Source organism: Micropterus salmoides, unplaced genomic scaffold, assembly GCF_014851395.1.
Source record: "Micropterus salmoides isolate LMB-PRFRI ecotype aquatic unplaced genomic scaffold, ASM1485139v1 Ms_hic_scaffold_679, whole genome shotgun sequence".
Lineage (NCBI taxonomy): Eukaryota > Metazoa > Chordata > Actinopteri > Centrarchiformes > Centrarchidae > Micropterus > Micropterus salmoides.
In genome coordinates, this window is record NW_024044436.1 from 1 (window position 1) to 53,535 (window position 53,535).

The 53,535-nt window shown below is 46.4% G+C and overlaps 3 protein-coding genes across 3 annotated transcripts; 2 read left to right on the forward strand and 1 right to left on the reverse strand.

The window, feature by feature from the left end:
• Nucleotides 1–3,616: 3,616 nt before the first annotated feature.
• LOC119891052 (tetraspanin-12-like) lies at nucleotides 3,617–22,241 on the reverse strand. The gene is made up of 7 exons (XM_038702384.1): nucleotides 21,374–22,241; nucleotides 19,993–20,075; nucleotides 19,127–19,262; nucleotides 7,336–7,401; nucleotides 5,796–5,903; nucleotides 5,567–5,710; nucleotides 3,617–3,886 (listed from the first exon to the last, which is right to left on the reverse strand). Exons 1-7 carry the CDS (start codon nucleotides 21,437–21,439, stop codon nucleotides 3,617–3,619), a joined length of 873 nt encoding a protein of 290 aa, XP_038558312.1. The 5' UTR covers nucleotides 21,440–22,241.
• Nucleotides 22,242–24,599: 2,358 nt separating this feature from the next.
• Nucleotides 24,600–31,598, forward strand: LOC119891054 (inhibitor of growth protein 3-like). Its single transcript, XM_038702386.1, is given in 13 exon segments — nucleotides 24,600–24,748; nucleotides 24,882–24,953; nucleotides 26,603–26,703; nucleotides 26,781–26,846; nucleotides 27,096–27,192; nucleotides 27,286–27,357; nucleotides 28,124–28,240; nucleotides 29,816–29,979; nucleotides 30,094–30,199; nucleotides 30,202–30,283; nucleotides 30,633–30,825; nucleotides 30,928–30,966; nucleotides 31,068–31,598. Coding segments are annotated over 13 exon segments (1,254 nt in total). The 5' UTR covers nucleotides 24,600–24,720; the 3' UTR covers nucleotides 31,185–31,598.
• LOC119891053 lies at nucleotides 31,397–46,978 on the forward strand (the record flags this gene model as incomplete). The annotated part of the gene is made up of 5 exons (XM_038702385.1): nucleotides 31,397–31,547; nucleotides 31,648–31,660; nucleotides 32,722–32,802; nucleotides 38,555–38,786; nucleotides 46,816–46,978. Coding segments are annotated over exons 1-5 (640 nt in total), but the record flags the coding sequence as incomplete, so codon positions are not given.
• Nucleotides 46,979–53,535: the final 6,557 nt, after the last annotated feature.

Genomic DNA, 53,535 nt, shown 5'->3' on the forward strand with positions numbered 1-53,535 from the left:
AACACAGCTCACGTTTGGTATGAAAATGAATCTCCTCTCTCTCTCTCAGCGTCACCGTTTCACCAGCGGTGACCAGACGAACTGTAATCCCTTTCTTAGAGAACACGCCGTGACTCTCCTCACCTGGACCTTTTCCAGCTTCACCTGTGGACGCTTCGCCCCCTCAGCTGGATTTAAAGTTTGCAGGAGGAAACGGCGGATACGTTGGTTTCTTGGACGGCTGAAATGGATTTCTTTGGTTGTTTTTTATTTGTAAAGACACCAGAAGTTGCCCTACGTTTCAGAGGGAAACTACAAACCCTGCTCGCAGCCCCTGATTAATCCCCCATCATCCTTCACTGCTTGACTAAACTGTGACATATGCAATCAGCGTATCTTGGTTTATTCCCTTGTTTTGTAAACTTTGAATTTAGGCTCAGAAACATATTTTTGGTTGTAAGAAGAAAAGCATTATTATTATTATTGTTGTGTTGCTGTTGCTAGTGCACCTGGCTTGTAATGTTCTTTATGGGTTGGTAATCATCTTTTTCTCAGTCATTCCCATAAGACGTGTCTTACGTTCACTTTGCATTGTTTTTCTGAAGCGTTCCCGACACGACTGCATGCGTTTGGATCAGTCGTCATGTCGGAGGCACGACGTGATGAAAGGGTTTACTTGTAAATTGAAGAATTTCTGATAATTGTTACTTCTGCTTTGTTACGACTTGTGTTATATTGATAAATATGAATTATTGAGGATAATATAAAAAGAGAAGCTTCCATGGTTTTAGTCCGGTGCGGTGTCTGAGTAATCCAATAAAACATTGTCCTATTAAAACTCTCCAACAGGTCTGGCTGGTAATGTTTTCTTTTGTCTTTGGACAGAATGTATGGAATCATGAACAGCTGCTCCACCGTGTTTAAACTGCTTCAACTAAACTTTGTCTTTAGCTTCGCAGAGGAATGAAAGGATTGTTGGATTTACTATTACGATTTGTTCTTTATTTTTTGTTTATGACCCCTGAGATGCATCTCAGGACCTCCTGGAGGTTTGTCCACATGTGGAACTACTGGATGAGAGTCTTTTCAGTCACCCTTCCATAAAAATAATCCCGGTATAATGAACGGAAAACCTGAAAACACTGCGTTCTACCTTTTATCCAGACTAACTGTTAATGAATCATTTGTTCTGCTAACACACCCGTGTGACCCAATGATGCCTGTGCTCCACCTCCAAAAACCCACTTGTCCCGCCTGTCCCACCTGTCTCCCCTGTCCCCCTTGTCTCACATGTCCGCCTGTCTCCCTGTCCCACCTGTCTCACATGTCCTGCCTGTCCCCATGTCCCACCTGTCTCACATGTCCCATCTGTCTCCCCTGTCCGCCTGTCCCGTCTGTCCCACCTGTCCCACATATCCCCCCTGTCCCGCCTGTCCCCCGATCCCACCTGTCTCCTGTTCCGCCTATCCCGCCTGTCCCACATGTCCCCCCTGTCCCGCCTATCCCCCCTGTCCCCCCATCCCACCTGTCCCGCCTATCCCGCCTGTCCCACCTATCCCACCTTTCCTGCCTGTCTCACCTGTCCCGCCTTGTTTCACATGTCCCGCCTGTCTCACCTATCCCACCTGTCTCACCTATCCCACCTGTCTCCCCTGTCCCACATGTCCCACCTGTCTCACATGTCCATCTGTCTCCCCTGTCCCGTCTGTCCCACCTGTCTCCCCTGTCCCGCCTTGTCTCACATGTCCCGCCTGTCTCCCTGTCCCACCTGTCTCACATGTCCTGCCTGTCCCACATGTCCCACCTGTCTCACATGTCCCATCTGTCTCCCCTGTCCCGCCTGTCCCGTCTGTCCACCTGTCCCACATATCCCCCCTGTCCCGCCTGTCCCCCGATCCCACCTGTCTAGCCTGTTCCGCCTATCCCGCCTGTCCCACATGTCCCCCCTGTCCCGCCTATCCCCCCTGTCCCCCCATCCCCACCTGTCCCGCCTATCCCGCCTGTCCCACCTATCCCACCTTTCCTGCCTGTCTCACCTGTCCCGCCTTGTTCACATGTCCCGCCTGTCTCACCTATCCCACCTGTCTCACCTATCCCCTGTCTCCCTGTCCCACATGTCCCACCTGTCTCACATGTCCCATCTGTCTCCCCTGTCCCGTCTGTCCCACCTGTCCCACATATCCCCCTGTCCCGCCTGTCCCCGATCCCACCTGTCTAGCCTGTCCCGCCTATCCCGCCTGTCCCACATATCCCCCCTGTCCCGCCTGTCCCCCCCTCCCCCAGTCCCGCCTATCCCACCTATCCCCCTTCCTGCCTGTCTCACCTGTCCCACCGTCTCCCCTGTCCCGCCTTGTCTCACATGTCCCGCCTGTCTCACACCTATCCCACCTGTCTCCCCTGTCCCACCTGTCTCACATGTCCTGCCTGTCCCATGTCCCACCTGTCTCACATGTCCCATCTGTCTCCCCTGTCCCGCCTGTCCCACGTCCCACATATCCCCCCTGTCCCGCCTGTCCCCGATCCCACCTGTCTAGCCTGTTCCGCCTATCCCGCCTGTCCCACATGTCCCCCCTGTCCCCTGTCTCCCCTATCCCGCCTGTCCCCCATCCCACCGTCCCACCGATCCCCCTGTCCCCCCTCCCACCTGTCCGCCTATCCCGCCTGTCCCACCTATCCCACCTTTCCTGCCTGTCTCACCTGTCCCACCTGTCTCCCCTGTCCCGCCTTGTCTCACATGTCCCGCCTGTCTGACCTACCCACCTGTCCACCTATCCCACCTGTCTCCCCTGTCCCACCTGTCTCACATGTCCTGCCTGTCCCACCTGTCTCACATGTCCCATCTGTCTCCCCTGTCCCGCCTGTCCCACATGTCCCCCCTGTTCCGCCTGTCTCCCCTACCCGCCTGTCCCGACTGTCTCACCTGTCCCCCTGTCCCCCCAGTCAAACAGTTGTTCTGAGGACAGATCAGCGTGATCCTGCTTTAAGCTCGGTTTTATTCCAGTGGGAAAACGATCAAACGCTTCGATACAAATATTATTCATCATTCAACCCATGCACATTTTCACAAGTACAGCTCTGAGCACGTGTGCTGAGGTTCCAGTGGGTCCTGACACGCCGCCACCAGCAACAACGCCGTCTTGTTCTGACACTCTGGCTGAAAAGCTTTTTTAACAGTCTGTCGTCTCTTTAGTGGTGACCAAGCCAAAGTTCTGTGGTCGTTTCCTTTAGTGCTTCGGGTTCATAACGGCGTCCAGTGAAAAGCAAACAAGTCCCAGAATCCACCGGGTTTCTGCAGAGTCAGCTCCTCAACTCTGCAGCGACTCATACTCATAACAAAGTTTGTTCCATCGTTTCTGTCAGAAATAAAAAGCTTGTATCTCCAGGTGACGCCACTGACAGAAGATCAGACAGGAAACGAAGCTCGGGAAGCAAACGCTCAGTCCCGGTGAAATAAACCGAAGGTGAAGATTTGGAGGACGGGTCTGAGCTTATTATTTCTGACAGAATCGATGGATTAACCACTGGAAGAAGCCCGAATATCTTGGATTCCTCGGCTGAGTTCAGGCTACGACAGACGCTCCATCTCAACTGGAGTCCGCTCGGCCTGACGGCGGCGGCGGTGGCGGCGGCGGCCATGCTAGTGCAGCTTCGATCTGTGCGGTTGCAGCCTGTCTGGACGCTTCACTGAGGGGCCATGTGTCACCGTGAGGGGGGTGGAGTCATCTGGCGGCGGCGGTGTTGCAGAGTCCAGTTCCGGAGACTTTCGCCCGTAATAAAGCGCCCAGAGCAGCGTGAGGGTGAGCGCCATGGCCAGGATCTGAGCCACGCCGATGGACACGCCCAGGAAACGCAACACCTGCAGCTGCTTCGTCCCTCGAATGAAGCTGTAGATCTTTGGACCGCAGCCCTGAAACACAGAAGATCAAACCGCCGTCAGTCACGTGACTTTCATTAGAAACCAAAGAAACGCTTTGAGGCTGAGAAACGACTTCTTTTATTGGTCAGCAGCCGAATGTGAGCAGGTCACCTTCAATACGTTTAAATTCAGCTGCAGGAAAGACAGCTGGTTTAAATATGCAGGCCAGGGACCCGAGGCCAGGGGCCCGAGGCCAGAGGCCCGCCGAGTTCTGCAGGGACTGTTTAATGATTCAACTACAGTTCTAAATAATATACACTGTACACACACTGTATACACACAGTACACACTGTATACACACTGTATACACACTGTACACACACTGAATACACACTGTACACACACTGTATACACACAGTACACACTGTATACACACTGTATACACACTGTACACACACTGAATACACACTGTACACACACTGTATACACACAGTACACACTGTATACACACTGTACACACACTGTATACACACAGTACACACAGTACACACTGTATACACACTGTATACACTGTACACACACTGTACACACTGTATACACACTGTATACACACTGTATACACACAGTACACACAGTACACACTGTATACACACTGTATACACTGTACACACACTGTACACACTGTATACACACTGTACACACACTGTACACACTGTATACACACTGTATACACACTGTATACACACTGTATACACAGTATACACACTGTATACACTGTACACACACTGTACACACTGTATACACACTGTATACACACTGTATACACAGTACACACTGTACACACACTGTATACACACTGTACACACACTGTATACACACTGTATACACACAGTACACACTGTACACACACTGTACACACACTGTATACACACTGTACACACACTGTATACACACAGTACACACTATATACACACTGTATACACACTGTATACACACTGTACACACACTGTATACACACAGTACACACTGTATACACACTGTATACACACTGTATACACACAGTACACACACTGTATACACACTGTACACACTGTATACACACTGTACACACTGTACACACACTGTACACACTGCACACACTGTAACACACACTGTAACACACTGCAACACATTGCAACACACTGTAACACACTGCAACACACTGTACACACTGTACACACACTGTAACACACTTCAACACATTGCAACACACTGTAACACACACTGCAACACACTGTACACACTGTACACACACTGTAACACACACTGCAACACACTGTACACACTGTACACACACTGTAACACACACTGTAACACACTGTAACACATTGCAACACACTGTAACACACACTGCAACACACTGTAACACACACTGTAACACACTGTACACACTGTACACACACTGTAACACACACTGCAACACACTGTACACACTGTACACACACTGTAACACACACTGTAACACACTGTAACACATTGCAACACACTGTAACACACACTGCAACACACTGTAACACACACTGCAACACACTGTACACACTGTACACACACTGTACACACACTGTACACACTGTACACACTCCCTGCAGACTCACTTCACATTTCAGGTTTCAGCTCTGACTCTTTATGAGACGATCAGAGAAGATAACGTGTGATGGTTCAATCGTCCAATGAGAGGTGGCGGTGGCTCACCTCTTGGTGGAGGTCACTGAGGTCGTGGTAGTGGGCGTGGCGAGCACATCCTGGATACTGATTGGAGCAGCAGGAGTCAGGTGGCCACTCCATCTCTGTCATCTCCAGCCAATCGGTGAAGTAGATCACCCCGCAGCATTTAAACTGTGCACAGGTAAACACACAGCTGTCAGGTCACATGACAACAGCGTGTGTGTGTGTGTGTGTGTGTGTGTGCGTGACCTCTGACCTCTGTCTGGAAGCTGTTCCAGGTGTGTGTGAGCCACTGGTAACGCTGCAGGCCGAAGTTGGGCATCCGAGACTTCAGGCTGATCATGTCAGAGCGCTGCACCGCGGGCTGGACAGACGGACAGACGGGCGGATGAGGACTTAACGTTTCTAACACGTTACAGATTACAGTGATGAACACGTCATTAATGATCATCCATAACAGAATATTTGTTATTCTGTTCTTTTGCTTTTGCCACACGAAGTTCATTTTGATGGGAAAACATTTGAATGCAGGACTCCTCTTACCTTTCTGTTTTCTCTAATCACACAGAGAAAATCCTCAGTCTTATTATTAGTTTATTTTTAATTTAGCTTCGTAGGGAAAAGACTTTCCCCAAAGGTTCTGGAAAACCGGATTTCAGGACTGGAAGCTAATGTGAGGTTTGTAAACCAGCTGCTTCTGGGCTGCAGGGCCACTCGTTCTTCCTGCGTACACGAGCACAGGTTGTCCTGAAGGTGGCGCCGGAGGAAGGATCATCAGATTCACAGAAAGGTCCACTGAGTCCTGACGTTCTCTGGCTTTCGCCAAATCTGGATTCATTCAGGTCTTTTCTGCAGTTTCTGGACACCTGAAGTCTTCACCTGTCAACATGTGACCTCTGAGTCACCCCCCCCCGTGATAATCATCAGCCAGGTGCCTCAGCTATCTGCAATCCTGATAAAACAACACTCACACTGACTACAATACCCACAACCCCCTGTAGGCAGATGAGCCCTGCAGAGATGGGGCACAGGTGAGATAGTGAAGTTGGCCTGCAGGTACAAACACACAGCTGCTGTTTGTCCTTCTAATGAAGACTCCACCTGTTCAACCCCAGGAGCGTCTTCTTCTTCTACTGCTGTTTCTTTGAAGATCCTGTCCATGTTCACCTGATTTAATTAGCTTCATGTTCTGTAGTAGTTGTGTGTGTGTGTGTGTGTGTGTGTGTGTGTGTGTGTGTAGTAACTGCTGATGGTGAAACAGGATCTGACCTGAGAGCAGCAGCGAGCCGCTCGTGTCTGACATTTCTGGTTATTCTTAGCAGCGTAACTTCAGTTTCTACCAGCAGCTGAATATATCTGCAGCTGCTCACTAGCTCCTCTCTGATTGGTCGGTTTGAGACGTCCAGCGGAGGATCAAATATTCACATGCTTCATGAAAGTGAGAAACTTCAGCGTGTCGGGACAAAAACATCTGAATGACGGCGTAATTCTGAATTCATGAGGAAAGGTTAGGGTTAACACAACAAGTTGCTGTTGTTCTCAGATTCATTTATGATTTACCAAGAAAAAGTTATAATTTTAAGAGATATTTGAATATTACAAGATCATTTCAGGAGGAAATTAGACATTTGAAAATAAAGTCATTTGCAGGATGTTGTGGTTTTGTGAGAGAAAGCTGCTGTGGCACTTCAGTGATTTGATGTTCAGATTGTAAAAGTTTGGCTCTGAACAATAAGTAATATTCAGACTGTTCTCTGCAGCTTTGGGTTGTGACGAGGAGGAAAGAGTTTTCTCACCTCGTCGTAGGTCCACACAGCGCTCGCCAACTCCACGCAGAAGATCACCAGCAGGCTGCAGAAATACTGAAGCAGAAGGAAAGACAGAGTTCAGCCTGAGAGGCGTTTGGGTGAAAACGTTAAACTAAGTTTATCTTACTTCACCTGGCGCTTCCTCGCGTGATTCTAAGAACACGCCGCTGATAAAACACTTAACTGTGACTTTAACGAGTTTGACAGTTTGGTGTTTCTGCTAACACATCTGGATCGGTTCTATGTTCTCTGTACGTTCTCCTGTCAGATGTAAAGCTATTAAAGTGTACAAACTGCTTCACACACACAGTGCAGTGAAGATGGCTGTGAGTGTCCTCGACATATCAGCAAACTGACGCTGTAGAGCCCGTTTATAGCGCGCGCACACACACACACAAATGCATTGCAACACACTGTAACACACTGCAACACACTGCAACACACTGTAACACACTGTAACACACTGTAACACATTGTAACGCACACTGTAACACACTGTAACGCACACTAACACACACTGTAACACACTGCAACACACTGTACACACACTGTAACACACTGCAACACACTGCAACACACTGTAACACACTGTAACACACTGTAACACATTGTAACGCACACTGTAACACACTGTAACGCACACTAACACACACTGTAACACACTGCAACACACTGTACACACACTGTAACACACTGTAACACACACTGTAACACACTGTAACACACTGTAACACATTGTAACGCACACTGTAACACACTGTAACACACTGTAACGCACACTAACACACACTGTAACACACTGCAACACACTGTACACACACTGTAACACACTGCAACACACTGTAACACACTGTAACACACTGTAACACATTGTAACGCACACTGTAACACACTGTAACGCACACTAACACACACTGTAACACACTGCAACACACTGTACACACACTGTAACACACTGTAACACACACTGTAACACACTGTAACACACTGTAACACATTGTAACGCACACTGTAACACACTGTAACGCACACTAACACACACTGTAACACACTGCAACACACTGTACACACACTGTAACACACTGTAACACACACTGTAACACACTGTAACACACACTGCTACACACTGTAACACACACTGTAACACACTGTAACACACTGCAACACACTGTAACACACTGTAACACACACTGCAACACACTGTAACACACTGTAACACATTGTAACGCACACTAACACACACTGTAACACACTGTAACACACTGCAACACACTGCAACACACTGTAACACACACTGCAACACACTGTAACACACACTGTAACACACTGTAACACACTGTAACACATTGTAACGCACACTAACACACACTGTAACACTGTAACACACTGCAACACACTGTAACACACTGTAACACACACTGCAACACACTGTAACACACACTGCAACACACTGTAACACACTGTAACACACTGTAACACACACTGCAACACACTGTAACACACTGTAACACACACTGCTACACACTGTAACACACTGTAACACACACTGCAACACACTGTAACACACTGTAACACACTGTAACACATTGTAACACACTGTAACACACTGTAACACATTGTAACGCACACTGTAACACACTGTAACGCACACTAACACACACTGTAACACACTGCAACACACAGTACACACACTGTAACACACTGTAACACACACTGTAACACACTGTAACACACACTGTAACACACACTGTAACACACTGTAACACACTGTAACACACACTGCTACACACTGTAACACACTGTAACACACTGTAACACACACTGTAACACACACTGCTACACACTGTAACACACACTGTAACACACACTGTAACACACTGTAACACACACTGTAACACACTGTAACACACTGTAACACACTGCAACACACTGTAACACACTGTAACACACACTGCAACACACTGTAACACACACTGTAACACACACTGTAACACACTGTAACACACTGTAACACACACTGCTACACACTGTAACACACTGTAACACACACTGCTACACACTGAAACACACACTGTAACACACACTGTAACACACTGTAACACACACTGTAACACACTGTAACACACTGCAACACACTGTAACACACTGTAACACACACTGCTACACACTGTAACACACACTGTAACACACACTGTAACACACTGTAACACACACTGTAACACACTGTAACACACTGCAACACACTGTAACACACTGTAACACACACTGCAACACACTGCAACACACTGTAACACACTGTAACACACTGTAACACATTGTCACGCACACTGTAACACACTGTAACACACTGCAACACACTGTAACACACTGTAACACACTGTAACACACTGTAACACACACTGCAACACACTGTAACACACACTGTAACACACTGTAACACACACTGCAACACACTGTAACACACACTGTAACACACTGTAACACACACTGCTACACACTGTAACACACTGTAACACACACTGCAACACACTGTAACACACTGTAACACACTGTAACACATTGTAACGCACACTAACACACACTGTAACACACTGCAACACACTGCAACACACTGTAACACACTGCAACACACTGCAACACACTGTAACACACTGTAACACACTGTAACACACTGTAACACACACTGCAATACACTGTAACACACACTGTAACACACACTGCAACACACTGTAACACACACTGCAACACACTGTAACACACACTGTAACACACTGTAACACACACTGCTACACACTGTAACACACTGTAACACACACTGCAACACACTGTAACACACTGTAACACATTGTAACGCACAGTAACACACACTGTAACACACTGTAACACACTGTAACACATTGTAACGCACACTAACACACACTGTAACACACTGTAACACACACTGTAACACACTGTAACACACATTATAATACACACTGTAACACACTGTAACACACTGTAACACACTGTAACACACTGTAACACATTGTAACGCACACTAACACACACTGTAACACACTGTAACACACACTGCAACACACTGTAACACACTGTAACACACTGTAACACACACTGCAACACACTGTAACACACACTGTAACACACTGTAACACACTGCAACACACTGTAACACACACTGTAACACACTGTAACACACACTGCTACACACTGTAACACACACTGTAACACACTGTAACACACATTATAATACACACTGTAACACACTGTAACACACACTGCAACACACTGTAACACACACTGTAACACACACTGTAACACACTGTAACACACTGTAACACACACTGTAACACACTGTAACACACTGTAACACACATTATAATACACACTGTAACACACTGTAACACACACTGCAACACACTGTAACACACACTGTAACACACTGTAACACACACTGTAACACACTAACACACTGTAACACACATTATAATACACACTGTAACACACTGTAACACACCGTAACACACTGTAACACACTGTAACACACTGTAACACACACTGCAACACACTGTAACACACACTCTAACACACTGTGACACACTATAACACATTGCAACACACTGTAACACACACACACTGTAACAAACTGTAACACACCGTAACACACTGTAACATACTGTAACACGCATTGAAACACATTGCAACACACTGTAACACACACACACTGTAACACACTGTAACACACCGTAACACACTGTAACACTGTGTAATACACATTGAAACACACTGTTACACACTGTAACACACATTGTAATACACACTGTAACACACTGTAACACACATTATAATACACACTGTAACATACACTGTAACACACCGTAACACACTGTAACATACTGTAGCACACACTGTAACACACTGTAACACACATTGAAACACACTATTACACACTGTAACACACTGTAACACACATTATAATACACACTGTAACATACACTGTAACACCGTAACACACTGTAACATACTGTAGCACACACTGTAACACACTGTAACACATTGTAATACACACTGTAACACACACTGTAACACACTGTAACACACACTCTAACACACTGTAACACACTGTAACACACCGTAACACACTGTAACACACTGTAACACACACTGTAACACACTGTAACACACACTCTAACACACTGTAACACACTGTAACACACCGTAACACACTGTAACACACTGTAACACTGTGTAACACACATTATAATACACACTGTAACACACTGTAACACACACTGTAACACACTGTAACACACTGTAACACATTGTAACGCACACTAACACACACTGTAACACACTGTAACACACACTGCAACACACTGTAACACACTGTAACACACTGTAACACACACTGCAACACACTGTAACACACACTGTAACACACTGTAACACACTGCAACACACTGTAACACACACTGTAACACACTGTAACACACACTGCTACACACTGTAACACACACTGTAACACACTGTAACACACATTATAATACACACTGTAACACACTGTAACACACACTGCAACACACTGTAACACACACTGTAACACACACTGTAACACACTGTAACACACTGTAACACACACTGTAACACACTGTAACACACATTATAATACACACTGTAACACACTGTAACACACACTGCAACACACTGTAACACACACTGTAACACACTGTAACACACACTGTAACACACTAACACACTGTAACACACATTATAATACACACTGTAACACACACTGTAACACACCGTAACACACTGTAACACACTGTAACACACTGTAACACACATTGCAACACACTGTAACACACACACACTGTAACAAACTGTAACACACCGTAACACACTGTAACATACTGTAACACGCATTGAAACACATTGCAACACACTGTAACACACACACACTGTAACACACTGTAACACACCGTAACACACTGTAACACTGTGTAATACACATTGAAACACACTGTTACACACTGTAACACACATTGTAATACACACTGTAACACACTGTAACACACATTATAATACACACTGTAACATACACTGTAACACACCGTAACACACTGTAACATACTGTAGCACACACTGTAACACACTGTAACACACATTGAAACACACTATTACACACTGTAACACACTGTAACACACATATAATACACACTGTAACATACACTGTAACACACCGTAACACACTGTAACATACTGTAGCACACACTGTAACACACTGTAACACACATTGTAATACACACTGTAACACACACTGTAACACACTGTAACACACACTGCAACACACTGTAACACACACTGCAACACACTGTAACACACTGTAACACACTGTAACACACACTGCAACACACTGTAACACACTGTAACACACACTGCTACACACTGTAACACACTGTAACACACACTGCAACACACTGTAACACACTGTAACACACTGTAACACATTGTAACACACTGTAACACACTGTAACACATTGTAACGCACACTGTAACACACTGTAACGCACACTAACACACACTGTAACACACTGCAACACACAGTACACACACTGTAACACACTGTAACACACACTGTAACACACTGTAACACACACTGTAACACACACTGTAACACACTGTAACACACACTGCAACACACTGTAACACACTGTAACACACTGTAACACACACTGTAACACACACTGCTACACACTGTAACACACACTGTAACACACACTGTAACACACTGTAACACACACTGTAACACACTGTAACACACTGTAACACACTGCAACACACTGTAACACACTGTAACACACACTGCAACACACTGTAACACACACTGTAACACACACTGTAACACACTGTAACACACTGTAACACACACTGCTACACACTGTAACACACTGTAACACACTGTAACACACACTGCTACACACTGAAACACACACTGTAACACACACTGTAACACACTGTAACACACACTGTAACACACTGTAACACACTGCAACACACTGTAACACACTGTAACACACACTGCTACACACTGTAACACACACTGTAACACACACTGTAACACACTGTAACACACACTGTAACACACTGTAACACACTGCAACACACTGTAACACACTGTAACACACACTGCAACACACTGTAACACACTGTAACACACTGTAACACACTGTAACACATTGTCACGCACACTGTAACACACTGTAACACACTGCAACACACTGTAACACACTGTAACACACAGTAACACACACAGTAACACACACTGTAACACACTGTAACACACACTGTAACACACTGTAACACACACTGCAACACACTGTAACACACACTGTAACACACTGTAACACACACTGCTACACACTGTAACACACTGTAACACACACTGCAACACACTGTAACACACTGTAACACACTGTAACACATTGTAACGCACACTAACACACACTGTAACACACTGTAACACACTGTAACACACTGCAACACACTGTAACACACTGTAACACACTGCAACACACTGTAACACACTGTAACACACTGTAACACACACTGCAATACACTGTAACACACACTGTAACACACACTGCAACACACTGTAACACACACTGCAACACACTGTAACACACACTGTAACACACTGTAACACACACTGCTACACACTGTAACACACTGTAACACACACTGCAACACACTGTAACACACTGTAACACATTGTAACGCACAGTAACACACACTGTAACACACTGTAACACACTGTAACACATTGTAACGCACACTAACACACACTGTAACACACTGTAAACACACTGTAACACACTGTAACACACATTATAATACACACTGTAACACACTGTAACACACACTGTAACACACTGTAACACACTGTAACACATTGTAACGCACACTAACACACACTGTAACACACTGTAACACACACTGCAACACACTGTAACACACTGTAACACACTGTAACACACACTGCAACACACTGTAACACACACTGTAACACACTGTAACACACTGCAACACACTGTAACACACACTGTAACACACTGTAACACACACTGCTACACACTGTAACACACACTGTAACACACTGTAACACACATTATAATACACACTGTAACACACTGTAACACACACTGCAACACACTGTAACACACACTGTAACACACACTGTAACACACTGTAACACACTGTAACACACACTGTAACACACTGTAACACACTGTAACACACATTATAATACACACTGTAACACACTGTAACACACACTGCAACACACTGTAACACACACTGTAACACACTGTAACACACACTGTAACACACTAACACACTGTAACACACATTATAATACACACTGTAACACCGTAACACACTGTAACACACTGTAACACACTGTAACACACACTGCAACACACTGTAACACACACTCTAACACACTGTGACACACTATAACACATTGCAACACACTGTAACACACACACACTGTAACAAACTGTAACACACCGTAACACACTGTAACATACTGTAACACGCATTGAAACACATTGCAACACACTGTAACACACACACACTGTAACACACTGTAACACACGTAACACACTGTAACACTGTGTAATACACATTGAAACACACTGTTACACACTGTAACACACATTGTAATACACACTGTAACACACTGTAACACACATTATAATACACACTGTAACATACACTGTAACACACCGTAACACACTGTAACATACTGTAGCACACACTGTAACACACTGTAACACACATTGAAACACACTATTACACACTGTAACACACTGTAACACACATTATAATACACACTGTAACATACACTGTAACACACCGTAACACACTGTAACATACTGTAGCACACACTGTAACACACTGTAACACACATTGTAATACACACTGTAACACACACTGTAACACACTGTAACACACACTCTAACACACTGTAACACACTGTAACACACCGTAACACACTGTAACACACTGTAACACACACTGTAACACACTGTAACACACACTCTAACACACAGTAACACAGTAACACACAGTAACACAGTAACACACTGTAACACTGTGTAACACACATTATAATACACACTGTAACACACTGTAACACACACTGTAACACACTGTAACACACTGTAACACATTGTAACGCACACTAACACACACTGTAACACACTGTAACACACACTGCAACACACTGTAACACACTGTAACACACTGTAACACACACTGCAACACACTGTAACACACACTGTAACACACTGTAACACACTGCAACACACTGTAACACACACTGTAACACACTGTAACACACACTGCTACACACTGTAACACACACTGTAACACACTGTAACACACATTATAATACACACTGTAACACACTGTAACACACACTGCAACACACTGTAACACACACTGTAACACACACTGTAACACACTGTAACACACTGTAACACACACTGTAACACACTGTAACACACATTATAATACACACTGTAACACACTGTAACACACACTGCAACACACTGTAACACACACTGTAACACACTGTAACACACACTGTAACACACTAACACACTGTAACACACATTATAATACACACTGTAACACACACTGTAACACACCGTAACACACTGTAACACACTGTAACACACTGTAACACACACTGCAACACACTGTAACACACTCTAACACACTGTGACACACTATAACACATTGCAACACACTGTAACACACACACACTGTAACAAACTGTAACACACCGTAACACACTGTAACATACTGTAACACGCATTGAAACACATTGCAACACACTGTAACACACACACACTGTAACACACTGTAACACACCGTAACACACTGTAACACTGTGTAATACACATTGAAACACACTGTTACACACTGTAACACACATTGTTATACACACTGTAACACACTGTAACACACATTATAATACACACTGTAACATACACTGTAACACACCGTAACACACTGTAACATACTGTAGCACACACTGTAACACACTGTAACACACATTGAAACACACTATTACACACTGTAACACACTGTAACACACATTATAATACACACTGTAACATACACTGTAACACACCGTAACACACTGTAACATACTGTAGCACACACTGTAACACACTGTAACACACATTGTAATACACACTGTAACACACACTGTAACACACTGTAACACACACTCTAACACACTGTAACACACACTCTAACACACTGTAACACACTGTAACACACCGTAACACACTGTAACACACTGTAACACACACTGTAACACACTGTAACACACACTCTAACACACTGTAACACACCGTAACACACTGTAACACACTGTAACACTGTGTAACACACATTGAACACACTGTGTAACACTGTAACACACTGTAACACACACTGTAACACACACTGTAACACACTGTAACACTGTGTAACACACATTGAAACACACTATTACACACTGTAACACACTGTAACATACACTGTAACACACCGTAACACACTGTAACATACTGTAGCACACACTGTAACACACTGTAACACACATTGTAATACACACTGTAACACACCGTAACACACTGTAACACACACTCTAACACACTGTAACACACACTCTAACACACTGTAACACACCGTAACACATTGCAACACACTGTAACACACACACTGTAACACACTGTAACACACTGTAACACACCGTAACACACTGTAACACACATTGTAATACACACTGTAACACCCGCTGATCCTGAACAGAAACATCTTCATCAGTAAATGTACTGAGTGGAAACAGGAAGTGTGGACGAAGCAGCCGAGCTTAAGTTTAGTCGGAGGAGTTTGGTGTCTTTATGACTATTTATAATCGACCTTTTCCTGGTTTCCCAACAGACAGAAATATCTGACCTCAGATCTGCTGCATGGAAACAGAAGATGATCACAGGTTTGATCAGATCAGATTAATGACGTGCTTTGTGTGAATCATGTGTCTCTAAATGACCCATCAGAAACATCCGGAAGCTGCATTACACCTCTACAAGTGTTAGAGCCACGTCTGGCTGTGAGTCTGAGGTGACTTCAGCTTCCGTTGGAGTTTTACCTTCAGCTGATAAATCATCCATCTGCAGTGTTTCAGAAGGGATGGTGAAGTACTCTGATCTTTTACTTCAGTAAAAGTACTGATACCACAGTGTTACTACTACTACTACTACTTAAAGTATGAAGTAAAATCCCTCATTATGCAGAAGTTATCCAATTAATTAATATGTATTATTGGAATTTTATTCCTGATTCATTTAAGATGAATCTGAACATTGTCAAAGTGCAGCTACAATGTGCAGTTTATAAACTGATCACATGTTAATCTGCATTCTTATCTGAACAGACGTTCAGTACTTGAGCTGGTTTCAGAACAGTCTTACAAGCAGCTGGTCTGTGGACGGGGTGAGTTGGAGCAGTTGTTTCCTTTGTGATGTGGTTTCCCAGGTGTCTCGGGGGTGACTCAGGTAGGGTGGGTGCACTTCCTGAAGTCTGTGTTGATTTCCCATCACCCCCTCTGGGAGTCCATTCAGCAGACTGCAGCTGCACTCTGTGTCCCAGCGTCTCGTCTTTCAGAGACAGGCTGAAGGGACCGTCTTATCTCCTCTGTGGGACAATACAGACACCTGACACCTGGCCCCGCCCACTCAGGTAGCAGCAGAGAGGTGATCTGGATCACAGACTGACCTCCGTTCAGACTTTTGACTTGATTTAATGAGGAGGATTCAGCAGCTCGTCCTGCAGCTGATGCTCAGAGTTCATGTTGTATTAAGGTTAGACACAAGCGACGGGTAATGTTGTGTACCTGCTGCAGGAACCTGCTGACTGTAAAATCTGTTCATGTTCATCACATGAGTAATCAGATTACTCCCCAACCTCATTTACGATAGACCGCAATCACACTGTGACTTTGAGACACTAGTGGCAACTTTGGGCTGGAAAATGTGGCGAAAACTTTTGTCAGGAATGATTAAATTTCTGTGTTTTTAAACCTTCACATATGTTGGTGTTGGAATAACTAACCGGCTGCAGCAGTTGCAACATTTTGCTGGAGAGAAGAGACAAACCCCTTTCCCTCGTTTCCACAGGCGTCTTCCTGTCACCAGGAGTCCCTCGTAGGGATCCTTTCCATGATGTTGTCAGACACCTGGTAAAACAGTCTTAGCCTGTCGGCGGCAGAAAGAAGCTCTTTCTGTGGATGCTGTTTTGACAAAGGAATATGTTGGAGCCGCTGCAGCTGCCGACCGAAGCATCTACTGCACGATTCAGGACCTTCTGTACCTACAAGTCATTGCAACACCAACATGTGGGAACACAGAGCCCAGGTTTAAAAATACTGAAACTATCCTTTAAATCATTTTTCCACCTGTTTGATTCAGATTGACATCGAAACATCCAACACGTGTAACTGCTTCTACATGAGAGCAAATATTGCAGATTTATGTACATTTTAACTTTTTAACGTTCATTGTGTTTATTACAAATTTGTTTTCATCATCAACCGCAACTCAATGAGAGTGTAAAGCGTACATTTGCGTTCATGCAGAGTCCAGGAGGATCTGGTAAAGTCAACATGTTGCATGTGACAACATTTGCATGCAAACACTAATAAAAAGCGGTCTGGGTGAAAACGTACCCAGGACAGCAGCAGCAGGTTACATCTGAGCGTGCCGCAGTATCCCACCATGGCCACGATGATGAGGAAGCAGCACACAGTGATGATGACAGGATGAACAGCTGGAGAATAAGTGAGGATGGCTGCTTCCTCCAACCTGCAGACACAGAGATACAAATACAGTCCAGACGTCTCTATATTTATCTCTCTGCTGCAGCGCTGTTAATCCAGCAGCTCGGCTCTGTCAGAGTCCTCACTGGGTTTACACAAAGACCAGTTCACTCAGGATCCAGGTCCTGGACACTGTTCTTCACTAACACATGTCCTGTGTAATTACGTCATCTGTGCCAAAATGTCAGTCTCATTGTAAAATGCACTTTAGAAAAGTACTTAGAAGGACAATATTCTGCATGCATTTTGACTCTTTCATTAAACTTTCCTCTTTAAAATGTTCTTTATTTTCTTCATGAGATAAATAAGATTTGCTTTATCATGCTGGAGTCAGGTATGAAGGTGACTTATAAGGATTACTATAAATACCAAGCAGCTGAGACAGACTCGTTGATGCTGGGAAATACATATGATCATTCTTCTAACTTTCTGAAACAGACAATCCGACATCACACCCAGGTCATGCTGTGATTGGTCAGCTGCGTAGAGGTAAGGAAGTAGGTTCGAAGGTTTCATGAGGTCACCACTGAACATCTCCAGGAGAGACTGAACATGTGAGATGTCGAGACAACAACACAGAGACTCAGACACTGGAGAGAGAGGCAGGGTGATGTCAGACGACCTGGTTATGTGAAGCAGACTGAGACCTTGAGGCTCCTCATCAGGATCAGGTCTGATTGTGTTACCTGAGCTCTGTCTGTCTGTGTGAGCCTCACCTGGTGTGGGCTGTCAGGGTCAGGACGGTGTTCAGGGGGTCTCTGATCCAGGCTGCCACTCCCAGCACACATGCTGACATCAGCTGGACACAAACATATAAACACACATGGATCAGTTTCTGCTGCCTACAAATAACATCTCAGTATGTGAAACATGTTCTCACAGACAGACGTGGCCTACTTTCACTGAAACTTTAACTTTCTCTACAAACTCTAACTTTCACTGAAACTTTAGTATTCACTGAAAACTCTAACTTTCAAGCCAAACTTTTACAAGTGGAAAGGGTTACTGAGTACATTTACTCAACTACTGCATTTAAGTTATGGTGCTACAACATAATTCCATAAGGTGGCTCATGTATTTAAAATACATATTAGAATTATGTAATCTGTATTTCATAGGGTCGATGAAAATAGTTTCAAATTTTGCGTCAAAATACTAATGTTTTATATTTTTTAGTTTAAAAAACTGTAAAATACTTTGTGAGGGGCCTACATAATGGCATCATGAAAAGTGCTGCCTCTGATTGTGGCTTCCTCAGTAATTTGCCCAGACGTGTAGAGAAAGACAGTACAGAAAACTGATTCGGACCTGAAGAAGAAGGTCGAGGTGAGAAATGTGCAGGTTTCTAGCTTTCCAGACAGTTTGGAGTCCGTTTAGCAGCTGAGGTTAAATCCTTCACCAGTTTATGTTCCAGCTAACTATCTGACCCGAGCAGTAGCCCTCACAGTTAGCTGCTACTTTCAGCCTGTGTTGAGTTTTCATCAGCTGCGCAGAGCTGAGCAAACTGTTAAACATGAAGCTGTTATTTTAAAAGAAACCTTCACCTGGGTGATCCCATGTGAGGATCCGAGCTGTCTGAAGTATCGGCAGGTGATGGACTTAAAATGGGGGTCTTTGGTTTCTTATTTGAAAATACATGTTAATATATTTTTGTTAATATTTCTAAACATTAATGTGAAATTATAACATGAAATGTGTGAGGTTGTGATCTTAACTACCATGTCAATTATCACATGTTAAGTTATTTGGCATGTGAGACGTTGCATGTTAAAGCACATGTGGATAAAAGTGAAATGTGTAAATTCACATTTGATAAATATCTGATCTTCACATGCAATAAAATCACAGGTGTTTATTGGTGAAATTCACACATGTGAAATGCGTGAAAGCCACATTTTTACATATGAAAAGGTTTCCACATGTCAAACAGGCATGTGGAAAGATGTGAAGTTCTAACCTGATTGTTTTAGTTTTGCACGTTATTAAGTCACATGCTGTTTTCGTATTATGCTCTCTTTTGCTGTCATGATCGATTAGTGATTAATAAAGCTATCAGAATCAGCTCCAGCCCCTGACAGAGTGAGACAAAGTTCTCACCCAGAACAGCAGGTTGAGCGCGAACAGCAGACAGCGCAGACACCTCACCGCGTCCTCCCGAGCCATCCCGACCGGAACTCCGGGGTCCAGCTCATCTGAGCCCGGGGCACCATGGCAACATTTTCACTGCCAACACACAACACAGAGCCCGGAGAGATGTGTGCGGAGATAATCACTCATTAGAGAGGAGCCCCTTCTCGGAATCTGCGGCTGCTCCGTGCGTAAAAACCGCATTCCGCTCTCTGCGCGTCTCCCACTCGGCTCCGTCCGGTGTCTTGTTTTAGCAGCTCGTGTTTATCCGTGAGAGGCTCCAGGAAACTTTCACAACAGGTGGTTTCTTACTTTCCCTCAGCCCCGCCGGGGTGATGGAGGGTTCGGTGCTGACACTAGCGCACCGCGCGGATCAGTTAAAAAACACTTCACGCGGATCCACGCGATTGCATTGCTTTTCTTCTGTGACCCAAAAACTTCAAACCGAAACTCCAAAGCTTAAAAACACTAGCCTACTCAAAATAGACTTTAGACTACACTTAACAAAGATCCACCAGTCTGCGTTAAATCCTCTCTACAATCAGACTGTGACGCGTAAACTTTCCTTCAGCAGCCTCAAAACTCCAAACTGTCGAGCTGGAGTCCGGAGGGTTGGCTGCGGTTGTAGCCGGAGCCTGCAGCAGTTTGGAGGGGCGGTGCGCTGTCCCGTCCCGTCCTGCCGCTTCTTCTTCTTCCTCACTAATTAACTGCGTGCAGCAGCCTCCCTCCCTCCCCCGGCAGTCAGTGAGTCCTGGGGGAGGACAGAGGAATGTGTCCGCCTCCAGCCGCAGAGCCGCGGGGTCAGCGGGCCAACAGGCTGAGAGTGTTGTTGTGTTGAAGAGGATGAAGCTGCAGGGACACATGGAGGCCTCTGCCGGCAGGACAGCAGCATGCAGAGGGAAACATGGCGCTTAATAACGTGCATATATCAATTTATGGCCAAAAGTATGTGGACACAATCTGCCAGATAGATAAAGGATGTGTAAACAGCAGAACAGCGGCAGGGTTTTCACATCAGAGCTTTCAGAGTCACAACAAAAGTCTCAGATAGAGCCTAGTTAATATAAAAATAAGAAACTTTATTTAACAAAGTGCTCTTAAAAGCTGTTCAGCAGAAATACAAGAACAACAGAAAACTCTCTGTAAATGTGCACACAAAAATAAAACAGCCTGAGGATGCTGATTCCTCAGTTTGGAATTTAATAATTCTAGTTGTGAAATGTTCCCATGTTGGCTGAAGAGCAGGAGGCCCCTGTGCCAGTTATCATTCAGGGAGAGGGAGTGAGGAGGGTGGACATACAGGTTCAAGAAAAACTGGACTGGTATCACAACTCTGACACCCTGTTCAGGAAGAGCAGGAGGCTCAGATCCTTCAGTGTGTACAACAGGCTCCTGCAGACCTGTCTAGGCCTATGTGAGCCCTGGGGTGCCGGCACCGGGGCCGCTGAGGCCTGCGGACTCAACCAGCTGGTAAAGAAGACCGGCTCTGTAGTCAGGCTGGAACTGGACAGACAGGAGGGTGAAGTTCAGGATCAAACCCATCCTGGATGACTCTCACCCCACCAGGTGCCATCAGACTGTCCAGCAATGAGACCACAGCCTCTACAGGCCCGAGCTTTATTTACATCTCCTATTTCTTTTCACTTTCTCTATTTTCTGCCCTTGTGTTGCTGCAACAACCCATTTTCCCTGCTGGAGATCAATAAAGGTTTATCTGAAATACTTGATCCCTGAGGGGAAGTTCATTATTACAATTTCTGACTTGCAGATCAGTGCGATTAAGAAATAGAATAATAATAGAAAAATAAAATAAAGGAGTGTGGATGTGCTCAGTATTTTACACTATTAATAGAACTGATGAACAGTACTGAAGAAGTAGTAGTGATAATGAGAGGAGCAATATTGCACAGGATGTGAAGTACTGCACTACAAGGTCCAGTTTAACAACTGAGGGTCTAAGTGTTTGACCCTCTGAGGGAGGAGTTATAAAGTTTGATGGCCACAGGCAGGAAGGACTTCCTGTGGCGCTCTGTGGTGCATTATGGGGGATGAGTCTGTCACTGAAAGTGCTCCTGTGTTTGAGCAGCACGTCATGGAGCGGGTGGGAGACATTGTTCAGGATGACAAGTAGCTTGGACAGCATCCTCCTCTCTGAGAGCCCAGCTCCACTCCACAGCGTCACTGGCCTTGGATCAGTTTGTTGAGCCTGTTGGCGTCCGCTACCCTCAGCCTGCTGCCCCAGCATGCAACAGCAAACAGGACAGCACAGACTCATAAAACATCCTCAGCATCGTCCTGCAGATGTTGAAGGACCTCAGCCTCCTCTGGCCCTTCCTGTAGAGGGCTTCAGTGTTCTTGGTCACTCCCAGGTCCTTGTAGTCCTCCACACTGTCCACACTGATCCCCTGGATGGAAACAGGGGTCACTGGTGCCTTGGCTCTCCTGAGATCCACAACCAGCTCCTTAGTCTTTGTCACAATCAAAGTCCCCCACCACAGCTCTGTACTCAGCCTCCTCACCTGCTGATACATGCTGTTATATGTTATGTAGACTTTAAGACTCAAATGACAGAATACAATATCTAAGTATTATATCATTTTACATTTTTCTCCTTTGGGTTAGGTATTTCACTGCATGAGGCTACTTGTGGACGAATAGACCGCGGAATCTTAAATTAGCTTTTTTTTTTTTTTAATGTAATCAGAATCAGGTTTATTGCCAGGTACATTTTCACATATGAGGACTTTGCCTTGGTATATTTATAAAAATGTGTGCTTAACAACACATAAACATAAATATCAGTTTATCTAGCACACTTAAACCAAACAAGGTGCTTTACAACGGCAATAAAACATTAATTAGAGTATGCAGTATATCACAGACTTTAGAATAACTATAGAAATATAAATACAGAAAAAGTGAAGAGATCAAAAATGTGTAATTAATGGTGTGAATTTACCAAATATGATCAATATAGGCTGGTGACTAATGTTTAATCCTGACATAAAGGTGGAAATGCTCAATAAAATAAGTTAATAAATCGAATAAAATCATTCGGGGACTCAGTTGAGGATATTTTTACAAGAGAAAAGCGCGGATCACGTGTTGAACTACAACTCCCATAAGGCGTCTGTTCCTACAACGCCAAACAACGCACGCGTGAGTTTCCGCCAATCAGAACCCAGGCAGCCGCCCGCGTCACCGTCTCTGACCTCAGCATTTCGGGTATTTTTTTCTGAGCGACTCAGCGGCTGGCGGCGCCATATTGAAAGATCAGATCCGTTTCATAAAACGCTGAAAACGTCGAATTTTCCGCCATGTTGTACCTGGAGGATTATCTCGAGAGTGAGTGTCTGACTCTAACAAAGCGTTGCAGGTGTTTTTGGCGCGTTTTGTGTATTGAATGTGTGTTATTATCCGGGCCGAGCCGTCCGGGCCGTTAGCCTAGCCGTGCTAACGTCTTCTTCTTCTCCTGCAGTGATCGAGCAGCTTCCCATGGACCTCCGCGACAGGTTTACGGAAATGAGGGAGATGGACCTGCAGGTTCAGAGTACGTAACGGAACCGCCGGGTACCGAGCACCCGGTTCCACATGGACACACAGCGAACAGCTTTCTGACGGCTCTCTGAAACATACGGCGACATTATTTAGATTAGCTCCCAGTTAGCACAGCAGGCTAACCGCGTCACCTAGCAACAGACTGAAGTTTTAGATTATTTACATATTTATTATTTACTGCCGTACATGCGGAGCTCCTCCTGCTCTGTCCTGTTGTACTTCAGATTAGCAGATCACTGTCTCCCATCACAATAATCACAAGTTATTTATTCCCGGGGCGGTTTCTTGTGTCACAGTTGCTCACTTTCTTAATCAGGAATAGACATAATAATGAAACGTTGTTCAGAATAAAATAAACAAATCTAAACGGAGCAATATTAAGATGTGTGTAACTATGAGCTACTGGTGCACTTTTATAAGTTTGTTAACTTTAATGTTATTTATTTCATCTCGTGCTGCACATAGAGATAAACATACAGTGGACAGAATAATTATAAATCTGGGTGTGTAAAACAAAACAATGTTGCCGTTATTTACATGTGGATTTGCACTTACATACATACATAAATTATAAAATTGACAAAGTGTATAAGAATAATTAGGAATATGTGGCAGTTAGAGAGCAGAGTTTTAATGTCCTGGACAGACAGTGGTCAGTAATATGCAACAAATCTAAATAAAGCAACAGGATGAATGTTAACAATAACAGCTGACTTTCATTAAAGCTGAAATTATTAATAACTGAACATCGGTGGTTTTTAGACGGTCGGTCGGACGTAACAAGACTTGGACTCTTTGGAGAAACCGAGATCTCTCTGCTTTTACAACATCTCATAAATTAATCGAGAAATAATTTCCTGCTTGATCAACTATGGAACTAATCAGCACGTGCAGTCCTGATGCAGACGGCGTCACAGACTTCATCATAGCCTTTTCATAGATTGGACATGTGACGATAGAAAAACGTCTGTCGTCTACGATTATGCTCCATTGTTTATATGGTCGTGTCGCCAATTCCACACTTTACTGTAATATTTTGGTGAGGGGACAGCGCTTTGCACCGCGGTGAGGTCAGGTTGAAGTCGACATCTATCGCCTGTCTGGAGCTGTTGTGGTCCCTCATGTTAGCTTTGCGGCAGCTAGTAGCGTCAGTTTGCTAATCCACACCCACTCTACCATGGTATTCGTCATGGCGGTGGATATTGATTGAATTTACAAAATAATTTCTATATTGAAATGAATTTTTTGTCACATCACGGAGCAGGTAAAGGAACAAGGAGCTGCCGATCATTTGGTTCCACGTTCAAAAGCTCATTAACAACCAACCTCCACAGCACGAAGCTCCCCTGCTGCTGTGGAGACGCAGTTACAGGCGGACGTCTCTGCAGATTTAGACCCTGACCTCAGACTCGAGATGGCGGCGGGCGTCTCCAGGATATTTAGGTACAGAGGGAGGAAGTGGAGATGCAGCAGCCATCTTTATATCCAGCCTCGGTGAAAACACTGTGACAGTTTGGTCCCAGGACAAGGATGTCCATCACCGTTTAAGTCGACTTAGTTTCTGACCTAAACAGAAGTTTTGGACCTGAAGTGAGCTGAATATAAAATGCTAATAATAATATAATGATTGTGTTTGTGCAGACGCCACCGATCAGCTGGAGCAGAAGGTGATCGAGTTCTTCGTCAACGCCAAGAAGAACAAACCGGAGTGGAGAGAAGAACAGATGGAGGTCATCAAAAAGGTGCGTCTGACTCGCCGATCAGTTCTGAGGAGGAAGCGCTGAAGCTGCAGAGAGTTCATTATAGATCTGTGTTTCAGGATTATTACAAAGCTCTGGAAGATGCAGACGAGAAGGTGCAGCTGGCCAATCAGATTTATGACTTGGTGAGCATCAGTTTGTCAGAGATCACTATTATATATCTATTAATGTGTCATGTTGGTGATTATATCTAAGTTTATTCACAGTGAAGGAAGGTTTGCCCTGTTATTCACGTCAGCGTCCACCAGAGGGCGGTCAGACACCTCCTCCATGTCAGAGCCGGTGTCCTCGGCTCAGTCTGTCTTACATGTAGTCAGACGGAGGTGAAACGTCTCTCCTGTATCGTCCTCAGTTCGTTTGGTTTCTGTTCTCAGGTGGACCGTCACCTGCGTAAACTGGACCAGGAACTGGCCAAGTTCAAGATGGAGCTGGAGGCCGACAACGCCGGCATCACGGAGATCCTGGAGAGACGTGAGACACGTTCCAGTCCTGAACGCTGATGAGTCCTTTAGAGCTGAGGAAGCAGAGTGTCTTTAACTGTCTTCTTCTTCTTCTGCTCCTCAGGATCTTTAGAGATGGACAGTCCGTCTCAGCCGGTCAACAACCACCACGTCCACTCTCACACGGCAGCCGAGAGTAAGTACTGCCTCCTCTTCAGGCGCTGGGTCGGTCCTGGATAGGGTTGGGTACACAAACCTGGTACCAACATGGAACCGGTTCCTATATGACCTCATCTGGTCATTTCGGTGCCACTTAAGCTGCTTTTCCAGCACCAGCTCAGCTCGCCTCGCTTTGGCTGTGCTCTTCTCAGAAGTGGATTTAGTGATGAAATTCCATACGAAAACTGTAAAATATAAAACTTTCTGTTGCTGGCCTCTGTCTGGTGCAGTAATGATGATGCAGTGAATAGAGACGATTCTCTCTGACCAGTCAGCAGTCTGCTGTGTTTTCACATCACATTTTAGTATCCCTCAGCTCGCTTGGAACTTTGACGGAGGTGATACGAACACAAACAGGCCTAAATACAGCAGCGAAGCTTAAGAAGACCAGGTTAAAATAGATTTTCTACTTCTCTGCTGCAGACTGTTGACGTGCACCTTAAACAGTTAATATGTTCAAGTTAAAGAATTTAAAACCTTTATTTTAAACATCTCTTTAATGTTTAAAGTATCGTTTTAAAAGGATTTATTTGGCACCGGAGTCGTAAAAAACCCAAACGATACCAAACTCTGGTCCTGGATCCCCCCCCCCCCCCGTCACCAGCAGCGTGTCGGACCAGTAGAGCCGGGTCAAAGGTCATTCAGAGACCGACAGCTTGATTCAACAGTAAACATTCTGCAGAGCTTCATCTCTCAGTTTAATGTTTTCACTCAGAGCGTCTGTGGTCTTTGTGTCACGACAGAGAGGAAGTACAGCGCCCCAACTCACCACACCACAGAACACGTTCCTGAGAAGAAGTTCAAGTCTGAAGCTCTGCTGTCCACGCTCACATCGGACGCCTCCAAGGAGAACACACCAGGTAGCACACACGCTCACCAGGTAGCCCACCAGGTAGCACACACGCTCACCAGGTAGCACACACGCTCACCAGGTAGCACACACGCTCACCAGGTAGCCCACCAGGTAGCACACACGCTCACCAGGTAGCCCACCAGGTAGCACACACGCTCACCAGGTAGCCCACCAGGTAGCACACACGCTCACCAGGTAGCCCACCAGGTAGCACACACGCTCACCAGGTAGCACACCAGGTAGCACACCAGGTAGCACACACGCTCACCAGGTAGCACACCAGGTAGCACACACGCCCACCAGGCTCACCAGGTAGCCCACCAGGTAGCACACACGCTCACCAGGTAGCCCACCAGGTAGCACACACGCTCACCAGGTAGCCCACCAGGTAGCACACACGCTCACCAGGTAGCCCACCAGGTAGCACACACGCTCACCAGGTAGCCCACCAGGTAGCACACACGCCCACCAGGCTCACCAGGTAGCACACACGCTCACCAGGTAGCCCACCAGGTAGCACACACGCTCACCAGGTAGCCCACCAGGTAGCACACACGCTCACCAGGTAGCACACACGCTCACCAGGTAGCACACACGCTCACCAGGTAGCACACACGCTCACCAGGTAGCACACACGCTCACCAGGTAGCACACACGCTCACCAGGTAGCACACACGCTCACCAGGTAGCCCACCAGGTAGCACACACGCTCACCAGGTAGCCCACCAGGTAGCACACACGCTCACCAGGTAGCCCACCAGGTAGCACACACGCTCACCAGGTAGCCCACCAGGTAGCACACACGCTCACCAGGTAGCCCACCAGGTAGCACACACGCTCACCAGGTAGCCCACCAGGTAGCACACACGCTCACCAGGTAGCCCACCAGGTAGCACACACGCTCACCAGGTAGCCCACCAGGTAGCACACACGCCCACCAGGCTCACCAGGTAGCCCACACGCCCACCAGGCTCACCAGGTAGCCCACCAGGTAGCACACACGCCCACCAGGCTCACCAGGTAGCACACCAGGTAGCACACACGCCCACCAGGCTCACCAGGTAGCACACCAGGTAGCACACACGCTCACCAGGTAGCACACCAGGTAGCACACACGCTCACCAGGTAGCACACCAGGTAGCACACACGCTCACCAGGTAGCACACCAGGTAGCACACACGCTCACCAGGTAGCACACCAGGTAGCACACACGCTCACCAGGTAGCACACCAGGTAGCACACACGCACACCACGCTCACCAGGTAGCCCACCAGGTAGCACACACGCTCACCAGGTAGCACACCAGGTAGCACACCAGGTAGCACACACGCTCACCAGGTAGCACACCAGGTAGCACACACGCCCACCAGGCTCACCAGGTAGCACACCAGGTAGCACACACGCACACCAGGTAGCACACCAGGTAGCACACACGCACACCAGGTAGCACACCAGGTAGCACACACGCACACCAGGTAGCACACACGCACACCAGGTAGCACACCAGGTAGCACACACGCTCACACATGCTTGCCCCCCTTCACCTGAGTGTACAGCTGACATTGAGTTGTGTCCTGTGCAGGCTGCCGTACCAACAGCACGACCTCGGCCACCAACAACGTGTACAGCGTGAACTCCTCTCAGCCTCTGGCCTCCTACAACCTGAGCTCCCTGCCCGCGGGCCCCGGGGCTGGGGCCGGGGCCATCACCATGGCCGCCGCTCAGGCCGTGCAGGCCACCGCTCAGGTCAGTGTTTCCGGGACTCAAATGCCAGGACCATTACTGTGGTCATCGTTCTCAGCGCAGCATGTTGTAGGTGATGAACCTGGCGTTGCTGATGGTGTCTGTCCCCGTGCTCAGATGAAGGAGGGCCGTAGGACGTCCAGTCTGAAGGCGAGCTACGAGGCCATCAAGAACAACGACTTCCAGCTGGGCCGAGAGTTCGCCCTGGCCCGGGACAGCGCCGGTACTCCTCCTCCGCTCTGGCCTCCACCCTCACCCAGACCCTCACCCCCACCGCCGCCTCTGACTCCAGGGGCCGCAAGTCCAAGTAAGACCTGTTAATTTGTTTTGGTGACGTTGCGGCGGAAGCTGCGCGACATGTAGTTAGATGTTTGGGGAGTGTCAGGCTACGCCGTCGACTCGCTCGATCTGCGAGACAGATCGCAGCTGTTAGCACGCACAGCGTCACCGGGCTACGACACAACGTTAACCGCTAGTTTTATTTTGAAAGTCTAACCGGACGTCGCGTGTTTATTGTTGCTAACTTGACCGCGGCGCCGTGGAAACACGACCCTGAAGGTACCTGGGGCGATAAAGACCAGGAGTCGGTGTGTGATGAGAAGATCCAGGTGTGTTACACATGTTCACAACACACGTCTGCTCTTCCTGTCTCTCAGAAGCAGCATCAAGTCCTCCAACCACCAGTCCTCCTCCTCCTCCTCCTCTTCCTCCCTGTCCTCCTGCTCTTCGTCGTCTGCGCTGGCTCAGGAACTTTCCCAGCAGGCCTCAGCGCTGCCGGAGGCCGAGGCCAACAGTCAGGTGGACTGGACCTACGACCCCAACGAGCCCCGGTACTGCATCTGTAACCAGGTACGGGGACGGACAGCTGGCCAATCACTGAGCGACGTGGCTGTGATGTCGTGTGTCCTGTATTGGCCAGTAATGATCAGGTGTTGTCTCGATGTTTTGCAGGTGTCCTACGGAGAGATGGTCGGCTGCGACAACACAGACGTGAGTATGATTGATTTGCGAGTGATTGGTGGCGAGCGATCGGACCGCTCGAGTCTCTGATCCGGGACCGGGAGTTCTGACCATGTGTCCTGTGTCTGCAGTGTCCCATCGAGTGGTTCCACTACGGCTGCGTGGGCCTGACCGAGGCTCCCAAGGGGAAGTGGTTCTGTCCTCAGTGCACGGCCGCCATGAAGCGCAGAGGCAGCCGCCACAAATAGAGGGTCCGGCCGCCCCGCCCTCATCAAGCACAGCTACCGTCGGCCGCCCGGGGTCAGAGGTTGGCAGGCTGGGAACACGTTGTGCCAACAGGAAGCGTTCTGGGACTAAACCATTTCACCGCCGCCCCCCTAACGTTCTGGACTTTCCAAGAATCCTGCAGGTTTCTGTTTGTTTTCTTTATTAACACAAGTCAGACTTGATTGGTCTGATGATGCGGATCCATCAGGACCTGGTCCCTCTGGACGGACCTGCTGAAGCCCTGAACGTTTGGTCTCCAGTCGAGGGACCAGAGAAGCTCTCTGAACCTGTTCCGGTGTGTCCAGGTGTGATTCTGTTCTGTACCTCACCTGGCCAGGTCAGAGGTCAGGCTGTGTGTACCTGGAGGACTTTAAATAAACTGGACCTGAACTCGTTCTGTTCTCAGACCTCTTTTCTGTTTGATTCTGGCCTCTTCTGGTCCAGGTCTGATCTTCAGGTCTGGACTCTGTAACGGATCCAGGCTTTAGTTCTTGGTGTTTCTCCTGTGACGAGGTTCAGACCTGATGATGTAATCGTTTGTGGCCCTCCAACTCATTAATTACACGTTTTAATAATTCAGAGTCCAGGTTCCCCTGAAAGACTACAAACAGGGTGTTTGGACTACAACTACAGAAGCCTGGAGGGGCCTGCTGCGAACGACCACATGTTTCAGAACAAACTCACAAACCTGTCGCTGTGTGTTACTGTGTGTGTGTGTGTTACTGTGTGTGTGTGTGTGTGTGTGTGTGTTACTGTGTGTGTGTTACTGTGTGTGTGTGTGTGTGTGTGTTACTGTGTGTGTGTGTGTGTGTGTGTTACTGTGTGTGTGTGTGTGTTACTGTGTGTGTGTTACTGTGTGTGTGTGTGTTACTGTGTGTGTTACTGTGTGTGTGTGTGTGTGTGTGTGTTACTGTGTGTGTGTGTGTGTGTGTGTGTACTGTGTGTGTGTGTGTGTTACTGTGTGTGTGTGTGTGTGTTACTGTGTGTGTGTGTGTGTGTGTGTGTGTTACTGTGTGTGTGTGTGTGTGTGTGTGTTACTGTGTGTGTGTGTTACTGTGTGTGTGTGTGTGTGTGTGTTACTGTGTGTGTGTGTTACTGTGTGTGTGTGTGTGTGTGTGTGTTACTGTGTGTGTGTGTTACTGTGTGTGTGTGTTACTGTGTGTGTGTGTGTTACTGTGTGTGTGTGTGTGTGTGTTACTGTGTGTGTGTGTGTGTGTGTGTGTGTTACTGTGTGTGTGTGTGTGTGTGTTACTGTGTGTGTGTGTGTGTGTGTGTGTGTTACTGTGTGTGTGTTACTGTGTGTGTGTTTCCAGCGATGTCTAAACAATAAAAGTCGGATAAAAGACGAGATGTTTTGGTGTCTGTTGACTTGTTGGGTTTCATGTGTTGGTACTTGGGCTCTGAGCTGCAGGGAGAACCTGAAGCTGGCGTCACTGCTGCAGATCAGCTGACGTCTCTGACTGATCCCGGGTCAGTTTCAGGTGAGCTGTTCTGAATTCTCGGGTGGATTCCCTTCAGAAACAAGTTTGAGGGTGAGGAGTTGTGCGGTGACCGCCGGGGGCGCCACGCTGCACTCTACAGTTTCTCAGTGAGCTCATGGTAGGCGGAGGTCGGTTTGACGCAGAGATTTACCGGATGAATTCAGTAAGTTTGATCAACTCTAATATGCGAGGTTTAATTTATAAAAACACTTGAGACCGTTGAGGTTAATGTGAAAGAAACGGGAGCAGCCTGACGAGCTCCTTCACAGCTCTGAGTGAAGGTAGCAGGAGAAGCTGCTGGAGCTCAAGGACCTCCTGACTCCCTGTTCAGCCTTTCAAAGGACACAGCTGAGGATCTGTGGAGCAGACGCCACATCCTGACGAGTACACAGTGAGTACTAACAGTACACAGTGAGTACTAACACTACACAGCGAGTACTAACAGTACACAGCGAGTACTAACAGTACACAGTCATACTACACACTACACAGCGAGTACTAACAGTACACAGTGAGTACTAACAGTACACAGTGAGTACTAACAGTACACAGCGAGTACTAACAGTACACAGCGAGTACTAACAGTACACAGCGAGTACTAACAATACACAGCGAGTACTAACAGTACACAGCGAGTACTAACAGTACACAGCGAGTACTAACAGTACACAGCGAGTACTAACAATACACAGCGAGTACTAACAGTACACAGCGAGTACTAACAGTACACAGTCATACTACACACTACACAGCGAGTACTAACAGTACACAGTCATACTACACACTACACAGCGAGTACTAACAGTACACAGTCATACTACACACTACACAGCGAGTACTAACACTACACAGCGAGTACTAACACTACACAGCGAGTACTAACACTACACAGCGAGTACTAACAGTACACAGTCATACTACACACTACACAGCGAGTACTCACACTACACAGCGAGTACTAACAGTACACAGCGAGTACTAACAGTACACAGCGAGTACTAACAGTACACAGTCATACTACACACTACACAGTGACGACTAACGGTACACAGCAGGTACTAACAGTACACAGTGAGTACTAACACTACACAGCGAGTACTAACAGTACACAGTCATACTACACACTACACAGCGAGTACTAACAGTACACAGTCATACTACACACTACACAGCGAGTACTAACACTACACAGCGAGTACTAACACTACACAGCGAGTACTAACACTACACAGCGAGTACTAACAGTACACAGTCATACTACACACTACACAGCGAGTACTCACACTACACAGCGAGTACTAACAGTACACAGCGAGTACTAACAGTACACAGCGAGTACTAACAGTACACAGTCATACTACACACTACACAGTGACGACTAACGGTACACAGCAGGTACTAACAGTACACAGTGAGTACTAACAGTACACAGTCATACTACACACTACACAGTGACGACTAACGGTACACAGCAGGTACTAACAGTACACAGTGAGTACTAACAGTACACAGTCATACTACACAGCGAGTACTAACAGTACACAGTAATATGACAAACTACACAGTGAGCAGTACTAACAGAAACTACACAGTGAGCAGTACTAACAGAAACTACACAGTGAGCAGTACTAACAGAAACTACACAGTGAGCAGTACTAACAGTACACAGTAATATTACAAACTACACAGTGAGCAGTACTAACAGAAACTACACAGTGAGCAGTACTAAGAGTACACAGTAATATTACACACTACACAGTGAGCAGTACTAACAGAAACTACACAGTGAGCAGTACTAACAGTACACAGTAATATTACACACTACACAGTGAGCAGTACTAACAGAAACTACACAGTAAGCAGTACTAACAGTACACAGTAATATTACAAACTACACAGTGAGCAGTACTAACAGTACACAGTAATATTACAAACTACACAGTGAGCAGTACTAACAGTACACAGTAATATTACAAACTACACAGTGAGCAGTACTAACAGTACACAGTAATATTACAAACTACACAGTGAGCAGTACTAACAGTACACAGTAATATTACAAACTACACAGTGAGCAGTACTAAGAGTACACAGTAATATTACAAACTACACAGTGAGCAGTACTAACAGAAACTACACAGTGAGCAGTACTAACAGAAACTACACAGTGAGCAGTACTAACAGTACACAGTAATATTACAAACTACACAGTGAGCAGTACTAACAGAAACTACACAGTGAGCAGTACTAACAGTACACAGTAATATTACACACTACACAGTGAGCAGTACTAACAGAAACTACACAGTGAGCAGTACTAACAGTACACAGTAATATTACAAACTACACAGTGAGCAGTACTAACAGAAACTACACAGTGAGCAGTACTAACAGAAACTACACAGTGAGCAGTACTAACAGTACACAGTAATATTACAAACTACACAGTGAGCAGTACTAACAGAAACTACACAGTGAGCAGTACTAACAGTACACAGTAATATTACAAACTACACAGTGAGCAGTACTAACAGAAACTACACAGTGAGCAGTACTAACAGTACACAGTAATATTACACACTACACAGTGAGCAGTACTAACAGAAACTACACAGTGAGCAGTACTAACAGTACACAGTAATATTACACACTACACAGTGAGCAGTACTAACAGAAACTACACAGTGAGCAGTACTAACAGTACACAGTAATATTACAAACTACACAGTGAGCAGTACTAACAGAAACTACACAGTGAGCAGTACTAACAGAAACTACACAGTGAGCAGTACTAACAGTACACAGTAATATTACAAACTACACAGTGAGCAGTACTAACAGAAACTACACAGTGAGCAGTACTAACAGTACACAGTAATATTACAAACTACACAGTGAGCAGTACTAACAGAAACTACACAGTGAGCAGTACTAACAGTACACAGTAATATTACACACTACACAGTGAGCAGTACTAACAGAAACTACACAGTGAGCAGTACTAACAGTACACAGTAATATTACACACTACACAGTGAGCAGTACTAACAGAAACTACACAGTGAGCAGTACTAACAGTACACAGTAATATTACAAACTACACAGTGAGCAGTACTAACAGAAACTACACAGTGAGCAGTACTAACAGAAACTACACAGTGAGCAGTACTAACAGAAACTACACAGTGAGCAGTACTAACAGTACACAGTAATATTACAAACTACACAGTGAGCAGTACTAACAGTACACAGTAATATTACACACTACACAGTGAGCAGTACTAACAGAAACTACACAGTGAGCAGTACTAACAGTACACAGTAATATTACACACTACACAGTGAGCAGTACTAACAGAAACTACACAGTGAGCAGTACTAACAGTACACAGTAATATTACAAACTACACAGTGAGCAGTACTAACAGAAACTACACAGTGAGCAGTACTAACAGTACACAGTAATATTACACACTACACAGTGAGCAGTACTAACAGAAACTACACAGTGAGCAGTACTAACAGAAACTACACAGTGAGCAGTACTAACAGTACACAGTAATATTACAAACTACACAGTGAGCAGTACTAACAGTACACAGTAATATTACACACTACACAGTGAGCAGTACTAACAGAAACTACACAGTGAGCAGTACTAACAGTACACAGTAATATTACACACTACACAGTGAGCAGTACTAACAGAAACTACACAGTGAGCAGTACTAACAGTACACAGTAATATTACAAACTACACAGTGAGCAGTACTAACAGAAACTACACAGTGAGCAGTACTAACAGTACACAGTAATATTACACACTACACAGTGAGCAGTACTAACAGAAACTACACAGTGAGCAGTACTAACAGAAACTACACAGTGAGCAGTACTAACAGTACACAGTAATATTACAAACTACACAGTGAGCAGTACTAACAGAAACTACACAGTGAGCAGTACTAACAGTACACAGTAATATTACAAACTACACAGTGAGCAGTACTAACAGAAACTACACAGTGAGCAGTACTAACAGTACACAGTAATATTACACACTACACAGTGAGCAGTACTAACAGAAACTACACAGTGAGCAGTACTAACAGAAACTACACAGTGAGCAGTACTAACAGTACACAGTAATATTACAAACTACACAGTGAGCAGTACTAACAGTACACAGTAATATTACACACTACACAGTGAGCAGTACTAACAGTACACAGTAATATTACAAACTACACAGTGAGCAGTACTAACAGAAACTACACAGTGAGCAGTACTAACAGAAACTACACAGTGAGCAGTACTAACAGTACACAGTAATATTACACACTACACAGTGAGCAGTACTAACAGTACACAGTAATATTACAAACTACACAGTGAGCAGTACTAACAGAAACTACACAGTGAGCAGTACTAACAGAAACTACACAGTGAGCAGTACTAACAGAAACTACACAGTGAGCAGTACTAACAGTACACAGTACTTGTACTTCACTGTGATGTTTTGTTATTTATAATCATTAAACCTGTTGATGCATCAGTGTATTACTGCTGGTACTCCAAGTACATTTAGCTGGTAATACTTTTACTGAAGTAACATTTCCAGTTTTAATACTTGAGCATAAATAAAATCCGACAGTCGCTGCAGTAACTTTCACAATAGAACAGTGAAGTATTTGTACTTTTCCGTGAGTAGGCCGGAGCCTCTGAATACTTCAGCACCACTGAAGAAGACGTTTCAAAAATGTGAGCGACGTTTCATTGACTTGAACCTCCGCACGCGCGCACGCGCGCACACACACACGCACTGTATATGTAGGGTGTGTGTGTTTTCCAGAAATAACTCCGCTCAGGGGGAGGAGGAGGAGGAGGAGAGAGGAGGAGGAGGAGGAGGAGGAGGAGGAGGAGGAGGAGGAGGAGGAGGGGAGAGGAGGAGGAGGAGGAGGAGGAGGAGAGGAGGAGGAGGAGAGGAGGTCCTGACCTCCTACAGAGCAGCAGCAGATTTTACTCTCCAGACTCCAGAAACTGCTTCATCCTGACTGTGTGGGACAAGAACAGAGAAGAAGAAGGGTTCGTGGGTCCAGGTCTGTGGTCCCGGGTCGTCCCGTGCAGGAGGGGCTGGTTTCTGTGGCTCCTGTTTACTCCTGCTGGATTTAACTCAAACCAGATGCTTCCTCTGCCAGACTCCGCCGCCGGACGGGCTGGTTTGAACTCCTCTGCGACGCCACCAAACTCCACGCGTTTCTCCTCAAGTTTTAAGCCTCGCGTTAAATAGAAAATGCGCGGTTGTTGCTCAGTTTAACGGATCTGTTTGGAGGTTTTACCGGATTCTTCTGACGGTCCCGTTAATCCAGGTTTTTTTATCAGCTGACGGGACGTCGGCTTCAGTTGTGCTGCGCACTTTGGATTGAGACAAACCAGCTGGATGATTGGATAAATAAGAGAATGATTTGCCTTTGAAGAGTCGGACGGTGCTCGTTCTTCCTCTAAACTTTAAAGCCGCAGGATCTGGACCTGAGGAGGACAGAAGATGCGGTTCTGCTGCTTGGAAGCGAAGTTGTGTCCTGCGCCGCGCGTCCCGGCTGCTCCGCTGCACAAACCGCGTCCCGCTTCAGAATCAGCGCCTTTTAGCATTTGATTCGTTGCTGGTTAAAGTTCTTTGGATTCACAACATGCGTTAAGACTTTACCAGACTGTCGTGGAGCCGCTAGCAAATTCGGCCTAAATATAATCCATCCAGCGGCAGAACAGGATCTAAGAGAACAACTTCCCGAAGCTGACCAGGAGCCCACAGAGGTGAGATGATGAAGATGTGAAGGGTCCCCCTCCTCTCATGCGGTGCGTCCTGGCTTCAGCTGCCGGACTTCTCCTGAGGGAGGCCGGGATGCTCCTGCGCCGCCGGTCCTGCTCCGGCCCGCTGCTGCTGCTCGGGTGGCGGTGTGTCTCTTCTACCAGCTGATGGTGGTCCGGAACCGGCTCCGGTCCGGGCAACAGCAACCCGCCGCCGATATCCGCTGCAGGAGGCCGTCGGACGAAGTCCTGATGGAGGAGACCAGGAGGTTCCTGTCTACTCTGGAGACTCTGCAGGTGAGTTTACCTGCTGTGACCCCAACAGGCTGACGCTTTGTTTAATGTGCTTTCTCTTCGGGACCAAACGGCTCCGTGTATAAAAAGCAGATCCTGGAAACCTTCAGAGCTTCCAGCAGGTCGTGGTCAGGTGAGGAAGGCGACACAGAGGGGCAGGAGGAAAACTGCTCCATCACCAAACTTCATTCAGAAAGGACAGAATTATAGAGTTAAAACTTTCCCCTGCAGATCCACTTCTTGAAATGAAATATTTTATCTCAGAGTAACTCATGAAAGCTGCGCAGGTCATTTCTTCAGCTCAGACACTTTGTGTAACAGAAATGCTGTAAACCTTTAAGCACTTTGAAATGAGCTGGGTTGTGCGCTTCTTTATTATAATCCTTCAATAACAAGTTTAATCCCAATAAAGAAACTGACTTTCGGATTAATTCACTAGCAAATCACCAAATTTCATTTAAAATCCAGGCTTTTTAAGATTTGCTTGGGAGTAAGACGATACTTTCTAATATCTTGTAAATTCAGCATAATATAAACAATATTTAACTAAAACCACCTGTCACCTTTTTAAAGGGCCAATAGAACAATGAGAATTATTGCCATATAATTTTCCTCAATAACAAATATAAACGTTCAATAAATGTTTGATTTAATTCATTTGAATCACGAATTATGTTGAGAAAAAAGGAACTGTTTCTTTAAAACCACAGTTAACCTTCTGCTTTCTTCAACTTTCACTCGGTAATGATTTGACATTTGTCCCGACGGTGATGGATTCTGGATGAGATGACGTGTCGGGCCATGTTGCCCTGCCCTTATAAAACCTTTAAAGTCTAGTCTGATGACTGTAACCTGACTTGCTCAGCTCGGAGTCTTTAAAGTGGCAGATTTGTGAATGGAGTTCTGTCCAGCAGGTCTGAGTCGGGCCTGCTGGCTCGAGGCTCCTTCTGGCTCATTGTTGCAGTATTTTTAGATTTTCAGGGGCTCGGTGGCCGAGGGTTTTATTTTACTGCTGGAGGGACCAGTCAGATCCAGGGTGTCCTGTCCTGGATGCGTGTCGGGCATTTTAAGTGTCGTCAGCGTCCCTGATATAAATATTTGTGCCATCAATCAGCTGAGGATCCAGTTCTCGACAGATTAGTGCGTGTAAACTGGCAGCTGACAGACGCGCTCTCTGTCTGGTCCTCCTGCTTTGTGTTTGGTTTATTTTATGACGCCTGCTAAACTTTGACATCTGTTCAGGTTTGAAGCAGCAGGAAACATCTTGTTTGTTGTTTGGACTGAGAAAGAAGAGAGACTGCGGCGAACGTGAGAGTGAGAGGTTTATTTTCACTAATTTAACATGTAACTCTGGTGCTCGGGGAGATGTGTGTGTGTGTGTGTGTGTGTGTGTCACGTTTGTTCAATGAAAGCTGCGGTCGCTTGCAGAAGGTCTGAAAACCTTAAAGCCGCCTCGCCCTGAGGACCCCTGCAGCAGGCTTCAGCTGCTATGGAACTTAACATTGGCTCAGTTTAGAGAAAGTGACTGGTGGCTTTATTTAATCACTACCTCGCGGAACCTGTCCAGTGTTGAGAGCATCAGGTACTAACTGAGTCCTGCACAGACCGCCACATCAGGAGCTGAGCTTAGCAAAGCTGATCAGCGATAAAAACTCGTCCGTTGAAGCTGATGAGGAGACGTACAGACACGAGGCAGACATGAACAGCCCTGTGTCTAACGATTCTGGGCTCATATTAACGGGGTTTTAGGGGGAGATGCCCAAAACATGCTTCACCTCCGCTGCTACTACTCCATCCCAGGAGACACACGAGGCCAGACAGGTGAGGGGGACCGGCTGAAACCAGATCAGCTGTTAAACTGGTTTCACTCTTTGATGCTTCAGCTGCTGCATGTTGGGTTTCTTTACTAGTCCTGAAGGTGCTTTTGGACTATTCGGGGCCCCGTTCCTGGCCGGGGCCCCTCATGGCTTCAGTTATACTGCTGTGTTTAGCTGTGAAACATGAAGTCATTTAATGTACATTTACACTGAAGCTACTCACAAACAAAACTCACACCGCTTCTTATCCCCGTCAGGAAAAAACAGACGTCCTCAGCTACAGATCTGAGAGTAACAGGAAGTCAGTTAAACTTCAGGGAGATCAGTCCGTCCAGGTAGGAAGTGATGGCGGATCAGGGTCTCCTGTTTTGGTGCAGATTAAAGTAACAACAGGTCACAAAGAGGACGGCTCTGCAGCTGGGTCCTCAGACAGCTGCTCTCTCCTGATCCTCCCCGACTGACGGTTCTTTAGTTCTGGGTTCTGATAGTGTCCTTGTCACTACTGGTAGCATGAAGCGGAACCTGCAGCACATTCAGGTTCACAGGTAGTCCAGCAGCAGGTAGTCTCAGAGCATGGAGGAGACACCGGGAGAGCCGGACAGGACTGTGGAAGGGCATCAACCCAGCATGAAGGCTTGAAGTCCTCCAGTGGGATCTGCCGTGGGCTCCCGTTCTCTTTACACTGAACACATGTGACAGACGTGAAGAGTCTGGAGACGCCGTGGTGAACGTTACGCTGCCTGCAACATCATCCAGCAGGACCGGCATCGCTCCTGCACCTGGTGCAGCGGGTCCTGGCTTCCTTCTGGTGCAGCGGGTCCTGGCTTCCTTCTGGTGCAGCGGGTCCTGGCTTCCTTCTGGTGCAGCGGGTCCTGGGGGTCCTGGTGCAGCGGGTCCTGGCTTCCTTCTGGTGCAGCGGGTCCTGGGGGGTCCTGGTCCAGTTGAGAACCTCTGGGACGTTCTGTATCGGTGCACCCCCAAGTAAGCTCATGAGTGAGTGAGCTCATGACAGTCTGTGGACCAGACTGTCATGAGCTCACTGAAGCCCTGATCCAGGTCTGGAGGAGATCTCATCAGTCCATGTGGATTTGCTGCTATTTTAATTTCTTCATCCGTTATTTCGGCCCAATATCTACACTGCTCTGGTTCTTGATTAGAGGATCATGCAGAGCACCTGTAGCACAGGTGAGGGGACTGGGTCCTCAGCAAGGATTGAGGACAGCTGGGGGATTCAGGGCCAATCAGGGTGCGAGGACACCGATGCTGGAAGACAGAAGAGGGGCCTACCTGCAGACCTGGACTCTGAAGCTTTCTGAACTCTCTGGTACGGCTAAGAACTCACCTTCTCAGACAAAGTCAGGCCTTGGCTCTGTCCTTTGGGACCTGCTGAGACCCCTTTAGTCTCTCTGAAGAGGACAGGGCTCTCTGGACCGTCAGCTCCTCAAGCAAGGCAAATGTTTCCTGCCCCACCTTTACCTGCGGCCTGCCGGTTGTTTTCATTTAAACCCCCTCCCTCTTTCTTTTCTTTCTATTTGTTGTTTTTTTCCATCCAAATACTTGTGGGGATATTTTTTTATATATTATGTGTTGGGGAACTGGGCCTCAGTCAGTTTCCCCTGAGGCCTGCAGAACCAGTACCGCCACACCACAGGACACGTTTCAGTTCATGAGACCAGGGACCTCCTGCAGCAGTGGAGCGGAGGGCGTCCAATAAGAGCTGTGACGGCGTCAGAGGAGCAACGTTTCCTTTCAAACCCGGTGTTTGTCTTCAGGACGTCAGCTGGATCTGCTGCTCACAGACCACTGGGCTCAGTCAGGTCATGTGATCTGTGTCGGGTCACGTGATGACGGTGATGACGGTGACTCGGTTCATCGGTCTGGTATGAGACCTCGTTAGTGCTTCTGTTTGTGGACACAAAGTTCAGCTTCCTGATGTGTGAACGTCCGTTACTGAGGTGACTCTAACGCAGTACATCAAGTACTGAAGTATCACACTGAGGTACTTTATGGGACAGAAAGTATTTCTCCTCATGTTTCACGTTCAGCTGCTTTCCTCTGACAGAAATGAGGAGAATGGATTCACTGATAAAACCAGCGGGACTTCCAGTCATCAAAGTTCAACTCTTTAGTGCTTGTTTGTCCTCCTCGTCTCTGAGTTTTATCTCCATGTGAGGAAGGAAAACAGACTGAAAACAGGAAGTCTGCCAACTTCTTTTCACCAGCACGGACGTTAACTGACTGCAGAGCTGATCTGAATGCTGAACCAGCAGGAGACAGACCGGCTGGATCTGAACTACATGAGGACGAGGGACAAGTCGTCTTCGTCTGTTTAACTGCAGGAACACAGACCGTCAGACTTCTTCTTCTGACGGACCCAGTTTCATGTTTCTCCGGTCCTTAAAGACCAAAACCAGGTCCTCTCCTTTAGTTTAGTTTGTGCAGCTCAAAGAATCTAACCCAGGCGTCAGTTTCACCTGAACCTGTTTTAAAGTTGATCTTAAGGCCTGCATCTTTATTCTTATTTTCCAGCTGGTCGTCCGTTTTTATTTTATTCTCATTCTCACTAACATCAGGTCTCTGTGACAGGAGGGTTCACTCTGTTGCTGTTCCCAGGAGCCAAAACTACATTCCTGACTTGTCTGTAGTCACATATGGACGCTCATTCAGACCCTTTGGCGTTGCTTTTTAACGCCCTTTAGCGTCGTTTTTGCTCTGCGGTCAAGTTAGCAAGAATAAATATGCAACAACTTTCAAAATAAAACTAGTGGTTAACGTTGTGAATCGTCCCAGTTTGGTTAGGTTTGGGCAAAGATCCTGGTTTGGGTTAAAATAACTACGTCACTGATGTACGGCGAGTAAAGTCACGCTGGTCTCCTGGGTGAAAGACCGGTTTCCAGCCAGCCACCCCAACCTTACTCTGACTTTATTTTTACATCAGACCACCAGCTCGGTCAGATCTGAGCTCACACACATGAAACAACACTGATTAGTCCGCTCCCCGAGGACTTCATGGTCTCTGATGTTCGTCCAGAACCAGAGAGAACCTGCAGAACCTTCACAACAGGAGCAGCTAACGGCTAATCCATCTGACTTAGTGTAAACAAACACAGGCTAAAACAACACAGCTGTTTACATCTCCCAAAGCATTATGGGAGGTGTAGTTGGAATGATTGGAGCGCGATCGCCAGTAAAAATGTCTTCATGTTGCCCTGACCCTGATGAGTTGGTCCTGGGTCTGTGTTTGAGGCTCCAGGACCTGGTGTCACTGAATCCCTCAGGACTTATATTTAGTCCATGTTATCTGAAGCAGCTGCACGCACACAGGGACGTGTTGGGACTTGTGTACTTGTGAGGACCTTTAGTGACTTTGACCTCCGTTCGCTTTACAAAATAAACCTGAGACAGAAAACTGAGACAAACGTCTGTTTGTTCCTTCAGACTTTCATTTCTGCTGCATTTCTTCTGAGATTCTGGATGATTTTAAATCTTCAGGCCACAAAAAAACATAAATTTAACTAAAAGCTCTGTTTCACCTGGTCGGGTTTTTAATAATGACGAGGGCTCACAGGGAGACCAGACCGCACTGTGATTTAATCTGAACACAAACCTGATTCTAAGCTCAGGCTTTTTAAACGTCCTCTCTAACAGATGAAAACACAAAGTGGTCCTCACAGAGACAGAAGTAACACTCTGTCAGCCTGCAGCTTCATGTCAGCTGATTAAAAGGATTCAGAAGAGGAAGCCAGCTGATCATAAACACTCAGTTTAACACGGACAGAAAGCTTTAGGACGTTAGTGTGAAGGATTCTCTCCTCAGCGACTCGTTGGCAGCTGATTGATCGATGGAAAACCTGCCAACAGGAGGGACAGGAATTATAATCTGACAACCTGTTCAACCTGAATATAAACTGATTCACTCTCTGATCTACGGTGGCTCATTTGGACCGAATGAATATCCAAGAATCCAGATGAGAACAGAAACGTGTTTTTAAACTGGAGTCAGTCGATAATCTGATCACAAACATGTCAGACACCAGGATGTAAAAGGGTTGAATGATTTGTAGTGTTTTATTTAATACTTTCTCTAAAGTTCCTTCAGAAACTGGGCTGTAAAATAAAGTGTTCAGATTTCATTCCTCTTCACGTTGGGCGTCGGTCTTAAAGCTCAGTGAGTCTTTACATCTGTGGACACTAAAACCCCCGAACGGACAGATGAACCCAGAGGACACGAGGTCAGGGTCCTCACCGGCAGCTGAAGCTCTGAGACATTCCTCGTCTTCATCACCACCACCTCCTCCTCGGTGCTGCCCAGTCAGAGTCACTTCACTTCAGTAAAAGTACCATCACCACAGTGTAAAAGTACTCTAGTGCTGCAAAGGCAGCCTGCCGTCAGCCACTCAACACATTACCATATGGATCATCATCATATGGACACACGGTCAAGACCCGTTGGTGTTAGGCTGTTAGAAACAGCAGAAGAGAGCAGAAAAGTCAGATTTGGGTCACTTTGTAGTCTGAGTAGCCTTCGTAATGCATGAGGGAAACCCTGTAGCGTCACTAATGAATGCAGGTTCAGGATATTTAACAGAACTGTCAGTGAGGAGGTGGTCGGGGAGGACGGAGGGCCAGAAACTGGACTTTCAACCACGAGACTGGTGTTTGTTTCCCAGGTGAAACAAAAAGTCAGCACTGAATGTTTTTACACTGAACAAAATTATAAAGGCAACCCTTTTGTTTTTGCCCCCATTCATCATGAGCTGAACTCAAAGATCTGAGACTTTCTCTATGTACACAAAAGGCCTATTTCTCTCAAATATTGTTCACAAATCTGTCAAAATCTGTGTTAGTGAGCACTTCTCCTTTGCCGAGATAATCCATCCACCTCACAAGTGTGGCATATCAAGATGCTGATCAGACAGCATGGGGATTGCACAAGTGTGCCTTATTGTGGCCAGCCTAAGGCCTTTTATTGTGGCCAGCCTAAGGCACACCTGTGAGGTGGATGGATTATCTCAGCAAAGGAGAAGTGCTCACTTCTCGATCTTTTCCTAAACTAACCAAACTGGGACGATTCACAACGTTAACCACTAGTTTTATTGTGAAAGTCTAAGCTGAAGTTGCATATTTATTGTTGCTAACTTGACCGTGGAGCCCTAAAACGTACCCAGGGCATTAAAGAGCGTCACCAAGGGGTCTGACCAAGAGTCCACATGTGACGATGTGTTGGTGCTCACAATGTAAATGTGAACATTTAATATGAATAGAAGAAGAAGTTTGTTAAATCATGTTGAAAGTTTTTCATATTATGAACTTTGTTTTGAGGACCTTTGTTTATTTCCAACATGTCTAAGGTCCTACAGGATCAGCTGGACAAGTCTCTGGGTTTTAGTTGTAAAAGTAAGTTATATAAGTCAAATTTGAGTTATTCGCGGGATAAATGGTGAAAGGTTTCCAGAGACGTTTGTTGGTTTCATGCATCTGTTTTTAGTTTTAGCTCAGCGGCTGTTTTTAAAGTGTTCAGAATATTTAACAGATTTCAGCTGCAGCGATTGTCTTTTCAACAGAATCAATAATCCCTCACATATCTTTGTTAAATCCTCCACTTTCCTTCATTCCAGTATCATTGTTATTCTGCCTCAGCCCCCCCTCTGCTGCTGCTGTAAACTCATTTATTATTTCTGGCATCATTACTTGTTATTACTCCCAGACGGAGGAGGGCTCAGTTTGTTGACCCTCGGAGGTCTGAGCGAGCCCAGCAGCAAGAGGATCCGTTTGAAGGGAACTTGCTGAGGAGGTTTCTGCTTGTTATTGAGCTTTGAAGTTTCCTCTCATGGAAACAATCAGAGAGGAACTAAAGAATCCACATGTGGAGATCTGAGACACTGAACCAGAACAGAACAACGAAAATGTGCTAAAAAGATCCAATGATAATAAATAAATAATTAAAACTTTGTGTATTTGACACATTTATTGGATAAAGATGTGAAACAGTGAGCTTCCTACTTAAAAACAAACTTAGATTTCCATCTGACCAAGTTACAAACAGCTAACAGAGTGTTGGATATGCTATTGGCACCTAGCATAACGCGGTTTCCAGTCTTTGTGCTAAGCTAGGCTAAACACATGGTGGTGAAACTGATCCACCTGAAGGATCAATACCAGGAGATTAAATGATGAAGACTTGATTTCAGTGTTGTTTTCTATATCTCGCTCAGATACAGCCGTCCCCTCGGCGGCGGCGGGCTGTGGTTCTCATGGGTCGACACCTGGTCTCAGACACCGAGGTCCAGCTGTACCAGCAGGTTCTGCAGCAGATGGGCCATGAGGTCCAGCTGTCCAGATACGCCGAGACCAGCAGCTTCCTCAGAACAAATCACGGTAAGAATACAACATCTTACCAGAGGGGGCGCTGCAGCAGAGAACAGCTGTAACACTGTTTAACCAGAGGGGGGCGCTGCAGGAGAGAACAGCTGTAACACTGTTTAACCAGAGGGGGGCGCTGCAGCAGAGAACAGCTGTAACACTGTTTAACCAGAGGGGGGCGCTGCAGCAGAGAGAACAGCTGTAACACCATTTAATCAGAGGGGGGCGCTGCAGCAGAGAGAACAGCTGTAACACTGTTTAACCAGAGGGGGGCGCTGCAGCAGAGAGAACAGCTGTAACACTGTTTAACCAGAGGGGGGCGCTGCAGCAGAGAGAACAGCTGTAACACCGTTTAACCAGAGGGGGGCGCTGCAGCAGAGAGAACAGCTGTAACACCGTTTAATCAGAGGGGGGCGCTGCAGCAGAGAGAACAGCTGTAACACTGTTTAACCAGAGGGGGGCGCTGCAGGAGAGAACAGCTGTAACACTGTTTAACCAGAGGGGGGCGCTGCAGCAGAGAACAGCTGTAACACTGTTTAACCAGAGGGGGGCGCTGCAGCAGAGAGAACAGCTGTAACACCGTTTAATCAGAGGGGGGCGCTGCAGCAGAGAGAACAGCTGTAACACTGTTTAACCAGAGGGGGGCGCTGCAGCAGAGAACAGCTGTAACACTGTTTAACCAGAGGGGGGCGCTGCAGCAGAGAGAACAGCTGTAACACCGTTTAATCAGAGGGGGGCGCTGCAGCAGAGAGAACAGCTGTAACACTGTTTAACCAGAGGGGGGCGCTGCAGCAGAGAGAACAGCTGTAACACTGTTTAACCAGAGGGGGGCGCTGCAGCAGAGAGAACAGCTGTAACACCGTTTAACCAGAGGGGGGCGCTGCAGCAGAGAGAACAGCTGTAACACTGTTTAACCAGAGGGGGGCGCTGCAGGAGAGAACAGCTGTAACAACGTTAATCAGAGGGGGGCGCTGCAGCAGAGAGAACAGCTGTAACACTGTTTAACCAGAGGGGGGCGCTGCAGGAGAGAACAGCTGTAACACCGTTTAACCAGAGGGGGGCGCTGCAGCAGAGAGAACAGCTGTAACACTGTTTAACCAGAGGGGGGCGCTGCAGCAGAGAGAACAGCTGTAACACTGTTTAACCAGAGGGGGGCGCTGCAGGAGAGAACAGCTGTAACACTGTTTAACCAGAGGGGGCGCTGCAGCAGAGAACAGCTGTAACAACGTTTAATCAGAGGGGGGCGCTGCAGCAGAGAGAACAGCTGTAACACTGTTTAACCAGAGGGGGGCGCTGCAGGAGAGAACAGCTGTAACACTGTTTAACCAGAGGGGGGCGCTGCAGGAGAGAACAGCTGTAACACTGTTTAACCAGAGGGGGGCGCTGCAGCAGAGAGAACAGCTGTAACACTGTTTAACCAGAGGGGGGCGCTGCAGCAGAGAGAACAGCTGTAACACCGTTTAACCAGAGGGGGGCGCTGCAGCAGAGAGAACAGCTGTAACACCGTTTAACCAGAGGGGGCGCTGCAGCAGAGAGAACAGCTGTAACACCGTTTAATCAGAGGGGGGCGCTGCAGCAGAGAGAACAGCTGTAACACCGTTTAACCAGAGGGGGCGCTGCAGCAGAGAGAACAGCTGTAACACCGTTTAATCAGAGGGGGGCGCTGCAGCAGAGAGAACAGCTGTAACACTGTTTAACCAGAGGGGGGCGCTGCAGGAGAGAACAGCTGTAACACTGTTTAACCAGAGGGGGGCGCTGCAGCAGAGAACAGCTGTAACACTGTTTAACCAGAGGGGGGCGCTGCAGGAGAGAACAGCTGTAACACTGTTTAACCAGAGGGGGGCGCTGCAGCAGAGAACAGCTGTAACACTGTTTAACCAGAGGGGGGCGCTGCAGCAGAGAGAACAGCTGTAACACCGTTTAATCAGAGGGGGGCGCTGCAGCAGAGAGAACAGCTGTAACACTGTTTAACCAGAGGGGGGCGCTGCAGCAGAGAACAGCTGTAACACTGTTTAACCAGAGGGGGGCGCTGCAGCAGAGAGAACAGCTGTAACACCGTTTAATCAGAGGGGGGCGCTGCAGCAGAGAGAACAGCTGTAACACTGTTTAACCAGAGGGGGGCGCTGCAGCAGAGAGAACAGCTGTAACACCGTTTAACCAGAGGGGGGCGCTGCAGCAGAGAGAACAGCTGTAACACCGTTTAACCAGAGGGGGGCGCTGCAGCAGAGAGAACAGCTGTAACACCGTTTAATCAGAGGGGGGCGCTGCAGCAGAGAGAACAGCTGTAACACTGTTTAACCAGAGGGGGGCGCTGCAGCAGAGAGAACAGCTGTAACACTGTTTAACCAGAGGGGGGCGCTGCAGCAGAGAGAACAGCTGTAACAACGTTTAATCAGAGGGGGGCGCTGCAGCAGAGAGAACAGCTGTAACACTGTTTAATCAGAGGGGGGCGCTGCAGCAGAGAGAACAGCTGTAACACTGTTTAACCAGAGGGGGCGCTGCAGCAGAGAGAACAGCTGTAACACTGTTTAACCAGAGGGGGGCGCTGCAGCAGAGAGAACAGCTGTAACACTGTTTAACCAGAGGGGGGCGCTGCAGCAGAGAGAACAGCTGCAACACCGTTTAACCAGAGGGGGGCGCTGCAGCAGAGAACAGCTGTAACACTGTTTAACCAGAGGGGGGCGCTGCAGCAGAGAACAGCTGTAACACTGTTTAACCAGAGGGGGCGCTGCAGCGGAGTTAGTGCTTCCTCTGAGGAACTGGAACATACACTATATTACCAAAAGTTTTGGGTCGCCTGCCTTTACATTCACATGAAGGTTAATGACGTCCCGTTCTTAATGCGTAGCGTTTAACATGGAGTCGACCCCCCTTTGGAGCTAGAACAGCTTCAGCTCTTCTGGGAAGGTTGTCCACGAGGTTTAGGACTGTGTTCATGGGCACATTTGTAAGGTCAGGCACAGATGCTGGACCAGAATTCCTGACTCACCTTGCTTTGTGTTCTGGTGTGCAGTCATGTTGGAACAGGAAAGGGCCGTCCCCAAACTGTTTCCACAAAGCTGGAAGCCTGAAATTGTCCAAAACCCTCAGTTGGCCCCTGAAAAACACAGTGAGGTCCCATTCTTTCGCAGATGGTTGTAGAAGCAGTCTGCAGCCCAGGAGCTTTACACACCTGTGGCCATGGAAGTGACTGGAACACCTGAATTCAATGATTCGGAGGGGTGTCCCAATACTTTAGTGTACATCATATATGATAACGATATTCACTGAGCTCTGAGCTGCAGCTGTGCAGATGTTGTTTACTGCACACAGCTGTGATGATGCCTTCAGGTGCTGCTGGAAATATGAAAGTAGTCATCACGGTGGACAGAAATGACTCAAACGCATGTAAAACTATGTAAACACACATGAACAGCAGATTATAAACATGTAAAAATATATAAATACATGTGAAAATATTTAAACCTCTCTAACCTTCAAACATGTAAACAAAAACCTTTGATCACGTCACACACACACATATACAGACACATCTACATATAACAACACCTGAACATAACAGTTCTGACAGACGTTTGGTTCAAACACACGGAGGAAGTTTGAGTTTCTAACGGTGGCAGCCACAGGAAACACTTAGCTGTGTGTGTGCAGTTTAGTCTCTGGCGTCCCGCTGACCTCACAGGGTGGAGACTTCCTGTCGGACCCGCAGAGCAGCTGCAGGGCTAAACCGAGAAACTGTGATTCTGAAAAGCTCAGATTCTACAAAGATGAGAAAAGATCAGCGAAATGATTAGAAGGTGATCAGACCGAAGAAAGACGACGAATAAAAACAGAAGACGATAAAAAGGTTTTCATGTTGTACTGAACCTGATCCATGAGCTGGTTCTGGGTCTGTGAGGCTCCAGGACCTGGTGTCACTGAATCCCTCAGGACTCATATTTAGTCCATGCTAACGGCTAACAGACTAGCACCAGCTGGGCTCACTCACTGACTGGAGGTCCTCAGCACTCCTCCGGTCATCACAAATAATTAGAATTATTTCTTTAATCATGACTTTTTGCTTTTGTTTTACTTTGAAGTCCTGCTTCAAAGCTGCATCTGCCTGTCCTGAGCAGGTGAGGGGGGCGGGGCCTGATGGTTCTACCAGCAGGTGAAGAAGAAAGAGACTTTTATTACCTTCATAAATCAGAGTGACCAGCTGCTCTTCAGCCAGATGCCCCCTCCCCCCCGTTTCTGCCCCTGCTGACAGTCAGTCAGCGTATCAGCTGGAAGCTTTCTAGTCAGACCGTCCCATCAACAGCAGCTGTTAGCAGCTCCTGTTAGCAGTTAGCATGGCCTGAAGGAAGCTTAAAAACATGAAGATCCTCAGGGAGTTCTGCAGAATCTGTTCTCTGTGTATTTACAACATGAGAGGTTTGATCTCAAACGGAGCCAACACCTGTTAGAAACCAGCTCAGACTGAACTTCATCAGATTAAAGGTCCTGAATCAGAGCGAAGACTCACTCAAAGCTGCACTTTCAGTGATTAAAACAGAATCAGCACCTGCAGGCCAGAGTCAATGATAAATACTCCACATTTAACGCTTCATACACTGGTGCTACTAGTGCTACTGGTGCTACTGGTGTTAGTGGTGTTACTGGTGTAAGTGGTGTTAGTGGTGTTACTGGTGTAAGTGGTGTTACTGCTGTAAGTGGTGTTAGTGGTGTTACTGCTGTAAGTGGTGTTAGTGGTGTTACTGGTGTAAGTGGTGTTACTGTGTTACTGTTGTAAGTGGTGTTACTGGTGTAAGTGTTTTAAGTGGTGTTAGTGGTGTTACTGGTGTAAGTGGTGTAAGTGGTGTTACTGGTGTTACTGGTGTTACTGGTGTTAGTGGTGTTTAGTGGTGTTACTGGTGTAAGTGGTGTTAGTGGTGTTACTGGTGTTGGTGGTGTTACTGGTGTTGGTGGTGTTACTGGTGTTGGTGGTGTCTGGTGTTGGTGGTGTTACTGGTTTTACTGGTGTTGGTGGTGTTACTGGTGTAGTGTTGTTACTGGTTTCCTGATGTAAGTGGTGTTGGTGGTGGTTAGAGTGTTACTGGTGTAAGTGGTGTTAGTGGTGTTACTGCTGTAAGTGGTGTTACTGGTGTTGGTGGTGTAAGTGGTGTTACTGCTGTTTCTGGTGTTACTGGTGTTACTGCTATTAGTGGTGTAAGAGGTGTTACTGTTGTAAGTGGTGTTAGTGGTGTTACTGCTGTAAGTTGTGTTACTGGTGTTACTGCTGTAAGTGGTGTTACTGGTGTTACTGCTGTTACTGGTGTTACTGTTGTAAGTGATGTTAGTGGTGTTACTGCTGTTACTGGTGTGTTACTGGTGTTACTACTGTAAGTGGTGTTAGTGGTGTTACTGCTGTACTGGTGTTACTGGTGTTACTGCTGTAAGTGGTGTTAGTGGTGTTACTGCTGTTACTGGGTTACTGTTTAAGTGATGTTAGTGGTGTTACTGCTGTTACTGGTGTTACTGGTGTTACTACTGTAAGTGGTGTTAGTGGTGTTACTGCTGTAGTGGTGTTACTGGTGTTACTGCTGTAAGTGGTGTTACTGGAGTAAGTCGTGTTTCTGGTGTTAGTGGTGTAAGTGGTGTTACTGGTGTTGGTGGGTTTTTGTAAGTGGTGTTACTGCTGTTTCTGGTGTTAGTGGTGTTACTGGTGTAAGTGGTGTTAGTGGTATTACTGGTTAGTGGTCTTACTGTGTAAGTGGTGTTTCTGGTGTAAGTGGCGTTAGAGGTGTTTCTGGTGTTAGTGGTGTTATTGATGTAAGTGGTGTTTCTGGTGTTTCTGGTGTTTCTGGTGTTACTGGTAGTGGTGTTGGTGGTGTTAGTGGTGTAAGTGGTGTTACTGGTGTTTCTGGTGTTACTGGTGTTTCTGGTGTTAGTGGTGTTACTGGTGTAAGTGGTGTTTCTGGTGTAAGTGGTGTTAGTCGTGTTACCGGTGTTTCTGGTTTTAGTGGGTGTTACTGGTGTAAGTGGTGTTTCTGGTGTTAGTGGTCTTACTGGTGTAAGTGGTGTTTCGGTGTAAGTGGTGTTAGTCGTGTTACCGGTGTTTCTGGTTTTAGGTGTTTCTGGTGTTGGTGGTGTTTCTGGTGTTACTGGTAGTGGTGTTAGTGGTGTAAGTGGTGTTAGTGGTATTTGGTGTTAGTGGTCTTACTGGTGTAAGTGGTGTTTCTGTGTAAGTGACGTTAGAGGTGTTTCTGGTGTTAGTGGTGTTATTGATGTAAGTGGTTAGTGGTGTTTCTGGTGTTACTGGTAGTGGTGTTGGTGGTGTTAGTGGTGTAAGTGGTGTTGACTGGTGTTTTCTGGTGTTACTGGTGTTCTGGTGTTAGTGGTGTTACTGGTGTAAGTGGTGTTTCTGGTGTAAGTGGTGTTAGTCGTGTTACCGGTGTTTCTGGTTTTAGGGGTTTTACTGGTAAGTGGTGTTTCTGGTGTTAGTGGTCTTACTGGTGTACGTGGTGTTTCTGGTGTAAGTGGTGTTAGTGGTGTTACCGGTGTTTCTGGTTTAGTGGTGTTTCTGGTGTTGGTGGTGTTACTGGTAGTGGTGT

Coding starts and splice junctions, on each gene's coding strand:
- LOC119891052 (XM_038702384.1), bottom strand. CDS start 21,439: ATGGCTCGGGAGGACGCGGTGAGGTGTCTGCGCTGTCTGCTGTTCGCG. Junction 20,076..21,373: donor CGCTCAACCTGCTGTTCTGG/GTGAGAACTTTG, acceptor GTTTGTGTCCAG/CTGATGTCAGCATGTGTGCT. Junction 3,887..5,566: donor TCAGTGACCTCCACCAAGAG/GTGAGCCACCGC, acceptor TCTGTGTTTCAG/GGCTGCGGTCCAAAGATCTA.